This window comes from Heterodontus francisci, chromosome 23 (assembly GCF_036365525.1).
Source record: "Heterodontus francisci isolate sHetFra1 chromosome 23, sHetFra1.hap1, whole genome shotgun sequence".
Taxonomy (NCBI): Eukaryota; Metazoa; Chordata; class Chondrichthyes; order Heterodontiformes; family Heterodontidae; genus Heterodontus; species Heterodontus francisci.
In genome coordinates, this window is record NC_090393.1 from 21,890,145 (window position 1) to 21,962,233 (window position 72,089).

The following is a 72,089-nucleotide window of genomic DNA, read 5'->3' on the forward strand; positions in this document are numbered from 1 at the left end:
GTATTGTATTAATTAAATGTATGTAAAGACTGGCTCGAACCAGTTTGATCTGGAGACCAGCAAAGCGTGCTCACTGAAGGAAGGATCTATCTTTCTTAGCAGAAAAATCTACATTGATCTGTAGGCTGTATATTGCCTAAGGAGGGAAAAAACTCAGAAAAGAACATTGGTATTGTTGGAGGTAACAAATCCCTTTTTACTTCCAATCTCCAAGAAGTCTTTGCCTGAGGAGTGACTTTCCGTTGCCTTTTTGTGTTTCTGGGAGTTCTGGAATTCTCAGTAAAGTTTCTACTGATAGACTGCCAATTTAAAAATCCAAATAGACTTGTTGCTATACTTCTTGTTGAAAGTACTGTGTGACGCCTGTTGCAGCCGAAGTGCTTTGAACGCCTATCCATTTAAAGACTGTTTGTCGAATTCGCCTGGAGACTTCAAGTGGCATCTGACTGTTCGGCTCTGGTACAACTCACCCAACCGGGAACATAACCCACAATGACTTACAACCCAGTAGTTTATTAATTTATTCCTAAGAAACAGCTCTAATTTTATTGAAAATGGTTAACCGTTGGTTTTTGAATGTATGTGTGTGTGCATGAAGGTTAGGAAATAAGAAGTTAAAAGGTCTTCAGACATAGGTTTATCTCAATAGTGTTTAAGATTTAATTTATTAATAAATAGTTTGTTGTTGTTTGAAGATACTTGGTTTGGTCTGTTTTATTCTGAGGGGCGTTAATAAAGTGTTGAATTTGGCTAATTTTCCGGTAGGTGGGAAAACTTTAATATGCTATGACCTGTGGAGGAATGTGACTGAATTGACAATGCATTACTCTCACCTCGGTTGTAACGCTTGTGCCTTGTAAATAGTGGACAGGCTTTGGGGAGTCAGGAGCTAAGTTACTCACTGCAGAATTCCCAGCCTCTGACCTGCTCTTGTAGCCGCAGCATTCATGTGGCTGGTCCAGTTCAGATTCTGGTCAATGGTAACCCCCACCCAGGTAGTTGATAGTGGTGAATTCAGCGATGGTAATGCCATTGAATGCCAAGGGAAGATGGTTAGATTCTCTCTTGTTTGAAATAGCCATTGCCTGGCACTTGTGTGGCACGAATGTTACTTGCCACTTATCAGCCCAAGCCTGTAGGTTGACTGGCTCTGAGTTCCACAAAGGAACCCCTTGTAATTTGGGTGGCTCAGAACGTACATATGTGTTAAACTTGGAGGCCCCATATTTTGGATGCTCTACCCACATCCACACTGCCTTCTCCCTCTCCATGTCCCCACAAAGTGAAGATAACTTGCGCACAAATGGTGAGATCCAAGGAGCTCCAGATATTGAGCCTCGAATCTCATTGTAATAAAGACGGTGCTGCCAGAGCATTATATGCCAAGGAAGCAAGATCGTGGACTACCAGAGGGCCTTAAAGGGGACTGGCAAAATCTTGGGGAAGAAATTGTCATGCAATGTTAGACCTGTAATTTTGAGGTAGTAGGCTTTAATTTGTGGCCCTGTTTTACTTGTGGTGCCTTTATTTTTTAGATGAACAACCTCACATGGAAGATGATGATGTGCCATCTAGTACAGAAACACAAAGAGATAGATTAAACTCTCATCCCAGTGATGCAGGTAAAAGTTTATTATTTTTCGTTAAAGATGTGCCCATACGGCTTATTTCACAATCGCACAGTCTAAATGAGAAGTGCTGTATGCAGGGAGCAATGGGGTGGAAATCATGGACTTGAAATGCCTGATTTTCCACTCATTTAAATGGATATTGAGGTATTAATTTGTTACTATATTTCACTATAGTACTTTCAAAATAGAGTAAGCATCTTTAATTGAAGTTAGTCTGTTGACTGGCTCTGAGTTCCACAAAGGAACCTCCTACAATTTGGGTGGCTCGCAGCACCATAGGGGTTAAAATTTCAGGAGCCCCTATTTTTGGGCTCTGTGATACCATACCCCCATCCCCTGCCCCCACCCCAGCCTGCACTGTGAAGTTGATGTGTTCACAAATGGGGTGGGCCGAGGAGCCCTGGATATTGAGCTTTGTCATAACAAGAATGGCACTGCCAGAGCATTATATATCAAGGAAGAGCGATCAGGAACAGGGACTTTTTAGTTGGGACCTTGGAAGAGGAATCAAGGTTGGGACCTGGAGACTTTGTAGCTCAGGCCTTGGACAAAGAACAATACAACTCAAAATTGGCACTCTTGCAGCATCGTGACACGAGTGGCATGCTGTGGATAATAGTTGCGTCCCAATTAACAGTGTGTCAGTTGCGAAGAAGCCAACAGTCAACCGCCGGCACCGGGCCTCCAGTAAATCCATGGCGGGGTGGAGCATGATTGGTGGGTGTGTGGAGGGAGCTCATGAGGGTGGACCCAAGCGGTGGCTGGGTGTGTGGCCCGCACTTTCAATGTAGAGCTCAAAGAAGCACTTTAGCTCACCTGGCTCCACTACTACATAATGTTTTTTTTTGTTGGCAATCTCTGGTGGTCCCTTTAAAGACCTTTAGTTTAGCTGCTTTAAGCCTGAAAAAAATGACCACAGTTTGTCAGTCATGATCCAGTTTTCCAAAGAGAACTGAAATGGGCATTAGGACCTCCATTTGCCCTAGACAATTCCGAAGTGTCCAAACAAATTTAGCATGTGGCATCAGCCTGGTACAAACTTACGTGGACCCATCTGTGCCCATTTTCTATCCAAAAAATAGGTGTTGCAATATCCAATTTCTAGGTCGGAGGCTCCACTTACCTTAACAATGTGCTGGTCTGCTGTAGTTGACTGTCTCTAAAGGGCTAAGTTTGCAAGGGATCACTGGCAGCATAGCCTCATAGGCCCGATTTAGTATGTGTCATTTTTTGGCACAACCAATTTTGGGGGCACAATTTGACTCTGCTGCAAACATACAGAAGTTTTGCTTCAATAATATGTCCATTAAAATTAGATTTTAATCTAATCTTAATCACTTGGAGCTTTTTTGGGTAGGTTTCAGTGCTGATTGGGTGAATAAAAGGTCAGGGATCCACTGTAATGGATTTCCAACACATTTCATGCCTCAGTTGCTGGATTTCATTAGGCAATCTTGGTAGAAGAGTACTGTGTTGTAAGAGTTCTTCAGCTGCAGCCAAAGTCTTCATTGCTGCTTTTTTCTCTTTTGAATGAATATCATATAGCATTTTAAGCATACTGATTTATTTCTCCTAGTGCTGTATGTGGGAATCAAGACTAAGCGCAATCTCCAGGTCAAGCAGTGTTAAAGGATAAATATACCAAGGCTTAACTTAGACTGCAATAATGGGGATGAGATTAGGCCAGAGAGGGAACGTAGAGCAGCATGGGGAAGGAAAGGAAGTAGAGCAGGGTTGGAGGAGAAAAGGGTTGTCTGATGGGCAAGGAGATGGAAAAGCAAGAAGGGTTAGAAGGTGGGAAGGGAAGGGTGAGGGAGAGCAGTGTGGCACAAGAGGAGAAAGCAAGTAGAGCAGTGTTAAAGGATGGATGGGAGGGGAGGGACTGGGGGAAATAGAGTAAAGTAGGATGCCAGAGGAGCGTTAAAGGTTTAAGTAAAAACTGTGGCCTGCTTTGGAAAAATTAATTAAATAAAATGTGGGGCTTCTATTGGGAAAATTGAAGAAAGAAGAAGCTGGCCTCAGAAGCACCCAGAGGAGGACCACAGGCAGTAGGGTGGGGGTGTGTGGGCGGACCCAAAGCAGAATGGTTGATTGGCAGATAGTGCAGAACAGAATTGGGAGCACTGCTGGCCCAGAACACATCAGCCAATCAAATGTGACAGTACCTGAGGAATCTACGGGGGTGGAGTGAGTGCAATGGAACCAGATGCACTGGGGCAGCATAAGGGTTACAAATAAAATGCAGCATGCATTTGCAGGCAGCAGGTCAAAGGGTGACAAGATTGTAGCTCACAGTGCGTTTAAGAAGGGAGGGAAAATGCTAATAATGCTGCATCCAGAGTTTGCAGCAGACTGTACAAACAGCAAGTGGTGCTGAAGCATAACCTGGGTCCTGACCAAGAGCCCCAAGCCCAACTATTAGGATATCTGATCCTCCCGGATTGTCTGGCTGCTTTCCAGAATGGGACATGAATGTCCCAGGCACTGCTACTAGTAGATAAAAGCAAAATTCTGCGGATGCTGGAAATCTGAAATAAAAACAAGAAATGCTGGAATCACTCAGCAGGTCTGGCAGCATCTGTGGAAAGAGAAGCAGAGTTAACGTTTCGGGTCAGTGACCCTTCTTCGGAACTGACAAATATTAGAAAAGTCACAGATTATAAGCAAGTGAGGTGGGGGTGGGGCAAGAGATAACAAAGGAGAAGATGTAGATTGGACCAGGCCACATAGCTGACCAAAAGGTCTAGTCGGACTGGAGAACGACACCTCTAAACTTTCTCACTGCAGCAGTGTCACAGATTGCCATTTGGGGAATCCTATTAAAAATGTGGCTATTGTTAGCAGAAAATTTTGAGTCTGGATATTATTTAAAATGTGAAATCTCATAGAGCTGTTTACATAGAACTTTTTAAATGGAATGTGGCATTTAGGAGTACATAACCTATATTCCCTCATTACTTATTGATTACCTCTTCAAATCATGTGCTTCTGGTGATAAGGTGATAAGAATCAGAGAGAAAAAGCAAATTGTCATAAAGTTACATAGACACTTTGCTCACCCTACTTGTCAAAGCTTAAAAATGCTGCTAAAATATGAAGAGCTCATGAAGAGTATTTGAGTCAAATAAAAGAGATTAGTGAGAAATGTGAAATTTTTAAAAAGCATCAGAGGGCACAGCCACATTCTATTGAACGACTTCCATTGGCATGTGACTTTGACAAGGTAGTTGCCATGCATCTAAAGGTATGGGACAAAGACAGAAACATTTTCATTGTATATTTTGTAGACCGAGCGACCAGAGTTAGTCTTTCGAACAGTAATACTTAGTAAGGACAAAATCATGGAGAAATAGATAGGGAGCAGACTTGAGACACCACAGAAATTTCTGACAAATAATGGAGGAGAATTTGCTAATGACGAGTTTAGAGACATGTGCAAACATGAACATCATGGTCATGAATACTGTAGCTGAAAGACCTTTCAGCAATGGACTCTGAAAGGAATCATGTGATGATCAATGAAATGCTACATAAAAGTTTAGGTGATCAACCAGACTGCAACTTGACAACCGCCCAGATGGTTGGAGGATGCAGTCCCCATCAGTTAGTCTATGGGCGACATTCCAAATTGCCGCCTTTTCTGTGTGATAGTCCTTCTGCTCTAGAAGGTACTACAATTAGTTCAATTTTTTCTCCACATTTCAATGCTTTACATGCAGGGAGGCAGGCTTTCATCAAGGCTGAGATCTCAGAGAAATTTCGGAGAGCTCTGAGGTATCGTATAACACCATCCGAGAAAGAATTTAATTCAGGCCATTTGGTGTATTATAAAAAAGAGTGTCGTAGGGAATGGAAAGCCCCTTGTAAGGTCATGATGGTAAAAAAGTACTTCTCAAACATGGCAATCAAACTGTTAATGTTCATTCCTCATAAGTAATCAAATTAATTACAAAATCGCAGACTCTGAGCAACAGATAGAAGTAAATGAGGCACCTCATGTGTTTTGTGATGAAGGCCCTGAGGAACGAATACAGTAGATCAAGGGCTGGATAGTAGTATTGCGAGTGATCGTGACACACAGGACAGAGTTATCACATCCAAAGGCCAATTGCCCAGAGTGGGTACTCAGGTGGCATATATTCCCGAGGGGTCTAATGAATGGAGGGATGCTACAATTGTGCGACGTGCAGGAAAAGCTACTGACAAGTTTAAATATTGGTTAAATCTTCAGGATGATGGCCAAGGTCCATGGACTGGCAGAATGAGTTGAAAGAGTGGAAAGTAAGAAAGTGCAGTGCAAGTACTGATAGTGGATCCAGAAATGTTCATGTTCTGGAGATAGAACCTCCAGTAGTGCAAGAGGATGATCTTGCAGTAGTAGGCCCAACAGGTGTAAAAATGAAAGTAGAGCCCATAGATTGAGTAGGTTACACAATGAAATAAAGGCCACAGAACAGTCTTGAAACAGAACGAGAAGCAGAAATCCTCATGACAGTTGAGTTTTGGTGGCTGCCGATAAACTTGAGGATAAACTAATAAGACAGGCAAAACAAAGGCAATTAGATAGTTGGAGAGAGTTTGGAGTTTATTCTGAGCTACTAGATATTGGGCAAGCAACTTTGTCACATAGATTGATTTGTACAGAAGAAGTCTTTGCAGATGCGACTTTACAAAGCAAGGCTCATTGATAGGGGTTTTGAAGAGTGACTGCGTGATACAGATGTTAGAGTGGACACTCACAGCTAGAAAAGTAATCTTGAAAACCTTTTTAGCTTATTTGGCCACATATTCATGGGAGTGTAGATCAATTGACAAAAAAGCCATGCTTCTGCAGGGTGATGCTTTTCAGAGCGAAGTGTTTCTGAAATCACCCAAAGAGGCAGCATATATAGAAGGAAAACTATGGAAACTAAACAAATGCACCGATGATCTGAATGATGATTCCAGGGTTTTTTTGGTTGAGATTTGTTTTGCTGAAAATAGGTTGTGTTCAACTAAAAACAGATCCCGCAATGTGTTATTGATATAAAAGAAAAATTTCAGGCATCTTCATGATACATGTTGATGATCTCTTGTGAGGTAGTACTGCAGAATTTGAGAAATGTTTTAAGATTAGGTATAGAATTTAAGATTGAGAGTGAGTCTTCTGGGGCTTTCAAATATATTGATTTAGATGTTAAGCAGAGTAGATCTGGAATAACTTGAAATCAACAATCCTGTTTAGAGAGTGTTATTCCCATCCTGATTAATCATGCTAGGTCATCACAGAAAGATGATGTTATATCTAAAGAGACAGAGCAATTGTGAAGCTTGAATGGTCAATTGAACTGGTTGGGCACTCAGACTAGACCAGATGCTAGTTTTTATGTATTGGAGTTAAGTACTATGATAAAACACCCTAAAGTAGAGAATGTTTTAAGAGCAAATAAAACATAAAATCTGGAGAAATGTGTACTCAAGTTCCCATCCTCAAGTAATCCAAAGAACATGAAATTAGTCATTGTTAGCAATGCTTCACATGCTGGCCTTCCTGATGGGTATTCTATTTATTTTATTTAGAGATACAGCACTGAAACAGGCCCTTCGGCCCACCGAGTCTGTGCCGACCATCAACCACACATTTATACTAATCCTACACTAATCCCATATTCCTACCACATCCCCACATTCCCCTACCACCTACCTACACTAGGGGCAATTTATAATGGTCAAATTACCTATCAACCTGCAAGTCTTTGGCTGTGGGAGGAAACCGGAGCACCCTGGGGAAACCCACGCGGTCACAGGGAGAACTTGCAAATTCCACACAGGCAGTACCCTGAATTGAACCCGGGTCGCTGGAGCTGTGAGGCTGCGGTGCTAACCACTGCGCCACTGTGCCGCCCTTGCACCGCCTCTGGTGCAACTGGATTCAATATATTTCTTATGGCTGAAAATGGGAAATGTTGTCCTTTAGCTTGGGAAGCTAAGAAAGTGAAAGGGTTGTTCAAAGTACTTTAGCTGCTGAAACACTAGCTCTTGCGGAGTCAGTGGATATGGGATTCTATTTGTCAAATATTTTAAGTAAGATTCTGTACGCAGGGGCATACTGAAGATCGTATACCCATTGAATGTTATGCAGAGAATTGTTCATCATACATAATGTGCACTCTACAAAATGTGTGGGTGAGAAAAGGTTATGGATTGACCTTGCTGGCTTAAAGCAAATGCTGTAGAGAAAGGACATCTCTAAAATTAAATGGGGGGATGCAATTCATTAATTGTCAGGTTGTTTTACAAAAAGAAATACATTGCTATAGCGTACAATTCCACACCTTTAACATTAATACTAATGGATCCTTACTAGCCATCACCAATGATGTTTGCCATGTTAATCACTCATCAATACAACACAGCATCAAGCAGGTCTCAGAAACCTAGTTTGTCATTGGAACACTTACCTTTTTTTTCATCACAAGGAGTCAATAGCACTGGAAGGCAACAACAGATCTCTTCAAAAATGCCATTTCATTGTATTCTTATCTCATCTGTTGTTGCAAATGAGTACACTTTGAGATGTCTTAAATAACAACTGATCTCTTTATATTTCAGGTTTATCACTTCTTTGGATAGATAAAAACCTATTGATTGAAAGCGATATACAAACAGAGGAAATACAATTTCACACTGATTCAGGTCAAAGTTTACAATTTTTATTTGAGATATGTCATGCTTTAAGCTGTAAGTCATTGAATACTACTTATGCTCCATTCAAGTATTCAACATATGACTGGATAGTTAACTTTCATTCATATACCACCTTGCAACCTTGCACACTCTTAAGGATATACCAAAGCATGTCATAGCCAATGAATGCTTTTGCAGTGTAGTCATATGCAGCCAAACATGGCAGCCAATTTGCACAGAGCAAGGACCCACAAAAAGCAATGAGATAGATAACCAGTTAATCTGTTTTAATGGTATTGGTTAAGAAATAAATGTTGGCCAGGTCAATAGGAGAACTCCCTGCTCTTTTTCAAATGATGCCATGGAACCTTCTACGTCCACCTGAGCAGGCAGAAGGTTTAACATCATATTTGAAAGACAACACTTCTGAGATTACAGTACTGAAATGTTAGCCTAAGTTAGGTGATCTGGAATGAAGCTCAAACCTTTGACTTTCTGACTCAAAGGTAAGAGTGTGATCACTGAATTAAGATTGACTAATGATCTAATATTACAGAACCATAGAATTATACAACAGAGAAGGAGGCCATTTGGCCCAGTATGCCAGTGACATGTCTTTGCAGAGCTATCCAATTAGTCACACTCATCTGCTGTTTCCCCATAGCCTTGCATTTTTTTCCTTTTTCAAGTAAATATCCAATTACCTTTTTGAAAGATATATTAAAGGTGAAAACATTGCATGAATCATCTTACAGCATTTTTAGGCTTTTGCTGTGAAATTATTATCCTTCGGGCGAGCACTTAGTTTTCACCTTTATGCTTCACGCAGTGATATGATTGTGCTCGTGAGTTCAGCAGTGGTTAGGAGCCATCATGAATGTGAATCAACATTCCCTATTCTGTGGTTTCACATGTTGGTGCTCTAATGTATATTTCTTGATACATATCCCTTATTTGAATGCAGTAGCTGTAAATATATGTGTTCTACATTATATTTATGCATTTTCAGCATGTAAGAAGAGATTTTCCGTTCTAATGCATTGGTGGCTCAAGAACTCAAGAGGTGAGGTGAGAGTGACTGTCCTTGACATCAAGGCAGCATTTGAACGAGTGTGGCATCAAGGAGCCCGAGCAAAACTGAAGTCAATGGGAATCGGGGGAAAACTCTCCGCTGGTTGGAGTCATACCTAATACAAAGGAAGATGGTTGTGGTTGTTGGAGGTCAATCATCTCAGCTCCAGGACACCATTGCACGAGTTCCTCAGGGTAGTGTCCTAGGCCCAACCATCTTCAGCTGCTTCATCAATGACCTTCCTTCAATCATAAGGTCAGAAGTGGGAATGTTCGCTGATGATTACACAATGTTAAGCACCATTCGCGACTCCTCAGATACTGAAGCAGTCCGTGTAGAAATGCAGCAAGACCTGGACAATATCCTGGCTTGGGCTGAGAAGTGGCAAGTAACATTCGTGCCACACAAGTGCCAGGCAATGACTATCTCCAACAAGAGAGAATCTAACCATCTCCCTTTGACATTCAATGGCATTACCATCGCTGAATTCCCCACTATCAACATCCTAGGGGCTACCATTGACCAGAAACTGAACTGGAGTAGCCATATAAATACCGTGGCTAGAAGAGCAGGTCAGAGGCTAGGAATCCTGCGGCGGGTAACTCACCTCCTGACTCCCCAAAGCCTTTCCACCATCTACAAGGCACAAGTCAGGAGTGTGATGGAATACTCTCCACTTGCCTTGATAGGTACAGCTCCAGCAACACTCAAGAAGCTCGACATCATCCAGGACAAAGCAGCCCACTTGATTGGCACCCCATCAACAAACATTCACTCCCTCCACCACCGACGCACAGTGGCAGCAGTGTGTACCATCTACAAGATGCACTGCAGCAACACACCAAGACTCCTTAGACAGCACCTTCCAAACCCACAACCTCTACCAATTAGAAGGACAAGGGCAGCAAATGCATGGGAACACCACCACCTGCAAGTTCCCCTCCGAGTCACACACCATCCTGACTTGGAACTATATTGTCGTTCCTTCACTGTCGCTGGGTCAAAATCCTGGAACTCCCTTCCTAACAGCACTGTGGGTGTACCAACCTCACATGAACTGCAACGGTTCAAGAAGGCAGCTCATCACCACCTTCTCAAAGGCAATTAGGGATGGGCAATAAATGTTGGCCTAGCCAGCGATGCCCACATCCATATGCCAGACACAGGGTCAGAAAATATATGGCTGAGGCAGAGCAATGATAATATGCTGGGAGTATGCTGTCTCTGTTTTTTGATCAGGCAAAGCTGGTGCCCTAGGATTCTCTCATTGCTGGATTGTGCAAGCCTCATTCAAGGTTACAAAAGGATGTTGATTAATGCAAAGGTACCCTCACCATACCTTTTGGTAGGTTGCCCTTGAAACACTACATCATTGCTGTGCAACTTTTATAAAATAGACACTTCCACACAGGCTTGTTGGTCTTCGGAACTTAGATGCCTATAGATGTGCAACCACTAATTTTTCAAATGCCAGTGAAGATTTTTTTTCACTTTTTTATTTGGTTTTACTGCCTATTTTAGATATATTTGTGGGATAAATTGGGTGTGGGACTGCAGTGAGGACTAATTTCAGGTTGGGGTATAAACTAAATGGCTGGAATTTTCCCAGCCCTTTGGAGGTGGGTTAACCTGGAAATTCAGACAGAGATGCATCTGGTTTGCATACCCCACTGCTCTCCCCCACCCGCCCCCGACATCTTCCTGCATCCAGGAGATTTTCCAAGAAATGGTCTCCCAGTGGCAATGACTACCTGCAGTAGGTACCTAATTGAGGTTGTTAAGGCCACAATTACCGGAGATTTTCTGATAGGAAAGCAAGTTTTCTAGCATCGCATGCCCCTCCCACGCCCGCTCTGTCAGGAGCCCAGCCATGCATCGTAGACAACTTCACAGCAGGAGGTCAGAGCGCCATCATATGATCTTACACATTTTTTTTCTCAATGGAACGGTAACTGGCCAGATTGGATTTGTCCTGCTTTTTGTGTACAGGATGAGATGAGCTTCCGATCCCATATCAGCTCCAGTGTCATGGAATACACTCCACTTGCCTGGTTGGATGCAGCTCCAACAACACTCAAGAAGCTCGACACCATCCAGGACAAAGCAGCCCACTTGATTGGCACCCCATCCAGAACTTTCAACATTCACTCCCTCCACCACCAACGTACAGTGGCAGCAGAGTGTACCAACTACAAGATGCACTGCAGCAACTCACCAAGGCTCCTTCGACAGCACCTTCCAAACCCACGACTTCTAATACCTAGAAGGACATGGGCAGCAGATGCATGGGAGCACCACACCTGCAAGTTCCCCTCCAAGCCACACATAATCCTGATGTAGAACTATATTGCCGTCCCTTCGCTGTCGCGGGGTCAAAATCCTGGAACTCCATTCCTAACAGCACTGTTAATGTCCTGTTATTTCAGAGGTAGGAGCAATGCATTGTCAATTCAAACCTATCACTCCACAGGTCGCAGCACATTATTAAAGTTTTCCCACCCATCCAGAAAACAGCCAAATTAAAAACTCTAGTAACCCCAAAAATAAAACAGACCAAACCAAGTATCTTTGGACAACAACAAATTAACTATTTATTAAAATTCCTAAAATAGTGACATTTACATATATTAATAAACAGGGCCCTGTTCTTTGCAGACAGAAAGAACATGTACACACATTGTGCCTCTTTCAGCTGAACAAGGTAAGTGACAGTCATTCGCTGGTTCATTCCTCAGGGCAATGCCTTGACCAATCAGAGTCAAGTTGCCTGTTTTAAATTTCAAACAAAGCTTGGCAGTTAACTGTCAGTCACCGTAAACTGATGCATTCTCCATGGCAACGCATCTCCCAATCAGAGTTCACTTGCCAACCAATCAGCACTCTCTTCTCATGCAGTAGAAGTTGTTGTTTTCCCTTGCATTGGTTATTCTTGCGTATTGTCCTGATGACTGCAAGATGAAAAACTTCGACAGCATGTCTCTATTTTCAGCAATTCTCAAGTTCTATACTACCAAATGACTATTTAATAAAAAATAAGTCTTAAGCACTATTAGGATAAACCTATGTCTAAAGACCTTATAACTTCTTATTTTAACCTAACCCCCCATTCACACACACGTTGATTCAAAAATCAACGGTTAATTTTTTAAAAATTATGTTTTAAAAATTAGCTGTTTCTTAAGAATAAATAAATAACTGGGTTATAAGTCTTTGTGGGTTATGTTCCTGATGGGTGATTTGATGAAACAGTCCTTCAATAGATAGGCATTCAAAGCACTTTGGCTGCAGCAGGAGTCAGACAGTTCTTTAAACAAGGAGTATAGCAACGGGTCCACTCGGAATTTAAAACCGACAGTCTCTCAGTCGAAACTTTACTGCGAATTCCAGAAAACACAATCAGTCAAGAGAGAGTCAATTTTGAAGCAAAGACTTCTTGGATTGGAAGTAAAGAAAAAGGATTTTGCTACCTCATACAATACAAATGGTCTCTTCAAAGGGTTTTTTCCTTCTTAGGCAATTAACATGGCCTGTAGCTCATTGTAGAATTTCTGCTGAGAGAAATAGACAGCTCCTTGCTCCAGTAAGCACGTTTTGCTGGTGTCTCTCAAAAACTGGTTTTAGCTGTTTTTTACACAGTCAAACTGAAACATTATACCATGTGCCTGTCTAACTTGCTGTTGCCTCGGTAATGGGTGCAGCTGGCACACTGTGCCTCTTAGTTTTTTTTTAAAGGCACACTGTTTTTAAACAGAGTCTTAAAGGCACAGTGTTTTAATTTGAGGAGAAAATAAGTACCTACACCCCAAGGACTGCAGCGGTTCAAGAAGACAGGTCACCACCACCTTCTCAAGGGCAGTTAGGGCTGGGCAATAAATACTGGCCTAGCCAGTGATACCCGCATCCCATGAACTAATAAGAAAAACCAAGACCATCTACTTCCACCTTCTTTACATTGCCCTGTACACCACCCCTGCCTTAGCTCATCTGCGGCTGAAACCTTCATCTATGTTTTTATTACCTCTAGACTCAAATATACCAGTGTTCACCTGGCTGGCTTCCCACCTTGCGTCCTCCATAAATTATGCCTTCAGTTGCCGAGGCCCTAAGCTCTGAAATTATCCCCCTAAAGTTCTCTACCCCTCTCTCCTCCTTTAAAACACTTCTTAAAACCTTTCTCCTTATGTGACGCAGTGTCAAAATTTTGTTTGATAACATTCCTTTGCAGTGCCTGGGACATATCACTACATAAAATGTGCTGTATAAAAGCAAGTTGTTGTTGTTGATCTCTTCGCTTCTTCTAATGTTATGTCCATCTTATTAGTCTCCCTGGTTAAACTCGAGGCTAAGTAACTATTTGCTATTTCTGTCATTTCACTGTCATTACCTGCGAGCTTATCTTGTCCGTCCTTTATCCGTATCTAATTTTCCTTTTCTTATTTTTGTGTCTATGGAACATGTCACTATTTATTTTATATTCTTTGATAATTACACTTCATAATTCTTCTTTGCCTTCCTTTTTTAATCTTCTTTCCTAAGTTCTTCATATTTCCTTCTGTCATCCTTTCTTTTATTGTCGCTGTACATGGTGTGTATCTTTTTCTTTAGATTCGGTTTTATCCTGATCTCTTTACTTATTCGTGGTATCTCATTATTGTCTAATTTGATCTTTTTTAGTGGACTATATTTCTCATGAACTCTATTGGTCACTTTTTATAATATTTTTCACTACTATTCTATCTCTTTGTCAAGATTTTTCCAGTTTACCTTCACTTATTCCACCTCATCCCCTCATAATTGGCTTTTTCCAATCTATTTATTGGTCTTACTTTTGTCACTGTCAATTATAATCTTAAAACTTAATCTGTTGTGATCGCTGTTATCTAGATGCACCCCTAAGCTTACTTCCCTTATCTGTTCTGGTTCATTTTCCATTGCTAGATCCAGATTCCTCACTTGTTGGGCTTCTTGTGTACTGAGTAACAAAGGAGTCTTGTACACAAAGAGAAATCTCTATCCCCATTTCCTCTTTCACTACCACTCCTTGCCAGTTTATTTGAGGGTAGTTGACATCTTGTATGATTATTATTTTATGTCTTCTACTCACTTCATAAATGTTTCTACCTATTTCTCCCTCAACATCCCTTCTACTATTAAGTCTGTAGTATCCCCTATTAGCATGATTGATCCTTTCTTAGCCTTTATATAAAATCCACATGGATTCTGTCTCTATCTTCATGCTAGTTATGTGCTTTTTATTCTACTGTCATTGTTAACTCCACTATGACAGCTACCTCACTATTCATTCTTCCTTCCATATCCTTTCTAAGTACGTTGTATCCTTCAATATTCAATCACCAATCCTGTTCTTTATGCAGCCATGATTCAGTTATTCCCTGCCATAACTAGTTCCTCTCTACGAATTATTGCCACCAGTTTCACCATGTTGTCCCAGATGCTGTACAGGCAACTTAATTTGTTTTCATTAATCACTTTTAAATGTTATTTTACGCTTATGTTCTATACTTTTCCTGATTCCTGTCCATTTATGTTACCCTTAATCCTTATCTTGGTCTGACCTTTGCTCTCATCTTTTATCTTCAGGTTACTTTTAATTCTACCAGATTTCTCCTTCCATCCTACTAATTTAAAGTTTTATCTACTGCTCTACTTATCCTTTTCGTTAGGACCTTGGTCCCATTCCAGTTGAGATGCAGCTTGTCCCAGTGGTATAGGTCATTCCTGTCCCAGTATTGATGCTAATGTCCCATGAAATGGAAACCCTCCTTACCACACCACTCTTTCAGCTATGCATTCACCTTCCTAAGGAACATAGGAACAGGAGTAAGCCATTAAGCTCCTCAAGCCAGTTCCGCCATTCAATTTGATCATGGCGGATTTGTATCTTAACTCTATCTACCCACCTTGGTTCCATAACCCTTAATACCCTTGCCTAACAAAAATCTATCAATCTTAGTTTTGAAGTTTTTAATTGAGCTCACCTTCACATTCTTTTAGGAGGAAGAGAGTTCCAGATTTCCAGTACTCTTTGTGCGAAGAAATGCTTTCTGATATCACTGAAAACAACCTCGCTTTAGTTTAAAAGTTACACCTATTTGTTTGGACTCCCCCACCAGAAGAAATAATTTCTTCCTTCTGTCCTATTAAATGCTTTAATCATCTTAATCACATCAGTTAGATCACCCCATAATCTTCTATAACTCTCCTCCTGACTCCCCAAAGTCTGTCAAAGAATCATAGAATTGTTACAGTGCAGAAGGAGGCCATTTGGCCCATCATGTCCACACTGGCTCTTTGAAAGAGCAATTCCCTCAGTTCCATTCACCTGCCTTCTCCCCATAACTCAGCGCACTCTTCCTTTTCATATAACTGTCTAAATCCCTTTTGAATGCTTCAATTGAACCTGCCTCCACCACATTCTCAGGCAGCGCATTCCAGACCTTAACCATTCACTGTGTGAAAAAGTTTTTCCTCGTGTCACTTTTGCTTCTCTTACCAAATACTTCCAATCTGTGCCCTCTCGTTCTCGATCCTTTCATGAGTGGGAACAGTTTCTCTCTATCTCTTCTGTCCAGACCCCTCATGATTTTAAATACCTCTATCAAATCACCTCCCGGCCTTCTCTTCTCCAAGGAAAACAGTCCTAACTTCTCCAATCTATCTTCATAACTGAAATTCCTCATCCCGGGAACCATTCTCGTGAATCTTTTGTGTACTCTCTCCAATGCCCTCACGTCTTTCCTAAAGTGCGGCGTGCAGAACTGGACGCAATACTCCAGCTGAGGCTGAACTAGTGTCTTTTACGAGTTCAACATAACTTCCTTGCTCTTGTACTCTATGCCTCTATTACTAAAGCCCAGAAAACTGTATGCTTTATTAACTGTGCTCTGAACCTGTTCTGCCACCTTCAATGACTTTTATATACATATACACCCAGGTGCCTCTGCTTCTGCACTCCTTTAGAATTGTATCCTTTATTCTATATTGTCTCCCCATGTTATTCCTACCAGAATGAATCACTTCGCAGTTCTCTACACTGAACTTCATCTGCCACTTGTCTGCCCATTCCACCAACTTGTCTATGTCCTTTTGAAGTTCTACACTATCCTCCTCACAGTTCACAATGCTTCCAAGTTTTGTATCATCTGCAAACGTTGAAATTGTACCCTGTATACCGAGGTCTAGGTCATTAACATATATCAGGAAAAGCAAGGGTCCCAACTCTGATCCCTGGGGAACTCCACTACCTTCCTCCAGCCCGAAAAAATCCATTAACCACTACTCTTTGTTTCCTGTCACTCAGCCAATTTCACATCCATGTTGCTGCCATCCCTTTTATTCTATGTGCTACAAGTTTTCTCACAAGTCTGTTGTGTGGCACTGTATCAAATGCCTTTTGAAAGTCTATGTACATCACATTAACAGCATTGATCTCATCAACCCTCTCTGTTATCTCCTCAAAAAATTCCAGCAAGTTAGTTAATCATGATTTTCCCTTTCGAAATCCATGCTAACTTTCCTTAATTAACCCGCATTTGTCCATGTGACTATTGATTTCATCCCGAAATATTTTTTCTAGAAATTTTCCCACCACTGAAGTTAAACTGACTGACCTGTAGTTGCTGGGCTTATCGTTACACCCTTTTTTGAACAAGGGTGTAACGTTTGCAGTTTTCCAGTCTTCTGGCACCACCCGAGTCTAAGGAAGACTGAAAAATTATGGCCAGTGCCTCTACAAATTCCACCCTCACTTCCCTCAGTAGCCTTGGATGCATCTCATCTGATCCTGGTGCTTTATCCACGTTAAGTACAGACAGCCTATTTAATACTTCCTCTTTATCAATTTTAAACCCATCTAGTCTCTGACTTACCTCCTCTTTCAACATTGCCTGGGTTGCATCTTCTTCCTTGGTAAAGGCAGATGCAAAGTATTCATTTAATACCTCAGCTATGCCCTCTGCCTCCATGTGTAAATCCCCTTTCTGTTCACTAATCGGCCCCGCTCCTCCTTTTACCACCCTTTTACTATTTATATGCCTATAGAAAACTTTGGGATTTCCTTTAATGTTAGCTGCCAGTCTCTTTTCATGCTCTCTCTTTGCTTTTCTTATTTGCTTTTTCACTTCCCCTCTGGACCTTCTATATTCAGCCTGGTTCTCAATAGTATTTTCTAGCTGGCATCTGTCACACTTTTTCTTCTTTATCTTAATCTCTACCTCTTTTGTCATCCAATAAACTCTGGATTTGTTTGCCTTACTTTTCCCTTTGAGGGAACATACCTTGACTGTGCCTGAACTATCTCTTCTTTGAAGGTAGCCCATTGTTCATCTAACAGTTTTCCTGCCAACTTTTGACTCCAATTTATTCGCCCCAGCTCCATTCTTACCCCATTTAAGTTGGCCTTCCCCCAGTTAATTATTCTTACCCTGGATTGCTCTTTGTCCTTTTCCATAGTCAGCCTAAACCTTATGATACAATGATCACGATCCCCTAAATGCTCTCCTACTGATACTTGATCCACTTGGCCCACCTCATTCCCAAGAACCAGGTCTAGCAGTGCCTCCTTTCTTGTTGGACAAGCAAAATACTGTTGAAGAAAATTTTCCTGAACACTCTAGGAACTCTTGCCCCTCACTGTCCTTTACACTACTATTATCACAGTCTATGTTTGGGTAATTCAAATCTCCCATTTTAACTACTCAATAATTTTTGCACCTCTCTGTAATTTTCTCGCAAATTTGTTCCTCCACATCCTTCCCACTAGCTGGTGGCCTATAGACAACACCGAGCAATGTAACTGCACATTTTTTGATCCTTGGCTCAAGACAAGTTGATTCTGTCCTCGACCCCCCTGGGACATCCTTTTTCTCCAGCACTGCAATGCTCTCCTTAATCAATACCGCCACCCCTCCACCTTTTTTTCCCTTTCCTTTCTTTCCTGAACACCTTGTATCCAGGAATGTTTAACACCGGGTCCTGCCCTTCTCTGAGCAGGTCTCTGTTATAGCCACAACATCATATTTCCACATGACAATCTGCACTTGTACCTCACCAGTTTTATTAACCACACTCTGTGCATTCACACACATTCACATTAACCCTGATTCAGACTTTATTACTTTCTCCCTTACTCGGACCCCACCTAATAACTTACTATTCCCTACTCTTGTGCTATCTATTTCCCCTAGTATTCTGTGCTCCTTGATATTGCTCTCTGGTTGCTCCTGGTTCCAACACCCCTGACAAGTTACCAGTTTTGCTTCCCTCCTATCTGAACTCCCTCTCCGGTTCCCATCCCCCTGACAATTTAGTTTAAACCATTCCCAACAGCACTAGCAAATCTCCCTGTGAGAATATTCATCCTAGTTCTGCTCAGATACAACCCGTCGACAGGGGCGGCACAGTGGCGCAGTGGTTAGCACTGCAGCCTCACAGCTCCAGGGACCCGGGTTCGATTCTGGGTACTGCCTGTGCGGAGTTTGCAAGTTCTCCCTGTGTCTGCGTGGGTTTCCTCCGGGTGCTCCGGTTTCCTCCCACATGCCAAAGACTTGCAGGTTGATAGGTTAATTGGCCATTATAAATTGCCCCTAGTATAGGTAGGTGGTAGGGAAATATGGGGGACAGGTAGGGATGTGGTAGGAATATGGAATTAGTGTAGGATTAGTATGGATGGGTGGTTGATGGTCGGCACAGACTCGGTGGGCCGAAGGGCCTGTTTCAGTGCTGTATCTCTAAACAGATCCACCTGCCCCAGAACCGGTCCCAATGTCTCAGAAATCTGATGCCCTCCCTTCTCCAGTTCTCCAGCCACGTGTTCAATCGCTCATTTTCCTATTCCTATGCTCACTTGCACGTGGGACTGAGAGTAGTTCTGAGATTACTGCTTTTGAGGTCCTGCTTTTTAATCTCATTCCTAGCTCCCTAAAATCTGCTTTCAGGACCTCATCCCCCTTCTTACTTATGTCATTGGTACCAATGTGGACCACGACCTCTGGCTGTTCACCCTCCCCCAGAAGAATGTCCTGCAGCTGCTCCGTGACGTCCTTGACCCTGGCACCAGGGAGGCAACACACTATCCTGGAGTCGCGTTTACTGCCAGAGAAATGCCTGTCTGTTCCCCTTACTAATGAAACCCCTATCGCTACTGCTCTTCCACTCTTCCTGCTCTCCCATGCAGCTGAACCACCTGTGGTGCCACAAACTTGGCTCTGACTGCACTCCTCTGAGGAACCATCACCCTCACCAGTATCCAAAATGGAAAACCGATTAGCGAGTGAGATCATATCAGAGGACTCCTACATTACCTGCCTGGTTCTCTTAGACTGTCTGATGGTCACCCATTCCCTATTTGCCTGCATGCTCCTCCCTAAACGTGCTATCCACGTAGTCCTCCACCTCACGGATGTACAACAGTAACTCTAGCCGCCGTTCGAGTTCAGAAACCCAGAGCTCAAGCTTCTGCAGCTAGTGACACTTCCGACAGATGTGTTTGTCTCAGACACATGGTGCGTCCATGACTTCCCACATGTCACAGGCTGTACATTCCACTCGGCAAAGTTGCCCTGCCATACCTTAACTTTACAGACTATTTATTATAAGTAGAACAGCTTACCAGGTAGTCACCAACCAGTTCCTTCCAAAGCAAGAACCAAATACTGGAGGGTTAAAAATGTAGAAAAAAAAGTAGAAAAATGGAGCACCTCCTCTCTCCTTCACCGAACTCACCATTCACCAAACTCGAATCTCTACACTCAGCTTGCAATCTGCATACCATTTTCAACCATCTCCAAGGCATGTCAGAAGTGTGATGGAATTCTCTCCACTTACCTAGATGAGTGCAACACCAACAGCACTCAAGAAGAACAAAACCATCCTGGACAAAACAGTCCACTTGATTGGCAGCCCATCCACCACCTTCAACATTCACTCCCTGCACCACTAGCGCACAGTGGCAGCAGTGTATACTATCTGCAAGATGTACTGCAGCAACTCATCAAGTCTCATTCAACAGCACCAACCGAACCCACGAGCTGTACCACCTAGAAAGACAAGGACAGCAGGCACATGGGAACACCACTATCTACAAGTTCCCCTCCAAACCACACACCATCCTGACTTGAAACTCTATCACCGTTCCTTCACTGTTGTTAGGTCAAATACCTGGAACTCCCTCCCTAACAGCAGTGTGGGTGTACCTATACCACATAGACTGCAGTGGTTCAAGGAAGCAGCTCACCACCACCTTCTCAAGGGCAATTACAGATGGGCAATCAGTGACCCACATCCCATGTAAGAATTTCAAAAAAAGAATACAAGCCTGTAACCTGTCCTCATAATTTAACTTTCTTTTAGCTCTGGTATCATTCTGATGAATCTCTGTACCCCCTTCAATGTCAGTATATACTGCCTGAGGTGTGCTGCCCAGAGTTGAATACAGTACTCTAGATGGGGTCTAACCAGAGCTACAGCTGTAACGTCATTTCCACCCTTTTGTATTTCCGCCCTCTTGAGACTGTCATTGGCCCTTCCTATCTATCCCTTTGTCAATTAGCACGCGGCTTGGGTTATAATCCTGAGATTACTACCCGTGAGGTCATGCTTTTCAATTTAGCACCTAGCTCCCGATAGTCTCTTAGCGGGACCCCTTCCCTACCCTATCATTAGTTTACATTCCAATGAAACGCTGGCTGACCGAAATAAACGGAGTCCTAAACACACGAACTGGCAACTTTGAAATTGATGCTAATACAAACAGTAAATGATTTTGTCTTTTGGCCAATATTTGGATATTTTAAGTGTTGGGGACTGCTGTTATTTTTATGGAACTCCTAACACACATTGCACAGGGAAATGGGAGAGCACTGAGATCATAGCAGAGGCGTTTCTGGTACCATCAGATCAAAGAATTGCTGGCACTTTGAAAGGGCAATTGCTTTTCAAGATAGAGAGGGGATGATGTCATGGAGGACAGCATCTCCCAAACCTGCAACCTCTACCACCTAGCTTTGGACTTACTCATTGCACAGGCTTCCTGTGTCAGGTACTTAGTGTGCATTTTGAAGCGGTGAGAGCATGTGAAACTGAGTAGTTCCCAAAGCAGTCTGCACCTCAAAATGCTATGCCTTCAATTCTAAGAATCACATGAATTGTCACTGTAATTTCACAATTTTGATAACTTTCTGTTTCGGATCACCTAGATGTCGAGCAAGATGACATTGTGCCAGATGATGCTGATCTAAAAGCAAGAAAATCTTCTGCTGCAGGTCAAAATTTTATTTTCTAATGCCATTATGCAATGCTTTAGCCAGTAAGTAGTCACTATTCTCACATTATTTTAACAGCCCAAAAATGTAGTGGATGTTTCTTAGTTCCCTGCTTTGCACTGACTATTTCATGTAAAATCTTCAAAGATGGGCTCCATGTAATGCATCATGAAACACTCAGTCAAAAGCTACTGAAAAGAGCCACTAGGTTTCAGACTGTTAAATTTTTGGAAAAGTTTGGGGAATAAATTGGAGACGCCGGCAGGTTTAAGAAGGAAGTCTGAGAGAGAGCAAGGCGAGACAGCAGCAGGATAAAGTAACGGGTCTGAGAGAGAGCAAGGCGAGACAGCGGCAGGATAAAGGAGCGGGCCTAGGGGGAAGTGCATGGCTTCAGAGCTGACTGACTGCATTCTAAAGTAGATCGAAGTGTGACATCACAGGGAAGAAGGTAAGTTATTGGTTGGTGAGTATTTTCTCGTTTTTCTCTAAGCTAGGGTATTGGTTCAAATTAGGAGCTGGAAAATTGAAAACATTCTGTTGGGGTTACTATAACAGTAAGTGATTTAATAAGAGTATAAGCAGAGAACAGGTCTGGAGGTATTAATTAAAATTGATAGTTTCAACAAGATACTAAGTAGATTGTTAAAGAGGGAACAGAGGGATTTTGTTTACATCATGGATGGGCAGCTTACAACTCCTGTGCCGTGTGGGAACCTCCGGACAATTCACGTATCTTGGGGGACCACCTGCTTCAGCTCAAGCTCAGGATTTCCAAGCTTGAGGGGCAGCTGGCATCACTGTGGAGCATCGGGGAGCAGCAGAGTTCCCAGAGGTGGTCACCCCACAGGCAGTAAGAGTTCAAGATCGTAGATGGGTGACCATCCAGAAGAGTAGGAAGAGGCAGGAGGTCCAGGAGTCTTCGAGGTGTGTGCCACTCTCAAACAGGTACTCATCAGCGGACACTGCTGGGAGTGACAATACCCTGAAGGAGTGCAGTCCTGACCACGACACCAATGGGCAAGGGACTGTACAGGAGGGAACAGCAAAGTGTAGAAATGCAGTTTTATAGGAGATTCCATATTCAGAGGACAGACATTTCTGTAACCTCCATTGAGTCCCACATGGTGTGTTGGCCTCCCTGCTGCCAGGGTAAAGGACATCACGGAGAGGGTGCAGAATATTCTGCAGCGGGAAGGGAGTGAGCTGTGGTCTGTGTTGGTACCAACTACATTGCAAATGCAGGTATTAAGGTCCTCCGGTCAGGTTTTCAAGAGCTAGGGAGGATGTTGAAGAGTAGGACCTCGAAGGTAATAATCTCTGGGTTAGTCCCAGTGCCAGCGAGAATAGAAATAGGAAGATAAGGAGAAATAATGTATGGCTTGAAACATAGTGCAGGAGGGAGGGCTTCAGTTTCCTGGGGCAGAAGGCACCAATTCAAAAGGGACGAGTTGCACCTCAACAGGATTAGGACCAATGTCCTCACGGGGAGGTTCACTAGTGTGGCTGGGGAGAGTTTAAACTAAATTGGCAAGGGGGTGGAACCCAGCATATAGAAGTAGAAAAGAGGAATAAGGTGCATAATATGAACATGTTGAACAGTACTAGAAAAGGGAGTAATTCCATATTAGATAGGAGTGGACTGAGAAGGACTATGAGGAATACAAATACAGGATTACAATGCATGTGTGTAAATGCGTAAAGTGTGGTGAATAAGGTTGGTGAGCTGCAAGTCACATAGCAGAACGGGAATATGATGTAGTGGCAATAACAAACGTGGCTTAAAAATGGTGCTTAATGTACAAGGCTATAAAGTGTTAAGAAAAGATAGAGAAGGAAATAAGGGAGATGGGCTGGCAGTTACTGATTAGAAAAGACATTGTAGTGTTGGACAGGGAGGATGTGCTTGACAGGGCAAGGCATTTGGTTGGAGTTGAAAGGCAAAAGGGTATAATCCCGCTACTAGAGGTATTTAATAGGATTCCAAATAGAGAGAAACAGAGGAGCAAACCTGCAGGGAAATGAGATGCGCAAGAACTATAGAGTGGTGATATTGGGGTCTTTAATTACCAAATATTGATTGGGATAATTTCTCGAGTGAAAGGAGGGGGAGGAATTTCTGGATTGTGTCAAGGAGAACCTCCTTGATCAGTATGTTCTCAGCCCAACTAGAAAGGAGGCATTGCTGCATCTGGTGCTGGGAAAGGAGGTGGGCCAAATGGACCAACTGTTTGGGGAGCACTTGGGTAAGAGTGATCATTGTATCATAAGATTTAGATTAGTAATGCAGAAAAGCAAGGAAGAAAATGAGGTAGAACATCTGGAGTGGAAGAGGGCTGATTTCTCTGCGATGAGAGGGGATCTAGCCAGGATAAAATGGAACCAAAGACTGGCAAGGAAAGCTGTAATGGAACAATGGGTTATCTTTAAGGAAGATATATTTCAGGTACAGGCTAGGTATGTTCCAACAAGAGTGAAAGGTAGGGGAACCAAGAACAGGGCTCCTTGCATGACAAGGGAGGTAGAGATTATGATGAAACAAAAAAGAGCATGTATGGCGCATGTCAGGTGAATTCTCCAAGTGAGAACGAGACCATATACAATAAGTTGAGAGGGGAGGTGAAGAGGAAAATAAGACTGGCAAAGGGAGAATATGAGAATAGAATAGCAGTCAACATAAAAGGAAACCCAAAAATCATCATCTGGCATGTAAATAGTAAGCAGATAGTAAGAGCTGGAGTGGGTTCGAATAGGGACAAAGAAGTTAATATATGCTTAGAGGCACAGGCAAGGCTAGAATTCTTAATGAGTACTTTGTATCGGTGTTGACTAAAAAAGAGAAATCTGACAAAATCGTTAGAAGCAGAGACAGTAGAAGCAATGGATAGAGTAATAATTGAGAGGGATGAAATACTGGGGCCTTGACAGAAATCTTTGCATCCTCATTGGTTACAGGTGAGGTCCCAAAGGACTGGAGAATAGCCAATGTTGTTCCTTTGTTTAAGAAGGGTAGCAAGGATAATCCAGGAAATTATAAGCCGGTGAGCCTTACGTCAGTGGTAGGGAAATTATTAGAGAGGATTCTTTGGGACAGGATTTACTCCCATTTGGAAACAAACGAACTTATTAGCGAGAGGCAGCATGGTTTTGTGAAGGGGAGGTCGTGTCTCACTAACTTGATTGAGTTTTTTGAGGAAGTGACGAAGATGATTGATGAAGGAAGGGCAGTGGATATTGTCTATATGGACTTCAGTAAAGCCTTTGACAAGGTCCCGCATGGCAGACTGGTACAAAAGGTGAAGTCACACAGGATCAGAGGTGAGCTGGCAAGATGGATACAGAACTGGCTCGGTCCTAGAAGACAGAGGGTAGCAGTGGAAGGGTGCTTTTCTGAATGGAGGGCTGTGACTAGTGGTGTTCCGCAGGGATCAGTGCTGGGACCTTTGCTATTTGTAGTATATATAAATGATTTGGAGGAAAATATAGCTGGTCTGATTCATAAGTTTGCAGACGACACAAAGGTTGGTGGAGTTGTGGATAGTGATGAGGATTGTCAGAGGATACAGCAGGATATACATCGGTTGGAGACTTGGGCGGAGAAATGGCAGATGGAGTTTAATCCAGACAAATGTGAGGTAATGCATTTTGGAAGGTCTAATGCAGGTGGGAAGTATACAGTAAATGGCAGAACCTTTAGGAGTATTGACAGGCAGAGAGATCTGGGCGTACAGGTCCACAGGTCACTGAAAGTGGCAACGCAGGTGGATAAGGTAGTCAAGAAGGCAAACAGAATGCTTGCCTTAATCGGTCGGGGCATAGAGTATAAAAATTGGCAAGCCATGCTGCAGCTGTACAGAACTTTAGTTAGGCCACACTTAGAATATTGCGTGCAATTCTGGTGGCCACACTACCAGAAGGACGTGGAGGCTTTGGAGAGGGTACAGAAGAGGTTTACCAGGATGTTGCCTGGTCTGTAGGGCATTAGCTATGAGGAGAGATTGGATAAACTCGGATTATTTTCACTGGAACGACGGAGGTGGAGGGGCAACATGATAGAGGTTTACAAAGTTATGAGAGGCATGGACAGAGTGGATAGTCAGAAGCTTTATCACAGGGTGGAAGAGTCAGTTACTAGGGGACATAGGTTTAAGGTGCAAGGGGGAAAGTTTAGAGGGGATGTGCGAGGCAAGTTCTTTACACAGAGGGTGGTGAGTGGCTGAAACTTGCTGCCGAGGGAGGTGGTGGAAGCAGGTACGATAGCGATGTTTAAGAGGCATCTTGACAAATACATGAATAGGATGGGAATAGAGGGATACGGTCCCCGGAAGTGCAGACGGTTTTAGTTTAGGCAGGCATCAAGATCGGTGCAGGTTTGGAGGGCTGAATGACCTGATCCTGTGCTGTACTGTTATTTGTTCTTTGTACTGAAAAGACTGGCTATGCTTAGGTTAGATAAGTCACCTGGTCCGGATGGCTTGCATCCCAGGTTGCTAAAGAAAGTGGAGGTGGAGATAGCGATAGGGCTTGTCGTATCTTCCAATCTTCCCTAGATACGACAGAGGTGCCAGGGCATAGGAGAGTGGCAAATCTGACACCCTTATTCAAGAAAGGGTATAAGGACAGTCCTAGCAACTACAGGCCAGTTAGTGGGGCCTGGGGCAGCAACTACACAAGTGGCAGAGGTGGGATTAGGAATGCTGTCATTCTGGGAGAGGACAGCACTATTCCATGGAGCTACTGCCACTCTTCAGGGTGGAGCCTCAACAATCCCGGTGATCTGTTTGAGAACAGATTGATGGACTGTTGTGATGCCCTGAAAAACCCTTTCACAACAGTGGTACAAAAAGCATGATAGCAGCAGTCTGGGCTCCCAAGCCAGCAGTCAGATTCCAAGGCAGCAGTTGGAGCTTTAATTGAAGCTGGCTGTGCCACAAAGGAAGCTGTGTGTAACCCAGAGTGTTGAAAGAGGTAGCTATGGAGATAGTGGATGCATTGGTGATCATCTTCTAAAATTCTATAGATTCTGGGACGGTTCCTGTAGATTGGAAGGTAGCAAATGTCACTCGACCATTTAAGAAGGGAGGGAGAGAGAAAACAGAAATCGGGAATAGTCAGCATGGTTTTGTGAAAGAAAAATCATGTTTAACCAATTTATTGGAGTTCTTTGAAGGAGTGACATGTGCTGTGGATAAAGGGGAGCCCATTGATGTACTGTCCTTGGATTTCCAGAAGGCATTTGACAGGGTCCCAGATAAAAGGTTATTGCACAAAGTAGGAGCTCGTGGTGTAGGGGGTAACATATGAGCATGGATAGAAGATTGGCTGGCTGGCTGGCAGAAAACAGAGAGTATGCATAAATGCGTCCTTTTCTGATTGGCAGGATGTGACGAGTGGAGTCCTGCAGGGGTCAGTGCTGGGGCCTCAACATTTAACAATTTATATCAATGATTTAGATGAGGGGAGCAATGGCATGGTAGCAAAATTTGCAGATGACAAAAAGATAGGTAGGAAAGTATGTTGTGAAGAGGACATTAGGAGGTTGCAGATTGATATAGATAGGTTGAGTGAGTGGGCAAAAATCTGGCAGATTGAATATAATGTGGGAAACTATGAAGTTGTTCACTTTGCCAGGAAGAATAAAAAAGCAGAGTATTATTTAAACGGAGAGCGACTGCAGAATTCTGAGGTGCAGAGAGATCTAGGTGTTCTAGTGCATGAGTCACAAAAAGTTAGTGTGCAGGTGCAGCAAGTAATAAAGAAGGCTAATGGAATACTATCCTCTATTAAGAGAGGAATTGAAAATAAAAGTAAGGATGTTATGCTTGAGTTATACAGTGCATGGGTGAGACCACATCTTGAATACTGTGTGCAGTTTAGGTCTCCTTATTTAAGGAAGGATGCGTTGGCGGCGATTCAGAGGAGGTTTATTAGATTGATACCTAGATTGAGCAGTTGTTTTATGAGGAAAGGTTGGACAGACTGGGTTTGATTTCGCTGGAGTTTAGAAGAGTGAGGGGAGATTTGATTGAAGTTTATAAGATCCTGAATGGTCTTAACAAGGTGGATGTGGAGAGAATGTTTCCTCTTGTGGGTGAGTCCAGAACTAGGGGACACTGTTTTAAAATTAGAGGTCGCCCTTTTAGGACAGAGATAAGGAGACATTTTTTCTCTCAGAGGATTGTGTGACTTTGTAACTCTCTACCTCAGAAGGTGGTGGAGGCGGGGTCATTGCATATTTTTAAGGCGAAGGTAGATAGGTTCTTGTTAGGCAAGGGAATCAAGGGTTATCAGGGGTAGATGGGAGTGTGGAGTTCGAAACACAAACAGATCAGCCATGATCTTATTGAATGGCGGAGCAGGATCGAGGGGCCAAATGGCCTCCTTCTGCTCCTAATTCATATGTTCGTATGTAAGCATAATTAGCCTTTCCTGTCTATCAATTTTCACCATCCATTACCTCTACAATCTCTGCTTCTACTGCTATTTTGCCAGCATCCTCGTCCCTAGTAAACATTGTTTCAAAGTACTCATTAAGTATTCGAGACTTGCCCTATACCTCTAAATATATTTCACCCTCTTTGTCCCTAATAGGCCACACCCCATCTCTTACTACCTGCTTACTATTTAGATGCTGGTAGAAGATCTCTTGTTTCTGTTTTATGTTAACTGCCATTCCATTCTCATATTCTGTTTTTTCCAGTCTTATTTTCCTCTTCACTTCCCCTTTCAACTTATTGTATTTGCCTGGTTCTCACTTGAGGAACTCACCTGACATGCATCATACACCCTCTTTTTTTGTTTCATCATATTCTCTATCTCCCTCTTCATCCAAGGAACCTTAGCTTTGGTTTCCCTACCTTTTACCCTTGTTGAAATGCACCTAGCCAGTACCTGAAACAACTCTTCCTTAAAGATCACCCATTGTTCTGTTACAGTTTTTCCTGTCAGTTTTTGTTTCCATTTTGCCCTGGCTAGTTCCCCTTTCATCCCATTGAAGTTATCCCCCTTGCAATCTAGAAGTTCTGCTTTAGATTGTTTCTTGCTCTTTCCAGATACAAAATTGGCTGAGTGATAGGAAACAGAGTAGTTATGAACAGTTAGTTTTCAGACTAGTGGAAGATATATAGTAGGGTTCCCCAGGGAGCGGTGTTGTGGCGCCTCCTTTTCTTAATATAAATTAATGGCCTGCACTTGGCTGTACTGGTTACAGTTTCAAATTTTGCGGATGACACAAAACTTGGGAGTATTGTGAACTGTGAGGAGGATAGTGATAAACTTAAAAAGACATAGGCTGGTGGAATGGGCAGTTAAGTAGCAGATGAAAGTTAATGCAAAAAAGTGTGAAGTGATTCATTTTGGTAGGAACAATGAGGAAAGGCAATATAAATTAAAGGGCACAATTCTAAAAGGGATGCAGGAGCACAGGGACCTGGGGGTATGTGTACATAAATCATTGAAGGTTGCAGGGCAGGTTAAGAAAGCAGTTAATAAAGCATATGGCATATGAGATCCTGATTTTTATAAATCAGGGCATAGAGTACAAAAACAAGGAAGTTATGATAAATCTGTATAAAACACTGGTTCGGCCTCAACTGGACTGTTGTGTCCATTTCTGTGCACCACACTTTCAGAACAACATTAAGGCATTAGAGAGGGTGCAGAAAATATTTACGAGAATGATTCCAGGGATGAGGAACTTCAATTATGTGGATAGGTTGGAGAAGCTGGGACTCTGGTCCCAGAGATTAAGAGGAGATTTGATAGAGGTGTTCAAAATCATGAGGGGTCTGGACAGAATAGATGGGGAGAAACTGTTCCAATTGGCCAAAGGATCCAGAACCAGAGAGCACTGAATTAAGGTGATTGGTAAAAGAAGCAACAGTGATATGAGGAAACACATTTTACGCAGCAAGTGATTAAGATCTGGAATGCACTGCCTGAGAGTGTGGTGGGGACAGATTCAATTGAGGCTTTCAAGAGAGAACTGGATAATTATCTGAAAAGAAAAAAATTGCAGGACCACAGGGAAAAGGTGGGAGAGTGGGACTAGGTGAGTTGCTCTTGCAGAGAGCCGACAAGACATGATAGGCAGTTGTAATGCTGGTCTCTTGCTCTATTGTCCAGCAAGAGCAGGTAAATTGGTTGGGCAAACTGGAAGTTCACGTTTGGTCAGGAAAAAAAATAAACTTTATTGCACAGATCTTCCTTGCAGCATTTGTTTGCAATGGACAGTGGGTGGTGGAGCACTTCTAAAGACTCCAGCTGCATATTGGGTCACTGGCCTCATTGTCATTAGAAATGGGTCTTTATAATGATCTTTACATATTCTCATTGTGCCAGTTGCTTATGAGGCACTGAGAGCAAGTGAAGTTGAATCATGCCCAAAGCAGTCAGCACCTCAAAATGTTATGCCTTAGGTGGCAATATCACATTAATGATCATTCTACTTTCAAAATTTTGATGACTTTATATTTCAGATCACCAAGTTCCCAGGATGCACACCATTCTGTCATCTGATATTGGTGTACAAACAATAGGAGTAAAATCTTCTGTTTCAGGTAAAAAAATAATTTTCTAGAGGTTTTCAGTAAGAATGTGTCATTTATGTGTTTTTTTTAATCGTAAATGAATCACTTGATAATCCACTCCATCCTCTTCCAGCATTATTTTAACAACCGAAAAATATGGTGCATCTGATTGATATTAACCCCCTCCTCACCCACAATGGGAGGAAGAGGGTTGAGGAAAGGGTTTAAAAATCATGAAACACAACCCCAACGCACTGCTTATGGAAGCACGATGGGGGGGAATTTTATGCTGTCCCCCACGGCGACTTTGGAGGTGAGGAGAGCATATAATCGGGTGGGATGATGACGGGGGTGTGGGCCCCATCACCTTCCCACCTCCACCCAAATTATGTCCGAGGTGGGAAGACCCATGGTTGGTCTTCCTGCCCTGCTGCCAATTGAGGCGCAATTAAGGGCCTCATCCCACCATCGCCGGTATTAGTCCAGCTGCAGGGGGTTTGAGGTTGCTGGGGCCAGTCAGGCAGGCCCCAGCGACAGGGTGGGGTGATGTTAATGAGGGCGGGGGTGTTATTCCCAAGGAGATGGCCATTGCCACCAGGGGTACCTTCCAGGGGCCAAGGATTGCCCTACAGAAGGGCCCCCCCCACCCTGCTAGGAGCTCGCCAGGTCTCACCTGGTGGCATCTCCATGCAGCCACGGGCCCCTCCGTCCTCAACAAAATTGGGAGTGGAAGTGGGAAGAGCCCCTTAAGCGGCCATTAATTGGTCACATAAGGGCCTCAGTTGGCCCGGGGAAGAGAGGCCATCCACGGCCCTCCCCGCCCCGGGCAAAATGGCAGGGAACCTGGGCAATGCCAGGAATGGCATCCCTTGCCATTTTGTTTGCCCCCTCTCCTCCATGTCCATCTCTAAGGGCAGAATAAAATCCTGCCCATTGTGTTGATTTGACTGACGGTAGTCTACTCCAATTTGATGTTAATCGTGCCTTTGATAGAGGACACCACTTAATATTTCACCAACATTGTGAAACTTACCAGGTTTAATTATTCACAGTAACAGTAAATAGGATATAATAAGGGTGTAACAAAAAATGAAGCATTTTTGCCTAGAGGATTAGTTATTGAATTCTTTTTCATTGGTCACAATACAGTTAAAGTCAGATACTTTTGGCTTAATTTTCAAGCTGCAGAAAACATCGATTGCAGTCTGGGCTACAAAAGCTATTTCAAAGCTATTGATTGCTGCACTGTCTGATATGGTGTTGACCTTGGATGGGGTCTCATCTCAAACCTCATTCAAAGTGGTTGGGGAAGATCAATAGGTAAATCTATACAGTGACAGGGGAGGGGAGGGACAAGTCATTCAGTTGTAATGGACATGTGGAAAATAGCGTGGCTGGTTTCCACTGGTCACCTCTCAACTGATCACAGGGAGTGTTTTGTTTCGTTAGTGTTTCAGCCACTGTGTTTTGTTGGTCAAATAAACACACAGTGACAGGTTTTCTCATGAGGTTAAAACAGAAGATTAAATATTTATTAAACAATAATCACCCAAAATGTTCTCAACACCACCCACGCATGCATTCACTTTCTCATGCACACTCAAGAAAAGATAGAAGATAAAGGGTAAGAGGCGTTAAGAGTTCAAAGTGTAAAAGTCTGCTGTTTTCAGGAAAAACCTGTGGGATCCTCTTAGAAGGTTAGCTTCAGAGTTGCAGGCCTGTTTGCTGGTTGTCTTGCCCTTGCTGGGATACTGAAGTGTCCTAGCAGTCAACACTTCAGTTTGAAGACAGCGCTGGTATTTCATAGATCAATTTTCACAGGTGGAGGAGTTGCTCAAAAGGCACTCTCTTACTTCTCTGCTGCAGTCATTTGCCAACTCATCTCAGCAGGGTTCAAATGTCTTTCTTGAAATTGATCTCTCTCTCAGCCTTGTACTTTCAATGATGGCTTTCAATGGTCCCTCTGTGGCTGGAGGCCCTAGACTGATGTTCTTGCTGTTCTGATGATTTAATGACTAATGACTGCCTTTGTTCTCCAAAAAGGTTACCTTTTAAGATAAATTCATAAAGTGTTGGTTTCACCCATCTGACTTTAGGCTTTTGGCTCCTAAGGGGCTATACAATGACTTCTGATCTCAGCCCATTTTGATAAGATGAGGAATGTTCACACCTTACTGTAGCGGTTATAGCTGGAGAAGGTGACACAGTGGTAATGTCACTTAACTAGTAATCCAGAGGTTGAGGCTAATGCCCTGAGAACACAGGTACAAATCCCACCATGGCAACTGATGAAATTTAAATTTAATTGAAAGCTAGTCTCTTTAATGGTGCCATGAAAATATTGTCGATTGTCATTAAAAACCCATCTGGTTCGCCTTACCTGGTCTGGCCTAAATGTGACTCCAGACCAGGGTTGTCCAACATATGGCCCACAGGCCAAGAACTGGCCCGCCAAAGGTTTCCACCCAGATGTAAACTGTACCCGGAGCCATTCCTCATCCTCACCAGGACTCCAGACTGGAGATGTGAAATTTCCCATTGTCTTCTTGCAGACCTGCCTTTAAAAACATCGCAAGTCAGTCTCACAACTGACAATTGCTGACAGAGGATACAGCCTTTCCTCAACTTTGGAAAGATTCGGGGATTTTTAACAGCTCACCGGAAAACCCTGAATCTGTCCGATGTTGGGGAACGGCTGTACCCGCTGTCAGCAACTATCAACTATGAAACTGACAGTAAAGCCTGGCTCGGGTATAAAATTAAACCCGACCCAGGCCCGACCCGACCCAAAAATATCAAACATATTATTGAAACATAAAAAAAAAACTACAAAACAAAGCAGTACAGTCCAGCCCAACCCAACCCGAGCCCGAATGCTGGTTAGAGAATATAGACCCGACCCAACCCGAACCCAACACACACAGTTGGGTTTGGTCGGGTAGCCAGGCTTTAACTGACAGTGCCATGTTTTTTTTAAAAACTGATCAACCATCTTCTGAGCATCCCCGCTCTCTGCAACTGTCAGAGAGAGAGAGAAAGGGGGAGAGAGAGAGGGACAAACAGAGAAAGGGGACAGAGAGAGGGACAAAGAGAGAGAAAGGGGGACAGAGAGAGAGAGCGGGACAAAGCGAGGGAGACACAGAGAGAGCGCGAGGGAGACAGAGAGAGAGAGAGAGAGAGTGAGGGAGACAGAGAGGGAGGGGGACAGAGAGAGAGAGGGGACAGAGAGGTGGGGGAGACAGGGAGGAAGGGGGAGACAGGGACAGAGAGAGGGAGAGGGAGGTGGCAGAGAGAGAGGGAGGATATAGAGAGAGAGTGATCAAGAAAGTAAGTCAATAAATTAGTCTTCTCATTTAAAGCTTCTTCACAAAAATGTACATTTGTTGCTGTTTTGATTAATAGTAAGATAAATTTTAATGCCTTTATTTTTCCAAAATTATCTCACCGGCCTCCCATGTAAGACAAAAATTGTAATATGCCCCCCCACGCAAAAAGGTTGGACAACCCTGCTCCAGACCCAATGTGATTGACTGTTAACTGTCCTCTGAAATGGTCCAGCAAGATATTCAGTTGTGAAGGGTAATTAGGGATGGGCAACAAATGGTGTGACGCCCATGTCCCATGAAAGAATAAAAAAAGACGGAGCATCTGCTAATGCCTTTGCTGTAGCTCACTTGTGGATAGCTCACATTCATGTGTGATGAGCTGTTTAATTTCAATGCAAATGAAATGACTTTCAGTTCATGGGTGTGTATATCAGTGCAGGATGAGGAATGTGTCATGTGACTTTGTCCTTCATCTTGTTGAAGGCAAGTGTACTAGTATTTTTGAAACCAGGTGATTACTGACAACGCAGCCGACAGCTTACGTGCACATGCACAGATTAGTTCCTACCCTCTGCTCATGTGCTGTGTTCCGCAGTGCCAGGACCGGTTGGCGCATGCGCAGATGACGTCATCTCGTAACGCGGGCAGATGGTGGGGGGATCCGGGCCGGAGAGAGCAGGGGTGGGGAGAGAGGGGCTCTGGGGTGGGGGGAGAGAGCAGGGGTGGGGAAAGAGGGGGGAGCGGGTAGAGAGCGGCTGCGGGGAGAGCACGGCTGAAGACCTTGCTGGTGGCGGGTGCGCTCTCCTCCTTCCCCCCGCCGCCCACCTGCTCACTCACCCCCCCCCCCCCCCCCCCACCTGCTCACTCACAGCTCCTGGCCCGCTCGCTCACAGCTGCCACCCCCCACACCCCGACTGCTCGCTCACCGCCCGCTTGCCACACCCCGACTGCTGGCTCGCCCGCTCGCTCCCTCCCCTCCCCGGCCTGCTTGCTCCCTCCCTCCCCTCCCCGCTCGCTCCCTCCCTCCCCTCCCCAGCCGCTCACTCCCTCCCCTCCGGCCGTTGTGTGCTGCCATGTGTTTAGGTTGCCATTGTGTGATTATTTGAGCAGTGCCATCTTTAATCCTAGCAGCTGCTTGATGTCGCAGACTGTGATGTTTTAGTGGCACAGGCTGCATTTGTGCATGTGCCATTGCAGCACCACCTAGTGGTGGTGTTGTCAGCAAATGCAGCCTTTTTGAAATTGCTCTATTTTTTTATAATTCTTTGGTTTATTTTGTATTTCCATCGCTGCACTTCCTGTGAGTGAGACCTCCTCCAAAAAGGGAAAAAAATGAAATGCCTTGAATTTCATTTTTTTGTTTGTTTATTTCTTATGGTTTAGAAAGTAAGGAAGAAAGAAGATATTGGGTCACACAACTACACACATTCATTTCATACATTCCTCAGGCTTTCAGCACTGATTCTGGTACAAACTTTTGTTGATGATGTTTTTCACATTCTGGACAGTGCATCAGCTAGGACGTTGTTTCCTCCAGCTATGTGTATCATTTTCAGGTTAAAGGGTTGGAAAAGCCTGGTATTTTTAACTTTGAAATTTTCCAGGAATGTGAGTGGGTTGTGGTGTAAATTTGAATCTCTTTGTGTCCGTTATTCATGTAGATTTCTAAATGTTGAAGAGCTAGGAGAAGCCTTAATGCTTTTTTTTCGATGGTGGAATATTTCTTTTGATGTCTGTTTAGTTTTTATGAAAAATAGCCAGTTGGTTTTTCAAAGCCTGAATTATCATCTTGGAGTAAAAGCGCGCCTATTCCAACATCATTGGTGTCGAAAGCCGTCTTAAAAGGTTTGTTGAAATTTGGGCCTGCTCTGACCACACCCCTTTTGCACTTCTCTTTAGCAGGTCTGTTAAGGGAGCAGCTAAGGTGCTGAAGTTGGGAACAAATTTACAGTAGAACCCACACATTCCCAGGAAACGCATGATTTCCCTCTTGGTTTTTGGAATGGGGGAAATCTGCCAGGGCTTGCACTTTTTCTGCTATTGGTGACACTCGACGTTTGCCTACAATGTGGCCTAAATAGGTTATTTTGGCTTCGGTGAACTCGCCTTTTGCCAAGTTGGCCACTAGATGTACGTTCTGTAGACCCTTAAAGAGTTCCCTTAAATGATTTAAATGGTCTTCCCAGGTGTTACCGAAAACTAGCAAGTCATCAAGGTAAACAACACAGTTGTTTAAACCAGCTACCACCTGATTCGTTAATCTTTGGAATGTGGTTGAGGCATTTTTCAGACCGAATGGCATTACTTGATACTGAAATAGGCCATCGCAGGTGACAAAGGCTGAGATTTCCTTTGCTTTCTGTGTCATTGGAACTTACCAGTATCCTTTTAATAAATCTATTTTTCTGATGTAGGTGGAATTTCCTACTTGGTCTATGCAGTCTTCGATACTGGGGATTGGATATGAGTCGGTTCTTGTAACTGCATTGACCTTGCAGTAATCAATGCAGAGCCGAGCTGAACCATCAGGTTTGGGAATAAGTACTATAGGAGAGCTTCAGCTGCTTTGGCTGGTTTTAATTAAATCATTTTCCTGCATGTACTGGACTTCCTTGCAGACCTAAGCTAGCTAATTGGGGTTCGATCTAGAGGGTTTCTTTTTTGTTAGTGGGGTCTCTCCTACATCCACATCGTTTTACTGTTAAGGGTGTGCAACCTGGTTTGTCCTTACAGACTTCCTTGAACTCCTTTAGTAATGTGGTTATGTTCAGAGAGATAGTCAAGCATTGTGTCTAATCTCCTCAGAATTTCAGTATTTTCCAATTTGGCAGTAGGGGGGTTCAGTTTTAGAATTTTCAGGGTTCTCTTTGTTGTCCAGTTCATCCTCACTACTACTCTGCTCCTCAATTGCTTTTACTGCTTGGTACAAACTTACTGGTCTGTCCAGTTCCCAACAGTGGTATCTTTTTAACACGTTAACATGACACACTCTTTGTTTTTTCTTCCTATCTGTTCTCTTAGTTAATTGGTTTACATTGCTCACCTTTTTTCCGACACTAAATGGACCACTAAACCTGGCTTTTAGAGGTTCGCCCTGCAAGGGTAACAACACCAGAACTTGGTCTCCTGGTTTAAACTCAGGGACTACACCTTTCTTATCTGTCTGCCTTTTTGTTTTCTCCTGAGAGGTTTTGAGGTGTTCCTTTGCTACTGCACAGGCTCGGAAAAGTCTTTCCTGGAAGGTGGACAAATAATTCAGTAATGAGTTCTCCTCCCTTTGATCTCGGAACTTTTCTTTGATTAATTTTAGGGAGCCTCACCTCATGTCCAAAAGTCAATTTGAAGGGGCTAAAACCTGTGGATTCATGAGGGGAATCCCTGAATCCCTGGTGGCAAACAGCAAGAAAATTACTCCATTGTCCCAGTCATGGGGTACTCACAACAATATGCTCAGAGCATAGTTTTTAGGGTCTGATGGTACCGTTCCAGGGCCCTTTGTGATTGTGGGTGATATGCTGAAGATTTCAGCTGGTCAACACCAATGCTTTACATGATCTCCTGGAACATTCGGGACATGAAACTGGTTCTCTGATTGGACTGTATTTGTCTGGAGAGTCCGTATCTGGTGAAAAACTGGGTTAACTCCTCGAACACAGCTTTGGCAGTAATTTTCCTCAAGGGAATGGCTTCTGGGAATCATGTGGCCATATCCATGATGGTTAAAAGATATTGATAACCTGTCCTGGTTTTGGATAGGGGTCCCACACAATCAATTAAAACTCTACTGAAAGGTTCCTCGAAAGCAGGAATGGGGATCAGTGGAGCAGGTTTGATTATGGTTATGGTTTCCCAACAACTTAACAGGTGTGACAGATCTGACAAAATTTAACCACATCTTTGTGGATTTGTGGCCAGTAAAAATGTCAGCTAATCTGGGCCTGAGTCTTTCTGATACCCACGTGCCCAGCCATAGGGATTTCATGGGCAATTTACAGAATCTGCTTGAGCTATTTTGGAGAAACTACAATTTGATGAATCACTGTCCACTCCTCTTCAACGGGTCACTGTGGGGGTCTCCACTTCCTCATAAGGATTTGATTTTTAAGATAGTAACGCTCAGGCATTTTCTCTGCCTCTGCCTCAGAATAGGCTGTCTGTGCTATCCTTTTTAAGTCAGGGTCTGCCTTCTGAGCTTCAGTTAGGAAGGGTTTACTTAATACCTCTCCTAAATCACCAAAAACGTTTCAGCCAGCCAAACCCATGAGTTTTCTGACTGAATTACTGACTCAGTTCTCTCTGAGGAAGCTTGCTTGGCCATTGACCTGGTTATGACACAGGTAGGAAAGATTTCAGGGACTTCCTCCTGAATTTGTTCTGTCTCCCTGGCCTCGTTTGACTGGCCTAAGACCACTGAGGCTACTACAACCTTACTCCCAGCCAACTCATTCTGATCTCAGCCCATTTTGATAAGTTGAGGGATGTTCACACCCTTTTGTAGTAATTGTAACTGGAGAAAGAGCATCTGCTAATGCCTTTGTTTTAGCTTACTTGTGGATAGCTCACATTCATGTGTGATGAGCACAGCTGGGGTTTGTCCTCCATCTTGTTGAAGGCAAGTGTACCAGTATTTTTAAATTGTTTTTTTTATAACTCTTTGTTTTATTTTGTATTTCCATTGCTGTACTTCCCGTGCTTGTGATTCAATCGAAATACAAACATGCTATGTAATTATCATCCGGTGACTCTTTTTAAAATAGATTTTATGGACTTCTCTAACTGATTTGGAGAAACTCAGATTTTAATTCTTTTTGCTCTGGGATATCTATAAAGAATTTGGATGATATCTTAACTGAATTGGAGCCAGAGAGCCTCGGTTTGAGGCTATCACGGGTATTAAACTAATCAGAGGGCTACATGGTAGCATGTTGCATACAAGAAGCAGTCACCATTTTTCAATTTTATGTTGAGGGTTCAGCCAGAAGAATCTTCTTCATTGTTTTAAATTCGTTAAGAATGGTAACATTTGTAATTACTGGAAATATACAGTTTGAACTTAATTTACCAGTTTAACGTTCAGTAAATTTATCCATTACTTTTTTGCCCGATCTGTCATCTGATAAAGTGCATATACTTTCACATTCTAAAGTCAAGATCACATAGCAGCACATAATGGCCTAGAAATCCAACTGCACCTGGAATTGAGCATGCGATAGGTAGTGGCACAGATTTGTTGCAATTGGGCATGGATGTTGAGAATCTTGTCATTAGTGAGACTGCAAGTGTTCAAGGTACACGAAGACAGTAAGGAAGTAGTTTGCTTATCTTAACAAGTCATGTGAGATCATTGAACATCCCCCAGCATTGCAGCCATGTCCTGAGTTTTAGGCATTCATGTACACTGCAATCTCTTCCCACTGTGGCAGAGTTGATGGCTAGCAGGTTTCCTACCTTCTTGGGGGAAGAGAATGGTGCTTCTCCTGTCCATTGCCTGCACAAGAGCCTCCAAGAATAAAGAAACATGATGCTCTCTCAGCACTTGATTCTGCCGCATGGCTCCTATGTCTGCAGCCAGAATGCACCTCCACTTTAAGAGATACTGATTGCCTTTAAGTGACTTCATAGACACCCAATATTCAGCACCCCATACAAGTATTCATCCAGTGGATTACACTGGTGACATACCTGCATGAATATGATGTGTTGCCGAAGTCAATGGCAACAGGTGCTTGTAGTACATGTCCCACCCCCCGGTGCAACCAGTTGCAGCACCATCTGATTTCCAGGCCTTAGTGTCCAAGTAGCATCTCATTTCGAAGGGTTTAGGCTTTGCTTCTCCATGAAATTGTCACAGACTACCCACTGTGGTGCAGATTTTCTCTTCACCCAGTGGACATAAACCAAACCAAATATTCGATTTTACTTGCATACCTCTGATTTATTGCAACTGTGATTTCCACCAATTTTAGCCATAGCTGAACTTCACTTCAAAACTCGATACATCTCAGAAGAATCTTCACAAATGCTGCGGAAAGAAAACCTACATGTTGGAAATTGCTGGGCGAAGACACTTTTGGTCACTGCTTTTTACCATTGGGTACAAATCTGAAAAAGAAAGTGAAGGGAGTAAAAATTTCTTTGCTTCCTGCTCGTCTTCAGAGTGCAAATTTCAGAGTTGGGTTTACAAATTTTACAATCTCACACCAGAATTTGCAAAAAAAGTGGCCACCTCCATATTCCTAAAGCTACCTTTAGGAATATCTGATATCTGAAATGAACTTTGGCTTCATTAAAATATGTTAATAGGTGTCCTATATGTGAATTAGGACCCTTTTATGAAATTGGTGTATGTTGGTGTATATTCACACTTTATTATGCCCATCATGGCATAATCAAGAAGGTGGCTGAAGCAACACTATTTAAAGAGGTCAGCACCTCTATTCACGTAAGTCACTGGAAAGTTGCTTTTCACTTCTAGGGATTTTTGACAGCACTATCTGGAGTTCCACTAGGGACTGTTGAATACGTTCATGAGCGTACAAGAAAGACACCAAGGGTTTAAAGAAGGATTATTCTAAGTTCCTTAATGTTTAATATTCTCAAATCTCAAATGAGTAACTGTGAACAGCTCTGGCTCTTGAGCCCTATTGAACACACTGCAGCACCTCAGCTTTAGTCAAGACAGTGTGGCCCAGGGGCACAATCAAAGAGAGTGGTAGGGGACCAGGCATGACGTCATCTTGAGAGAGGGCAGCATGTGACTCTCTCGAAGAGCCAATGGCACTTAGAGCAGTGCCACAGCAGAACCACTGGTCTACGTGAGAACAAAATGCTTGAGTCTATTATCAAGGAAGAAATAGCAGGGAATCTCGATAGAAATTGTCCCGTTGAGCGGACGCAGCATGGGTTCATGAAGGGCAGGTCATGCTTGACAAATCTTTTGGAATTCTATGATGACATTACGAGCAAGGTGGACAATGGGGACCCAGTGGATGTGGTGTACCTAGATTTCCAAAAGGCCTTCGACAAGGTGCCGCACAAGAGGCTGCTGCATAAGATAAGGATGCATGGCGTTAGGGGTAAAGTATTAGCATGGATAGAGGATTGGTTGACTAACAGGAAGCAGAGAGTGGGGATAAATGAGTGCTATTCTGGGTGGCAATCAGTAACTAGTGGTGTGCCTCAGGGATCGGTGTTGGGACCGCAATTATTTACAATTTATATAGATGATTTGGAGTTGGGGACCACGTGTAGGGTGTCAAAGTTTGCAGATGACACTAAGATGAGTGGCAGAGCAAAATGTGCAGATGACTGTGAAACTTTGCCGAGGAACATAGATACATTGAGTGAGTGGGCAAAGGTCTGGCAGATGGAATACAATGTTAATAAATGTGAAGTCATTAATTTCGGTCGGAGTAACAGTAAAAAGGATTATTACTTGAATGGTAAAAAGTTGCAGCATGCTGCTATGCAGAGGGACCTAGGTGTCCTTGTGCATGAATCGCAGAAGGTTGGTCTGCTGGTACAGCAAGTAATTAGGAAGGCAAATGGAATTTTGTCCTTCATTGCTAAAGGGATTGAGTTTAAAAGCAGAGAGGTTATGTTGCAGCTGTATAAGGTACTGGTGAGGCCGCACCTGGAGTACTGTGTGCAGTTTTGGTCTCCTTACTTGAGAAAGGATATACTGGCACTGGAGAGGGTGCAGAGGAGGTTCACTAGGTTGATTCCAGAGTTGAGGGGGTTGGCTTATGAGGAGAGACTGAGTAGATTGGGATTATATTCATTGGAGTTCAGAAGAATGAGGGGGGATCTTATAGAAACATATAAAATCATGAAGGGAATAGATAAGATACAAGTAGAGAGGATGTTTCCACTGGCAGGTGAAGCTAGGACAAGAGCGCATAGCCTCAAGATTAGAGGGAGCATATTTAGGACTGAATTAAGAAGGAACTTCTTCACCCAGAGGGTTGTTAATCTATGGAATTCCTTGCCTAGCGAAGTAGTTGACGCTTCTTCAGTAAACGTCTTTAAAGCTGAGGTAGATATCTTTTTGAACAATAAAGGAATTAAGGGATACGGTGGGAGCGCGGGTAAGTGGATCTGAGTCCACGAAAAGATCAGCCATGATCTTATTGAATGCGGAGCAGGCTCGAGGGGCCGGACGGCCTACTCCTGTTCCTAGTTCTTATGATCTTATGATCTTATGAAAATGCAGCAGTGATTTAATGCTAGGGAGGCCCTTATCAAAGCTGGACCCCAGGCCAAAATGGCAGTAGCATAAACTGGCCCAGAGAGGTATTGACCCAGCAACATACGAACTTAAGAAATTGGCAGGCAGGAAAGAAACAGCTGTCCCTCACCATCAAAGCATCATGACTAAACACATCTACTCTTAAAATCAACTGCAAGATCAGGAATTCCTGGATACAGCAAGTCCATTCCAGAGTGAAGCCACAGCACCATGTAGGAAATTAAGGGTTTGTTAACAGCTCCTAATGCTGATTTGATTCTTCTTTCCATTGGATGCAACAAGATTTTCCAATGTGCTTGATACTCCCAACATGAGATATTGGGCTGAATTTTCAAATGCGGATGGGGTTGAGAGCGGGTGCAGGAGTGATTAAAAACTGCATTCCCAGAGGACAGCAGTAGGTCACACCGCCTCCGAAATGTGAAGAGTTTTGCAAAAGGACACCAAGAGGAGGGGAGTGGGAAACTTGCACACCTCCAATTAATTGGCTGTTGAGCTCGTTGAGAAGCTCACTGAAAAGTTTGTCAGAAGCAGTTTGCGATATTCAGTGGAAAGGCACGGGGAAAACACGATGTCTGGAACACAGCAAGGTGGATCTGACGAGTGTTCTTTTGTTTCCAAGCTAGGAGACTGTAACTTGTGATTACTTTAGCACATTAAATTAGTAATTAATTGATGAATCAAATAAATAAATAAGGTTAAACAGAGATGGCAAGGCTGGTGGGCGTGCCATGACTGCAACATGTGGGAATCTGTGGAATGCATTGCCATTCCAGACAACTATATCTACGGTAAGTGTCTGCAACTTGAGCAACTTCTGCTCAGAGTTGCTGAGCTGGAGTCTGAGTTGCAGACATTGCAGGGCATCAGGGTGGAGGAGAGTTACCTGTGCACTTTGGACTGGATTTCGTAGCACTGACACCAGTCCTGCTGTTGGAACCAAAAGCTGGTGTGCAGCACGTTGGGGGCAGATGCAGCCGGCTGCACGCGATCCAGTGTCAGCTGGCCAGTTAAGGACCTTGAGGCACAGGACCCAACCAATTGCGTGTCGGAGGCGGAGAAGCTGGTGTCAGGTGACACCATGGCATGTGCTTGCACCATTTTTAAAGGGCTATCAGCCCTACTGTTTGCAGGCATAGGAGAGGAGGGGGTCATAGAAGCTGCAGAGTGATGGCAGAGGATAGACCCAGGGTGGCCCCCAAGCTTCACTGATGCCTCCCTCCAGGTGTTCCTACCGGCTGACAGGTAAAGGAGACATGTACTATTCCTGAGGGATGGGAGGAGAAGACATGGGAGCCTCACCAAACAGGCCTGGCTGTAGATAGCGGAGGAGGTCAGCAGCTGTGGGGTCACCCTAGCACATGGATACAGTGCTGCAAGCGGCTCAAGGACCTTTTCTAGAAAGTGACTACCTCTCAATGCCTTCAATTCTTGGGCCTTGCATCTGGCAAAGCAGGAGATTGTGTTAGGTGGAGAGGCAGTACTCACCCAGATGTGAGCAAAGGGTCAGGTGATGAATATAAACGAAATGGCCCTGAAAGGAGGCCAATTGTCAGTACATACCTGTGCGAGGACCCTGGAAAAGGGTCGGATGCAGGAGGCATCTGTATGCTCCATTAGTGGCAGCTGGACTACCACCAGCCTAAGTCTTGGGATTGTTCTCGCAGAACTAAAGCTTCCATCCCTCTGTCTGCAGGAGAAGATTGTTTGCAATCACAGACAGCAGGCCAAGCCTGGCAGTAAGCCGCCATTCCTCCATATCCAGACCCCAGTGGAGGAGGATGCCACGGAGCTGGCTGGACCACAGGATGGATGGAGCATGCCGACGTAGTTACAGGGGCACCTTCCCAAGACAGAGTAAGGTTGTCATGCGGCACAAGGCTGCAACAGCAGCTATAGAGCCATGCTGCTCATCAGGCATCTGTTGCCTACAGGGATCTTCAACGTAGGCTATGACAGAAGAGGAGGCCCTTGACCCTTACATGTCTCTGTTCTCTCATGCAGGTCACACGGTGCCTACTCAAACAGCCTCTGAGACTGTGGGAGAGCCTGTCACCTCGGAGGGAGGATGGTGCCTCAGAGATTCCAACTTCACCTCATGCCCTGCACCTTCCACCAGTGCAGATACTGGCATAATGGTGGGTCTGTGCATGCGGTTAGATTTGGGCACACAAGCTGGTGATCACTCACTGACGTGCCCGAGCAGCTGACACAGTCTGTGACAGCCCAGGCCTCTGACTGTGGGAGGCCAGGCCCTCTGGTGTTGGCAGCATCATGGGGAATACTGCAGCTACAGCAAGAGGTCAGGCAACATCGGGCAGAGATGCCAGAGGCTATGCATGCCCAAGCGTTGACGATGAAGGAATCCATCAAGGCCTTGAGTACGGCACTGTCTCTGAGTGGTGCACAAGTGGCGTCCTCCATTGAGAGGTCAGCGGTTCTGATGGAGAGCCACATCCAGCAGAGCATTCAGTGTCTGCAAGACATTTATGCAGACCTGTATACCTTCATCTTGACCATGGGCACAAGGCACCAGTGACAAGGCGAGAGGGGGACAGAGGACTTGGAGTCACCACCAGGTCCTCTGCATTCACAGGTCAGCAGGGAGGCAAACATTTGCTCTGTTAAGGAGGAGGAGCAGCTGCCTCCAACAGGCTCCTCTCAGGGTGCTCTTCGGCCCCTCTGCCAGTGATGCCAGATTTTCCTTTATCCCTGCCAACAGAGGTCAGTATTGCTTATGTGCAGGAGGCCTTCAGCATGCCAAGGCCCTCCAGGCCTAAAGCAAGGTTATCCCACCCAAAGGGCAGCAAGGTCGGTAGCCTGTCTCCACCTCAGCTGACAGCGCAGGGGGAGCACCTCATAGAAGTTCATACAAAAGCATGAGGAAGAGCACCATGGGCTTATCATGGGTGATTGTGTACTGTAGAGGCAAAGGGTAGCATCTACTGTAAAGTTGGTTAATTTTTTTTCTGAAGCATACACGATCTCCCTCCGTTTCTGGTTAGGCCTTTGACCCTTTGTTTCAACCCAGCCTCTGTGATGCTGCCATGGGTCAGCTTTGGATCCTGGCCAGCTCAGCACTTTGCAACTGATCAATGAGTGAATGCTTCCTAAAGTAAGGAAGGTGACAACAGGGCTGCATAAAGGTCAGTCTTTATTAGTCAAGCTACAACTGGCAGTAACGATCAAAGGAAAGTCGAATGTATAACGGCATCACTGGCCTCTCTTGCATTATCTCTTGGCGTCTCTCCTGTTGTCCCTGGGTTCTTTCATCTGGCGTTGTTTGCCTATCTTCCCCCTCCGCATCCTCATCGTCCAAGGAGGCAGTCTGCTCCTTGCCATCCTTGTTGCTCATTGGCACCCCCTCTGTAGCAGCAGGTTGTGCAGTGCACTGCAGACCACCATGATATATGAGACCCTCGCTGGGACATACTGAAGGGCTCCACCAGCATGATTTAGACACCTGAATTTCATCTTCAGTAGATCAAAGGCCTGCTGTATGGTTGTTTGTGTTGTGCCTTGGTAAGCATTGTATCTCTCCTCTGCATCCATGCATGGGTTCCTCACAGGTATCAGTAGCCTTGTCCTCAGTGGGTAGCCCTTAGATCCAAGGATCCATGCCTAAAGGCACGCAGGAGACCAGAACATTTCTGACACCTGGGACTGCCTCAAAATGCAGGCATCATGGCAACTTCCTGGGAATTGTGCACAGACCTGCGGGATCCATTCACAGTGATCGCCGACCAGTTGTACTTTGAGGGAATGGAAGCCATTCGTGTTGATGAAGGCCGCTGGCTGGTGTTCAGGAGCCTTGATGGCCACATGCATATAGTCGATGACCCCCTGCACCTAGGAGAGTTCAGCGATGGCCCAGAATGGCAATTACCGTCACTGAATCCCCCACTATCAACATCCCTGGGGGTTTCCATTGACCAGAAATTGAAGTGGAGCAGCCACATAAATACTATGGCTACAAGAGCAAGTCAGAAGCTGGATTTCTGTGGTGAGTAACGCACCTCCTGACTCCCCAAAGCCTGTCTGTCATCTACTAGGAATAAGTCAGGAATGTAATGGAATTCTCTCCACTTGCCTGGATGACTGCAGCTCCAACAACACTCAGGAAGCTCGACATCATCCATGACAAAGCAGCCGCTTGATCAGCACCCCATCCATCACTTTAAATGTTCACTCCCTCCATCACCAATGCACAGTGGCAACTGTGTGTACCTCTATACAAGATGCACTGCAGCAACTCACCACGCCTCCTTCAACAGCACCTTCCAAACCCCGACCTCTTCCATCTAGGACAAGGGCAGCAGACATGTGGGAACAACACCATCGGCAAGTTCCCCTCCAATTCACACACCATCCTGACTTGGAAATATATCATCATTCTTTGCTATCGCTGGGTCAAAATCCTGGAACTCCCTCCCTAACAACACAGTTAGTGTACCCGCACCAGATGGACTGCAGTGGTTCAAGAAGGCAGCTCACCACCACCTTCTCCAGGGATATTAGGGATGAGCAACAAATGCTGGCCTTGCTGGCAATGCCCACATCCCATGAAATGTATATATAAAAAAAAACGATGGCCTCTCAGCCTGAGGGTTGGGATTGGGCTGGAAACACACTGGGCTGGATTTAGTTGTCACGCAGCCAGGAGTGGCGTTAGGTTAGCAAAATGGTGGCCGTCCCACACGTGATCCACATGGCCATGCCGCTGCAATTACGTGGTGGGCGGCCACTTAACCTAATGACCACGGCCATCCCCCCCCCCCCCCCCATCACATGGTGGGGGCGGCATTGGAAACTCTGAACAGCGTCACCTGATGTCAGATCAGGTGTTGCCGCGTCTTTAAAAGGTTGCCAACACTGCATTCACTCTGTCCTTGAATTGTACAGCAGCTTAGTCATCGAAAAAGTTTGTACATTAGCATCAATTGCAACCCCAGCAAGCCAAATCCCTGGGCATTGTACTGAGAATGTCAGAGGTCAGAGCAAGGGTGGCCGTATGCTTCAGTTGTGCCTCCCTCCTGATCCTCCTCCAAACTGCAAGAGAAAGGCAGCAAGTCCTCTTCCCCAGCGATTGGAAGAAGAGGTCCTCCCACCTGATCAAGTGAGCTTGGATGGAGATCGCAGAGGAGGTCAGCAACTGGGGGACAGGGTCACCTGTTGTAACTGGGTCCAGTCCAGGAAGCGGGTCAGTGACCTCCTATGCTCAGCCAAGGTAAGTTGGACAGTTCCACGTAGCTTGCTGCGATCTGCTTGCCCACAAGTGTAAAGGTGCACAGTTGAGACAGCCATGATAGGAAGGTCATAGCGTAATGAGAGCAGAATACTGACTACATAAGTGAGACCAGTTCCCCTCATTTCTATCATAGCCCACTTTAGATCCAAAGACAGTTAGAGTCATTATGAGAGCAGCACAACCCCAGGTGCAGAAGAGGGGCCCATGTTAGCAATGACATGCTGTACAGATGTTTGGAACATAACAGTGACTGCATCTTTGCTCTTTCAGGAGAAGAGGGCCCACAACAGTAGGGAGGTATTCAGGACCGGAGTCAGGGTGCCTGACCTGAGACCTCTGTCACAAGCCGAAGAAGCTGGAATTAACTGGGAACCAAGGAGCACATGCTATTTCAGACATGGAGCTCGGGGTCCCAGTTGAAGAGACTGATTATTGCCAAACACAGAAGAATTCTAAATTACATCTCATATGCAGACACTATGCTGTCGTCATAGCAACAAGAGTACCATAACACCAAAATGTCTGTTCTTCATATTGTATCTTGCAGGGCGACTCGCAAATGCTGGCAGAGACCTAGGGAACAACGACAACCTCTGAGGAAGAGCTACACTTAAAGGATGCACCATCCAATGACACTCCTGCACCTTCCACCAGCACAAATACTCTCATCTCGGTGGGTATCCGATCAGCATTAGATTCGGGTCACAAACTGGTGAGAGCACCACACACACGCTGTGGCCTTTGACACAGTCAGAGGACTGTGGGTGAGGCCCATGCTGAGCCCTAGGCTGATGATGAGCCTCTGATGTTGACAGCACAGGGCATGCTGGAGCTGCAGGGAGAGGTAAGATAATATCTGGCAGAGGTGCCAGAGGCCATGCTTGAGCGGACGATGGAGGAGTCCATTCATGCCATGACTGGTGCCATGTCCGAGGCATGCGAGTGCATGGCTTCATCCATGGAGAGGTTAGCAACCCTCATGGTGAGCCACATTCCACAGATGAGCCATGACCTGCAAAGCCTTGCCTTGGCCATGACTTCAGTTCAGCAGTGGCAGGGCAAGAGAAGGACTGGGAGCATGGAGAGTGTTTCACTCCTGGTCGTTCTCCGGAGAGCAAGTGAAGTTCCTACAAGCCTTCAGAGGGAGGAGGAGAGGCTGTGCTGCACATCTCCCCTCAGGGTGATTCGAGTGTGGACACTGGTTCCTCAGCCCCTCCACCAGCAAGCCCAGCTCCAGCAGCCATGGTGACTGAGGACAGTCCTGCACTGGTACAGGAGGCCTTCGGGCAGCTGGGGCCCTCCAGGCCTCAGGCACCCAGAGGACAACCGCCAAAGTCATCCCATGCCAACGGGCATCTGTTTGCAGTCCAGCTTCCAGCGCAGATATAACACCACGAAGGAGCACCCGCAAATGTATTAAAAAGAGACCTTGACACATATGGGTATTCACAGGTGAGACAGATACGTCATGTGTACTTTAATTAAATGTGTTGACCTGCCAATCATCAGCCTTTATTGGCTGAAAAATTCATTCCACCAAGGAGTGATTATATGTCTTTCAATTACATCATAAGCCTTACAATACTGCCAATGTGACCACTGACATTGTCATGCCAATATGCATGAGGTGTCACTGCTTGAATGAAGTCACATGGGTAACGGTTCAGTTTGTTGCTGCCAGTCATGCTGAAGAGACAGATGTTACAGCGACAGAGGACTGCTGACAATTTGCATGATGGTGAGTTGTGTTTTGAAAAATATTTTTGTAAGTTCAGGGATTCTGGAAATGCCCAATTATCAATCTTTGCCTTGCCTTCCTTGCTCACTGCTTGCCATGTAGGGCCTCCATCTCTGCTCTTTGATTTCCCATGCGTGCTTGTTCTTGAGTGCCTTCTGTGTCCTCATTGTTGGAGGATATTTCCTACTCTCGGACTTCTTCATCTTGCAAGGCCTCCCGCTCTGTTGTGGAGTTCCAACCTCCCCTCACTTCTGTGGAAAGGATAGCAAGGCCAAACTTACCTTTGCAGGCACCTAGGACTCTCCCTTTGGTGGTGCCAGCTTTTCAAGGACGGGAAAGTGAAGGCACGTGAATCACAGAATCACAGAATAATACAGTGCAGAAGAGGCCCTTCTGCCCACCGAGTCTGCACCGATGCATTAAAGACACCTGACCTGTCTACTTAATCCCATTTGCCAGCACTTGGCCCATAGCCTTGAATGTTATGACGTGCCAAGTGCTCATCCAGGTACTTTTTAAAGGATGTGAGGCAACCCGCTTCTAACACCCTCCCAGGCAGTGCATTCCAGACCGTCACCACCCTCTGGGTGAAAAAGTTCTTCCTCAAATCCCCCTTAAACCTCCTGCCCCTCACCTTAAACTTGTGTCCCCTCGTAACTGACCCTTCAACTAAGGGGAACAGCTGCTTCCTATCCACCCTGTCCATGCGCCTCATAATCATGTACACCTCGATCAGGTCACCCCTCAGTCTTCTCTGCTCCAGAAAAAACAACCCAAGCCTATCCAACCTCTCTTCATAACTTAAATATTCCATCCCAGGCAACATCCTGGTGAATCGCCTCTGCACCCCCTCCAGTGCAATCACATCCTTCCGATAACGTGGCGACCAGAATTGCACACAGTACTCCAACTGTGGCCTTACCAAAGTTCTATACAACTCCAACATGACCTCCCTGCTTTTGTAATCTATGCCTCAATTGATAAAGGCAAGTGTCCCATATGCCTTTTTCACCACTCTGTGAACCTGCCCTTCTGCATTCAGAGATCTATGGACAAACATGCCAAGGTCCCTTTGTTCCTCGGACCTTCCCAGTGTCAGGCCATTCATTGAATACTTCCGTGTCGCATTACTCCTTCCAAAGTGTATCACCTCACACTTTTCAGGGTTAAATTCCATCTGTCACTCTTCTGCCCATTTGACCATCCCATCTATATTTTCCTGCAACCCAAGACACTCAACCTCACTGTTAACCACTCGGCCAATCTTTGTGTCATCCGCTAACTTACTGATCCTACCCCCCACATAGTTATCTATGTCGTTTATATAAATGACAAACAATAGGGGACCCAGCACAGATCCCTGTGGTACGCCACTGGACACTGGCTTCCAGTCACTAAAACAGCCGTCTGTCATCACTTTGTCTCCTACAGCTAAGCCAATTTTGAATCCACCTTATCAAGTTACCTTGTATCCTATGTGCATTTGCTTTCTTGATAAGTCTCCCATGTGGGACCTTGTCAAAGGCTTTGCTGAAATCCACGTAAACTACATCAACTGCACTACCCTCATCTACACACCTGGTCACATGCTCAAAAATTCAATCAAATTTGTTAGGCATGACGTCCCTCTGACAAATCCATGCTGACTATTCCTAATCAAATTTTGTCTCTCCAAGTGGAGATAGATTCTCTCCTTCAGAATTTTCTCCAATAGTTTCCCTACCACTGACGTGAGACTCACTGGTCTATAGTTCCCTGGCTTATCTCTACAACCTTTCTTAAATAGTGGGACCACATTAGCTGTTCTCCAGTCCTCTGGCACCACCCCCGTAGCCAGAGAGGAATAAAAAATTAGGGTCAAAGCCCCTGCAATCTCCACCCTCACCTCCCACAGCATCCTGCGACACAAATTGTCCAGACCTGGAGATTTGTCCACTTTTAAGCCTGCCAAAACCTCCAATACCTTGTGACTCCCTATGACAATTTGCTCAAGAACCTCACAGTCTCTCTGAGTTCCATATCTACATCCTCATTCTCTTGGGTGAAGACAGATGTGAAGTATTCGTTCAACACCCTACCAATGTCCTCTGGCTCCACCCACAGATTTCCCCCTTGGTTCCTAATGGGTCCTACTCTTTCCCTGGTTATCCTCTTCCCATTGATATACTTATTGAATATCTTGGGATTTTCCCTACTTTTACCAGCCAGAGCTTTCTCATATCCCCTCTTTGCTCTCCTAATTGCTTACTTAAGCTCCATCCTACACTTTCTGTACTCCACTAATGCTGCCATTGATTTGCTCTCCTTGTATTTGCGAAAAGCCTCACTTTTCCTTCTCATCGTACTCTGAATGTTTCTGGTCATTCATGGTTCTCTGGGCTTGTTGCTCCTACCTATTATCTGAGAGGGAACATGTTGGGCCTGTACCCTCCCCATTTCCTTTTTGAATGCCCCCCACTGCTCTTCTGTAGATTTCCCGACAAGTAACTCTTTCCCGTCTACCTTGGCCAGATCCTGCCTTATTTTACTAAAATTCGTTCTGCCACAATCCAAAACTTTTTTTGCAACTTGTCTATTTCTTTTTCCATAACAATGGGCAGGTGCCACCTCATCAGAGGCGACAATTGGGAAGAAGGAGGGGTACCACTGGCAGGAAAGGACTTCTATTTAGGGAGATGCCACCTTACATGGGCTTCATTCATCCAGGCTTTGGGGACCCGATTGAAGAGGAGGTGCAGCAGAGCAGAAGGGAGGTCCAGACACGTTAAGCTGAATGGCGCACCTTAAGCTGAAGATTGCGAATGGCTGGTAGGATCACGGCAAATTGCATTCTAATCAATGCAAAAAGGTATTTTACATATTTAAATTACTGTCCTGTCACAGAGCGGCAGAGGTGCCACCACAGAACTTAGCTGCCTCTGTGAAAATCGCAACCCAGCATTGCGGCATCAGTTTCCATGGCAGATGATTCTGCTCTGATTCTCCGTCCCCCCACCCCACCCCACCCCGCCATGAAAACTGCCTTCCAGCTGAGCACAAGATCCAGCCCACATAGTTTCTGGTCCCCCTGAAAACAGCATTGGTCACGTCCTTGATGCACTGATGGACCGCTGACTGTGAGATGCCACACATGCCCCAGGTGGATCCCTTGAATGATCCAGAGGCATAGAAGTTCAGTGACACTGGCATTGGATTTCCACTGAGTCCCCTGGGGCACAGTTCATCCTGCATCATAGTGCATAGGTCCATGAAGGCCCCCCTGGAAAGGCGGAGTCTTTATTGGCTGTACCTCTTGGACAGCTGCAGGTAGTTGAGCTCAACCTAGAGACCCTCTCTGGAGGTTACCTTCTTCTGCGTGGAGGAGCCACCTGTCTTTCTCCTCTGTGCCCTTCTCCACCGTCTGGAGTTCACTGCTGACCCTCCTGTGCCTCACAGGCTGTTGTGGTGCCGCTGCTGATGTCTGGACCTCCCTTCTGCTCTGCTGTACCTCCTCTTCAATGGGGTCCCCAAAGCCTGGATGAATAAGGCCCATGTAAGGTGGCATCCCCCTAAATAGAAGTCCTTTCCTGCCAGTGGTACCCCTCCTTTTTCCCACTTGTCGCCTCTGATGAGGTGGTACTTGCCCATTGCCTCCATTGCAATGGCATCCTGACAGTTCTGAGACTTTTGCCCTCCTCGGATGATGCCGGATGCCCTCCCTTCTCCACACAGCCTAGTAGTCGATGGCCTCCCCTTGCAGCCAGCAATGATCTTCCGCCTCCTTGAAGGAGGCAAGTCTCTGAAACCCCATGCAATGTGTTATAAAATCCAAAATCATTAGTACAATCTCTGTCAATAGTCTTCTTAATGATCTCAATTAACTGTCGCCTTCTCCCTCCTCCCCCCATGTAGCCTTCCGAACTCTGCCCTCCATCTTTGCTGCTGAATTTGCTGATGACACAAAGATAGATAGGAAAGTAAGTTGTGAAGAGGACATAAGGAGGCTGCAAAGGGATATAGATAGGTTAAGTGAGTGGGCAAAGATCTGGCAAATGGAGTGGAATGTGGGAAAATGCAAAATTGTCCATTTTGGCAGGAAGAATAAAAAAGAAACATATTATCTAAATGGTGAGAGATTGCAGATCTCTGAGATGCAGAGGGATCTGGGTGTCCTAGTGTATGAATTGCAAAAGATTAGTATGCAGGTTCAGCAGATAATTAGGAAAGTTAATCGAATGTTATCATTTATTGCAAGGGGAAGTGAATACAAAAGTGGGGAGCTTATGCTTCAGTTATACAGGACATTCATGATACCACTGAAGTACTGAGTGCAGTATTGGGTTCCTTATTTTAGGAAGGATGTAAATGCATAAGAAGCAGTTCAGAGAAGATTTACTAAACTAATACCTGGAATGGGTGGGTTGTCTTATGAGGAAAGGCTGGACAGGCTAGGCTTGTATCCGCTGGAGTTTAGTGGAAGAAGAGGCAACTTGATTGAAACATATAAGATTCTGAAGGGTCTTGATAGGGTGGATGTGGAAAGGATGTTTCCCCTTGTGGGAGAATCTAGAACTGGGGTCACTATTTAAAAATAAGGGGTTGCCCATTTAAGAGAGAGATGAGGGGATTTTTTTTTCTCTCAGAGGGCCATGAGTCTTTGGAACTTTTCCTGAAAAGGCAGTGGAAGCAGAGTCTTTAAATTTTTTTAAGGCAGAGGTAGATAGATTCTTGATAAGCAAGGGGGTGAAAGGTTATTGGGGGTAGGCAGGAATGTGGAGTCGAGGTTACAATCAGATCAGTCATGATCTTATTGAATGGCGGAGCAGGCTCAAGGGGCCTATTGGCCTATTCCTGCTCCTAATTTGTATGTTCGTATGCCATCGGAAAAATTGACGTTGGACTTCCTGTCCCAATTTTATGACCCCCCCCATCAACACCGCCTCCATTCCCGTCCCAAGGTCCACATAAAATTCTGCCCTTTGTTCCGGGAGGCAGTATCACCCTTTAGGTTAAGTAGAACTTTAGAGTTGGTCAATGGTCAGGGAAAGAATGATGTGACTGAGAGCCAGACAAATATGGGGATCCAGCATGTTGTGCTGGAGGAGCCTCAGCCCTTGACTTTAACTAACAGGTATGAGGTGCTTACTACCTGTGTCGATGTAAACAAGGAATGCAGGGTGGATGAGCGAACTGATTATGGCACTTTGGTGTAAGATGCCATTCAAGTGGGGGAGTGAAAAGGAATGCGGTAGTGATAGGGGACATTATAGTCAGGGGTTTAGATACTGTTCTCTGCAGCTGCGAACAGGAACTCCAAAGATTGTGTTGCCTGCCCAGTGCCGGGATAAGGAGGTCTCCTCGCGGTTGGAGATGAATTTGGACTGGGGGGGATGATCCAGTTGTCGTGGTCTTCGTAGGAACCAATGACATAGGTAGAACTAGGAATAATTTTCTACCGCATGGTTTTGAGGAGTTCGGGTTCAAATTAAAATGCAGAACCTGAAAGGTAAACATCTCTGGATTCTTATCTGAGTCACGCTCCAATTGATATAGGGTCAAGCAGATTTGAGAATTAAATGCGTGGCTCAAAGTGTGATGTGGGAAGAAGGGGTTTTGATTATGGAGCACTGACACCAGTACTTAGGAAAGAGGGGGCTGTTCTGTTAGAATGGGCTCCACTTGGATCAGTGTTCTGGCAAATTGTGTAACTAAGGCTGTGATAGGGCTTTAAAGTAACGGGGGTGGGGGGGGGGGGGGGGTGGGAGCGTGGTTTCAGGTGAAGGTAGATTTAGAAATCTAAAAAGAAAATTCAGGACAATAGAACAATGTAGCAATGTGGGTAAAGACATGCAGAGTGGGACAGGAAGGGGCAAAGAGCATCAACAAATAAGGTCCATGCAAAGAACAGTAAAAAAAAAGGCTCTTTATCTGAAGCATCCACAATAAGATAGATGAACTAGGGGGAAAAATGGAGATAAATGGTTTATATCTAATTGCCATTACAGAAACATGGTTGCAACGTTACCAAGGTTGGGAAATAAATATTCCAGGGTATACAACATTTTGAAAAGACAGGCAGGAGGAGGAGTAGCCCTGATAGTAAAGGATGACAGCAACAGTCGTGAGAAAGGATCTTGGCTGAAGTTCAGGGAGTATAATCAGTATAGGTGGAAATTAGGAATAGCAAGGGTCAGAAAACATGGGTTGGGGTAGTTTATAGGCCTTCTAACAGTAGTTATACCGTTGGACAGAGCATTAAGCAAGAAATTATTGGAGCGTGTAACAAGGGCAATGTAATAATTGTGGGAGGATTTTAATCTTCGCATAGTCTAGACCAATCAAATTGGCAAGGTGATCTGGAGGATGAGTTTGTCAAATGCTTTTGTGACAGATTTCTGGAATACATTGTGGAACCAACTAGGGATAAAGCTGTTTTAGATCTAGTATTGTACAATGAGGCAGGGTTAATTAGTAATCTCATAGTAAAAGGGAAAACGTGATCATAATACAGTTGAATTCCATGTTAAGTTTGAAAGCAACATACTCCAGTCCCAAACACGAATCTTAAACAAAGCCAATTACTTAGATATGAGGGGAGAGCTCACTAAGGTTGATAGGGTAAATAGACGAAAGGATATAGCAATAAATAAATAGTTGGAAATATTTAAAGAAACAATTCAAAACGTTCAACAAAAGTACATTCCATTAAAAAACAATAACTCATCAAGAAAGATCCATCTGGGGCTTGCTAAGAAAGTTAAGGATAGTATTAGATTAAAAGAAGAGGCCTGAGGACTGGGAGTGTAAAAGGAAAAAATAGAATATGAGAGTAAACTAGCCAGGAGTATAATAACAGATTATAAGAGCCTTTGCAAGTATATAAATGCAGGAGAGTAGCTAAAACAAATATTGGCCCCTTAGAAGCAGAGACAGAAGAAATTATCATAGAAAATGACAGAGATTAGTTTAGTTTAGTTTAGAGATACAGCACTGAAACAAGCCCTTCGGCCCACCAAGTCTGTGCCGACCATCAACCACCCATCCATACTAATCCTACACTAATTCCATATTCCTACCACATCCCCACCTGTCCCTATATTTCCCTACCACCTACCTATACTAGGGGCAATTGCTAATAGCCAATTTACCTATCAACCTGCAAGTCTTTGGCATGTGGGAGGAAACCCACGCAGACACAGGGAAACTTGCAAACTCCACACAGGCAGTACCCAGAATTGAACCCGGGTCGCTGGAGCTGTGAGGCTGCAGTGCTAACCACTGCGCCACTGTGCCGCCCTAGATATTGAAAAAATATTTTGTGTCTGTCTTCACAGTAGAAGACAAAAGTTATAAAGGATAACCCAGGGGCTAATAAGAGTGAGGAAATTGGTTGGCATCCTTCCATCTACGAAAGATGATGGACAAGCAGAAAAACAATCCATTTAAGTGGGGTGGCTTCTCTTGGTGCACCTTTGTTGATGGCTGTGAAGGTCAATCCTTGAGAAGCAGGTTCTGCAACAAGTGCTGCACGTGAAGCTGCCAAGTGAAGCTGTGAGTTGTTTTTGATGTTGGCGCCTGTTGCCAAGCTGTTGTAGCAACTGGTCATCATGGTAGTGCACACCAGTCCGCAGGATAAGATACCATTTCCCTCTTTCACCAGCTAGTGACTCCCAAGTGCGATAGTTGACATTTAGGGCCTTTATGTCACGCTTGCAAGCATCCTTGAAGTGGAGATTTGGGTGCCCCACTGTTCATCTGGCTCCGGCTACCTCACCATACAGAAGGTCCTTGGTTATGCGACCATCTTCCCTCCTGTGGACGTGTCCAATCCACCGAAGCTGCCTCTGTTTCATTAGGGCCAACACATTTGGGAGCTCTGCATTTGAGAGGACTACCACATTTGTGATTTTGTCCTGCCAGGAAATATCCATAATGCGCCGCAGACAGCGAAGATGAAAGTTATTGAGCTTCTTTTCCTGGTAGCTGTAAGTTGCCCATGTTTCACAGCCATACAGCAAGATGCTGAGAACACAGTCCTGATAAACCGTAAACTTGGTCCGAAGGGTCAGCTTGGTGTTATTCCATGCGTGTTTCGCAAGTTGGCCAAAGGTGGTAGCTGCTTTCCCTCTGCGTGTATCGAGCTTTGCATTAAGGGACAGATTGCCTCTCATTGTGGACCCAAGGTAGCAGAATTTGCGAACCACTTCCAGTTGGGTTATTTAGTGTGATCATGGGCGGAGATTCAACACCTTGTCCCATGATCATGGTTTTCTTGACACTTATAGTCAAGGAGAACAAGTTACAGGCACGGGAGAGACAGTCCATAAGTTTTTGTAGTTGAGTTTTGCGTGAGCTACTAGCACAGCATCATCAGCATAGAAGCGTTCTCTGAACAGGACATGATGGCACTAAATGTCGACTGTCGCACTTGGGAGTCACTAGCTGGCGAAAGAGGCAAATGGTGACACGTCCTGTGGACTGATGTGAACTACCACAATAGGGTAGAAGGAATAAAAGCAAAATACTGCGGATGCTGGAAATCTGAAATAAAAACAGAAAGTGCTGGAAAAACTCAGCAGGTCTGGCAGCATCTCTGGGGAGAGAAGCAGAGTTAACGTTTGAGGTCAGTGACCCTTCTTCAGAACTGGCAGATATAAGAAATGTAAAAGATTTTAAGCAAGTAAAGCGGGGGTGGGGCAAGAGATAACAAAAGAGAAGGTGCAGATAGGACAAGGTCACAGAATAGCTGACCAGCAGGTCATGGAGCAAAGGCAAACAATATGTTAATGGTGTGCTGAAAGACAAAGCATTAGTACAGATAGGGTGTTTACTTTATTTTAGTTTCTCCTATGCCTACCCACTGTTTTTTTTCGTGTTTGTGCTTGTGTCTATTCAGTTTTCAGTCCATTAACACCTGCCAGACCTGCTGAGTTTTTCCAGCACTTTCTGTAGATAAAGGGGAACCAGTAGATGTAGTATACTTGGATTTCCAAAGGCATTCTATCAGGTGCCACACAAAAGGTTAATATGCAAGATAAGGGCTCATGGAGTTGGAAGTAATATGTTAACATAGATAAAGGATTGATTAACGTTCAGGAAACAAAGAGTAAGGATAAATGGGGCATTTTCAAGTTGGCACGCTGTAACTAGTGGAATACCACAAGGATCAGTGGTGGGGCCTCAGCTATTTAAAATCTATATGAATGACTTAGACACAGATACAGAGAGTAATGTATCTAAGTTTGCTGATGATCCAAAACTAGGTGGGAATGCAAGCTGTGAAGATGACACAATGAGGCTGCGAATAGATATTGACTGGTTAAATGAATGGGCAATAAATTGGCAGATGGTGTATGTATATGGGAAAGTGTGAGCTTATTCACTTTGTTAATAAGTATTGTTACGACCAGGTGAGAAAGAGGTCTAGGGTTCCCTTTCAGCCTTCACCTGGTTTTACTGTAACAGGGTTTAATTTTAAACACACTGTTTTTAGCTCCCCCATGGTGAATCCTTGTTCACCATTTTCCAATTATAAAGCAAAGAAACCAGCACAAACAGGCTTTCTTAGGTTTAAAGAAGAAATGTTGAAATTTATTCAAATTAAACTAAAAACTCTAATTCGGTTAACAACTACGGATACACGCCCCACCCCACGCTAGCATGCATATGCGAAACACACATGCAAATAGAGACAGAAAAGAGAAGAAAAATAAAGTGGAAAGATTTGAGACAATATCTGAAGAGTTGTTGTTATGGTTCGCTGAGCTCACTGTAGAGTCCTTAATTGTAGGTAGATCTTGCATTTCGTTGGGGCTTCTTAAGTATTCGTCTTAAACCTTGTTCGCTGCAGGAGACGTTTATCTCTTGGGGTTTCATGTCTCTTCAGTGGATTCAGAGGCTTGTGAGAAAGAGATGGGAGCAGACAGGAGAGAGATCTTCTGAGTCCAGGAGCAAACAGCTTTCTGCCCAAACTGTTTGTACAAATTCAAAAAACTCAGGTTGCCCAGCAGGTTAGTGATGTGGCTAGCTGGTTTGACCATGTCCGTTTGTGCATTCGGCCATCTTAGCAGTCAACCTGGAATGCGAGTTCCTCCACCTTCAACGTCTGGTGATCAAAAGTCCATTGTGGGTTGAATGTCAGGGAATGGCTGCTTTGTCCTTCCAAACACCATCTGTTAATATGCAAATATCTTTTCCAGCCATGGCTGATCTGTTCAACAAATCCTCCCATCACTCCAGTAACAGTTTAAAATCAAAGTTCATGACAAAATTAATGTGTCTCATTCTTGGCAGGTGAGGGCCTAGCATGACAGAATAGAAAAGCAGAATTCTTTTAAAAGGTGTGAAAGTTGTAAATGTTGTTTGCTCAGAGGGACTTGGGTATACTTGTACAAGGAGTACAAAAAGTTAGCATGCAGGTAAAGCAAGCAACTAGGAAGGCAAATGGCATGTTGGCCTTTATTGCAAGGGGATTGGAGTACAAGAATGAAGAGGTATTGCTATAATTGTACAGAGCTTTGATGAAACCACACCTGGAGTACTGTGTCCAGTTTTGGACTCCATATTTAAGGAAGGATGTACTTTCATTGGAAGCAGTAGAGCGAACGTTGACTAGATTTGTCCCTGGGATAAGAGGATTGTCCTGTGATGAGAGGCTGAGTAAATTGGGTCTATATTCTCTGGAATTTAGAAGAATGATAGCCCCTCCTACATCTTAGCATCCAGTTGATGCTTGCTAAGTGCCTTTAGAAAGTCTTGTCCTACAAGGCGGCACAGTGGCGCAGTGGTTAGCACCGCAGCCTCACAGCTCCAGTGACCCAGGTTCAATTCTGGGTACTGCCTGTGCGGACTTTGCAAGTTCTCCCTGTGACTGTGTGGGTTTTCACTGGGTGCTCTGGTTTCCTCCCACAGCCAAAGACTTGCAGGTTGATAGGTAAATTGGCCATTATAAATTGCCCCTAGTATAGGTAGGGGAATATAGAGATAGGTGGGGATGTGGTAGGAATATGGGATTAGTGTAGGAATAGTATAAATGGGTGGTTGATGGTCAGCACAGAACAGATCAGCCATGGCTGGAAAAGATATTTGCATATTAACAGATGGTGTTTGGAAGGACAAAGCAGCTATTCCCTGACATTCAACCCACAATGGACTTTCGATCACCAGACCTTGAAGGTGGAGGAACTCGCATTCCAGGTTGACTGCTAAGATGGCCTCCTTCACCTATTCCAGCATGACATTCACATGAACTTTCGCCTCCTCAGTGATGCCCCCTTCTGAATATCGTCCTGTTTGTGAGGTTGGCTGCTATCTCAGTGATAGAACTGGCCACTTGATCTGACAATGTTAGGGAGAGCTATGGATATTCTGTGAGTCCAGTCCGCCTGCATTCTGCTGTATACAAAGCTGGTAACCTGTCACCCTGGTGCCACCTGCCACTCACCTTTCCAGACCTTATAATGTAATTGAATCTCTTTTGGCATTGGATCCATGTCCTTGGGGACATTCCCCTACTCCTGATCTCACTCACCACTTCCATCCTTTTTTTAAATTTGTTCATTGGATGTGGAGATCGCTAGCTAGGCCAGCATTTTTTGCCTGTCTCTAATTGCCCTTGAGAAGGTGGTGGTGAACTGCCTTCTAGAAGCACTGTGCAATCAAGAGTTTGTGATGGTTTGAAACAGCTGAGTAGCTTGCTAGGTCATTTCAGAGCTGTGGGTCTGGAGTCACATGTAGACCAGACCAGGTAAGGACATTGGTGAACCAAATGGGTTTTTACAACAATCGGCAATGGTTTCATGGCCACTATTAGACTAGCATTTTAATTCCAGATTTATTAATTGACTTCAAATTTCACCATCTGTCTTGGTGGGATTCAAACCCATGTCCCCAGAGCATTAGCCTGCACCTCTGGATTACTAGTCCAATGATGTTACCACTACACCACCGCCTCCCTATGCCTTTATTGTCTCCTTCAGCGGGTTCCTTATCCCAGATGGTGGGAACAAGATGTCTTGCCTGTCGCTGACAGCCTCCATTAATGCCTTGAGGGAGGCATATGAGAATCGTGGAGCCACCCATGGACGTCTGCCCCATTCCATCTGTTTTCATGGAGGTCCCGTGCTGCTTCATTTCTTCAGCGTGCAGCAAGCCCAGCCTAGGCTGCTGCTGGACTTTTCAAAGGGCACTCCTTTACATAGTCCTGCCTCCATGCTGGTCCCACACCACCAATTGGGCACCACTCTCGCCCCCCTTGCATTTAAAATATTGTTGCATTAGCAATGCTTCTGCAAAGCGGATTTCAGACCCAAAAATGATCCAGGCATCAGGTTCCCAACCCCAGAATGAAAATTCAGGCTACTGTAACTCTGGGACTACTCGCTACTTACTACGGAGTTTTTCAGGTGTGGTATGTGTTGACCTGCATCACCACAGAGCATCAGCAGAAGCTGCATAGGTGATTCATGACCTGGTACCATCTGTGCAATCCAAGAAGAATTAAATTAAAGCTCTCTAGGAAGGTGGATAATGATCTATGACAGTTCCAGAATGAAGGTACAGTCTTCACTACACAATGTCCTTTTATATGGCAAACCAGGTAATGGCTGTACTGAATTTTTTATGCATCTGATAAAACACAAATGAAGATAGCCCAGGGGTGTGCCACTATACAATCTGCAAAGCTATACAATCAGTCATTAATGCATATTTCGATAATGCCCACCAGTACATTCATTTTGCAGAGTATTAATACAGCACATTAATAGAGTACTTGCATTTTCAAAGGCTGTAACTTGTACCAACTTGCATGGTTGACTAAGGTTCAGAGAGTAACCAGTAGTATCCTTGTGTTATTAAGGTACCATGTAGCAAAACCATTGAATTTATAAGCAAAGAGGGCTCTTACTCCTTTAATCCGCTCCTCATTACCCGAGGAGTAATGCTGGCAGCATGAGAAAAGCAGTAGCAACTGACTGATGGTTTCTTCCTCTGGATTGCTGCAGTGAGATATTTGCTTTTATTACACCCTTCAGTGCTATTCTAGGCTAAGTTTGTATTTGTGCCAGAACCAGAACAAGCGAAAAGTTGTTCCTTTGTATTAAAGAAAAAGACATTGATATAACTGTTCATCTGCAAAGGTGAATCAGTGAAAGCGCCATCAAATCTCAGAATAACATGTGCTATTCATGCTTTACTGCACCAAATTAAATATAACACATTCTAAATAATTGGCTCTATTTTAAACACAGTATCTGAATGTTGGTAGACATAACTTCCTTCATGGTGTCTCCCTCTGTATTTCCTGAGATTGACTTGCGCTTATTGGACAGTCCATGCTTTTCTTTCAAGTTTGCAATTGTAACAGGCAGGTTGAGTTTTCCTCATATGTAGGGTAGCCTCATATCATGTTGGTAACAGGACATTTACATTTCAAGCAGCTTGACAGATATGGTTTCATAGACCATACCTATCTTAAGTTTGCTTTTGGCTGTTGACTTATCTTTATACTTTTACGCAGATCACTAAATTTCTTCACAACCTCATCTGTAGTTTGGAGGCTGTGAAAACAACATTGAGTATGATGGGATTATCATCCAGGCATGATGGCTTCTGTCCTTGGAGCTGTTGTTTTTCAATACCCTTAAAAGAATCTTTTACCTTTCCAAGACTGTATGAATAGGTTTAAGCATAAACCTGACCATGAATCAAGTTTTCCTAATAAGATTGATACATATACAGATTAAGCGGTTGTTAAACCACCTGAGAAGTATGCAACCATGAATGTCACAGGTAAATCAAGATTATGCAGATTTTCATCTTTAACTTTAATGCCAAACTAATGGAAGATTGCTCCTAGGTAAACAAGTGATTTGATTTGGAAGTCTGGTAGTGATCAAAAACTCCAATATTAGGTTTATTGATGCTCTTAAGCCAACAGAAAACAGCTAATTTATTGCTAAATAAATATTTAAGCAGGAAAAGATTTTTTTACTGATTTTTTTCTTCCTGCAGAATTGGTTTGAGAGATTGAGAAACATTATCTTAAGCAAGAACTGATTTGTTCAGTGCACTGCCATTCTTACATGCTTCTAACTATATTATTTCAGATACTAAAACACTTAGGAAAGATAAAGTTGTATTGAGTGATGCCATTGTACAAACAGTGGAAACAAGATCTCCTAACATTGATTCAGGTAAAAGTTTTTTTTTTCTTTGGAGGCGTATCTGTGTTTTATCCTGTATGCCAGTCAATAATTGTTAAGTATTTACAAATGTAACTGAAGGGATTACTACTGGAATTAGATATCTATTGATGGTGAACACCTTGCGTGATCCAGCTCACCTTATTTGTATGCTTTTGCTTATCCATGAATAAGTTTACCTTTGTTTTTGCCTCTATTCATGCACCTCCAGGGATAACTATTCACTTCTGCTCTCAGTCTACAACCACCCTCTCTAACTTGGTTCCAGGGAGGGGGAGTAAAAGCAACCAAAAGTATTTTCCCTATTTATTTTGTTCACAATGTAGAAGCACGCTATGGGGTATACAGTGTACAGTAAACTGCTGTTGGTAGATGATCCAGTGGCATGAGACATAACATGGCAGGCACCCCAACAGAGGCATTGGTAAGTTAGTGGCTAACTGTGAGATGGAGTGCTCATGTAACTCTAAGAGGCTACATTTTGCTTGCAACACAGTCTTGCCCAATGTGTACAATCATGCAATGGAGCTGACATTCCAGTGAAATGTATCACTGTAACTTTCAGCATGGAACATTCAAGCTATTTCACTGTCCTCTGTCACAACCTTGTCCATTTATTAGATTGGGTGTTATCCTCTTGGGGGTGTTCAGTTCCAACTATTGGAATGTTTGCTATGAATCAACGTTCGTGGTCATTGTCTTCCTTATGCAGGTATTGTCTTCTCATCCTGACTTAGCTAACTTTGAATGTGCATTATCTCTTTGTTGTCAGAATCTTGAACTGTTAGATAAAATTATGCTTCTGTCAGATTAAAGAATTAATCTTAACCTTCCAACTTTCACCCAAAATCTTCCTGGTCTGGATGCAGTACAGCGTACATTTACCAAAATGATATCAGGAAGTAAAGGGTTAAAAGATATAGGTTGCATAAACTTGGTTTATATTCTCTTTCAGAAGGTTGAGGGGTGATCTAATTGATGACTTTAAAATTATAAATGCATGTGATAGGGTAGATACAAATAAACAATTTCCTTTGCTGGGCAATTCAAGAGCAAGATGGCATAATCGTAAAATAAGAGCTGGGTTATTTAGAAGCGAAATCAGGAAGTACTTTTTCACAAAAAGGGTAGTGGAAATCTGGAACACTCCCTCCAAAATGCTGGGGATGCTGGGTTAATTGAAATTTTCAGTAGTAAAATGGATAGATTTTTGTTTGGTAAGAATATCGAGCGATATGGAGTAAAGCTAGGTAAATAGAGTCAATGTACTGATCAGCCATGACCTAATTGAATTGCAGAACAGGCTCTAAATTATGTCACGCCTATTCCTAAATTCCCTATGTAACTCTGATTGCTCTAATGTGAAAATTGCCAATAGTTCCACATGGAAACTCTAAACCCATTATAATGCTCTTCTGGGATTCCAAGGCAAATTGCAAAAAACAAGATCAAGTAAGTCCTTTCTCATTAGACAGGTTATCAGAATGTCATTCAAGTAGATAACGTGTGAACAGTGTTCTTCTAAACATTTGGTGGGTCTTGTATATTTTTGATGCCTGCCTTGGATATAAAATAGCTCATCCGTGCGCTGCTATTCCTAAATGTTGGTAACTTTGTTATTTCAGATGCTGAAGTGCTTAGGATAGATAAGAAAGAAACCGATGTAGAAGCAGAAAAAACAGTATCTCCTAACACTGATTCAGGTAAAAGCTTCATTTTTTTTCTTTGAAACTGTATCTGTTTATCCTGTGAGTCAGCCAGTACTTGTCTACTAGATTGCCTACTTCCATCTCCAGAAAATTGCCCATTTCTATCCCTGCCTCAGCTCATCTGCTGCTGGAACTCTCATCCATGTCTTTCTTACCTCCAGACTTGACTATCCAATGCTGTCCTGGTTGGCCTCCCATCTTCCACTTTCCAAAACTCTGCTGCCCATATCCTAACTCACACCAAGTCCATTATCCAACTCACAACCATTACCCCTGTGCTTGCTGATCTACATGTGCTTCCGGTCCTCCAAGGTCTCCATTTTAAATTTCTCATCCATATTTTCAAGCCCTCAATCGCCTTGCCCCTCCCTCTTTCTGTAACCTCCTCCACCCCTCCAGGATTGCTGTGCTCCTCCAATTCTGGTGTCTTGCACATCCCCGACTTTAATAGTTGCAGCATTGACTGCCATGCCTTCAGCTGCCTGGGCCCTAGGTTCTGGAATTCCCTACCAAAGTCTTTTCTGTCTCTCTACCTCTCTCTCCTTCTTCTAGATGCTCTTTAAAACCTACCTCTTTCACCTGTCCTCGTAACTCCTTATGTGACTTGGTGTCAAATTTTGTTTGCAAACACTCCTGTGAAACACGTTCGGATGATTTACTTTGTTAACAGCACTATATAAACCTAAGTTGTTGTGGTTGCAAATGTTTCATGCATGTTCAAAAAGTAAGAGAGATTAACCAGGTAACTACAGGCCAGTCAGCCTTACGTTAGTGGTCGAAAACATTTAGCAACCATAGGTAGAACCTTAACGAAACATCCGCAAACACTGGGGAAGCCAGTAGCGGGTTGGACACCAGTTGGTAATTGGTAATTAGTTTACCAGCCAATCACTGAGCGTAAGCATGATGATAACCCACACGCTGACAATGAAAGCTCAATATTTAATGGGATCCCAACAGGGGTCAGAATAGCTGCAGGAAAGCTTACCGCTGAAGCAATATGAAGGCAAGAAGATGGGAGGAGGATGTGGGAAGGCTGCCCCCATTGCCCGCACCCCCCCCCCCCACCCCACCGTTCTCTGACTCTGGAGGCGGCGTGGGCCAGAAGGGATGTCCTCTTCCCCGTGGACAGGAGAATAAGGCCAGCCACCCAAATGAAGCAAGTGTGGCTGGAAGTAACAGAGACTGAGCAACAGAAGTGTGGTACTCAGGGCCTGGATTCAGTGCTGGAAAGGGTTTAATGACTCATTAAGTTTGGAAAAGTAAGTGTCATACCACTTTCAGGTGGCATCCATCAATCTCTGACCTCCCTAGCATTCTCCTGCACAGCACTCCTCTGACCAACACACATTCCTTTCTCTCCAGCCATCTCCTCAAATTTTCATCTGAACACTCAACACTCACAGTCACCCTCATCCTATCGCCCCCTTGCACCCATCCATCATAGTCACACTTCACAAATGTTCTCCTTCCATCTTCAACACACATTTCACTTCTCACACTCATAACTCTTTGCATTCTCTCATTGCAGAAGAGGGCACACAACTCCAAGAAGAAGCAGAGAACCAGGGTGGACCTGCAGCCATAGCCACCCTGACTGCATTGGAGGAGGACACCCTGGAGATTGGCAGGTGGCGCACACACTACGCATCGGCAATGGAAAGATGGGGGTGGCCCAGAGATCTGGTTACAGCATTAGATAACGCACTACCACTTGCCACTTAACAGTCACTCATATTGAATTAATGTTACCACTAATTGAAATGTCATGGTTTGTATTGTGCTGAGTTTGCACCCTTTCTCAATGTCAGCACTGGTCATGTCTTTGATCTTCCACAGGTCTTTCACAGTAACAGAGGAGCTGATGAGGGACCAGGTTGAGGAATTGTCAGAGGAGGGTGAGCATTCTGAGGATGTAGTTTCACGTGGCAGGTTCAAGTGTTGGAGACAAAGACAGCAGTGGAGAGTCCTTGTTGCAGGGTGCAGGACTGTCCAAGCTCTGCTTAGCTGGACCTAGATGCAGAGCCTCATGGATCATCCACCAAAAGGGATCTTGGTGGAGCAACGACAGGTTGTGTGTGTGTACTTATCAGCATTTCCAGAGGCAATGCATATCCTCGGGGAGTGCCATGATGTCTGTGGCATTTACATTGATGTCCATTGCCTTGGAAAGAGTGGTCACCTCCATGGAGAATCAGACGTGGCACTGAGTGCATGCTGGCCCAGATAAATGGCGTTCACACTCTGACTGTCACTTTACAAGGGTGGAGAAAAGCCTCACCTTAGTGGCTCAATGTCTCACAGACATACAGCCAAGTGCTAGCAGGGAAGTGCAGGTGGGCCATGAGAGGAAAGATAGACAAAGGGTGCATGATAGTGGGGACTCTTCTTATGGTGCTCCCACTTCTCATCCCTTGTCCCCCACCTCCAACGGACAAAGCCACACATGTTGTCTTCTGCCCCAAAGACCAAATCTGTCCTGCACTGAGGCTGTGGGGTGGAGTGAAAACCTGCAGGAGATATGACTGCTTCAGAATGAATGAATCATGGCAAGTCACTGGATAGCTAGCATAGACATGTATGATCACCTTCCGATGGTTACAAACTAACTGGACATTGAAGAAGTGGAATCCCTTGCGATTACTGAAGACCCATGGCTCATCTTGATTGCCTCATGCCAAGTCTCTTTCAACAGCACCTTTCAAACCCGTGATCTCTACCACCTAGAAGGACAAGAACAGCAAATGCATGGGAACACCACCATCTGCAAGTTTCCCTCCAAGCCACACACCATCCTAACTTGGAACTATATCGTCGTTCCTTCACTGTTGCTGGGTCAAAATCCTGGAGCTCCCTTCCTAACAGCACTGTGGGTGTACCTGCACCAGATGGATTGCAGTGGTTCAAGAAGGCTCACCACCACCTTCTCAAGGGCAATTAGGGATAGGAAATAAATGCTGGCCTTGCCAGCGATGCTCACATCCCATGAAAAAAAAATAATGACTTCCTGTACCTGAGGGAAGCCAGCCACTGCAACGAAACTGACAGGCCTCTGTGTTTGACCAACCTCATCCATGACAAAGTGCATATAAGTAGCTGCTTTGGGAAACAAGGAAACAGTGACCTGGGAGATGCACTTATGGGCAGCAAATTGAGAGATCCTTGAGATGTCACCGGAAGATCCCCGGAAGGGACCAGAATATGATAGAATTTTACTTTAAGTTTGAAAGTGATGTAGTTCAATCCAAAATTAGGGTCATAAATCTAAACAAAGGATACTATGAAGGTATGAGGGGCAAGTTGGCTGTGGTAGATTGGGAAACTACATTAAAAGGTATGATGGTAGACAGGCAATAGGCATTTAAAGAATTAATACATGATTTGCAACAAATTTACATTCCTTTGAGGCACAAAATCACGGCAGGAAAGGTGATCCAATCTTGGCTAACGAGGAAAGTTAAAGATTGTGTTTGATCAAAAGAAGAGGCTTATATAGTTGCCAAAAAAGTATTAAGCCTGAGGCTTGGGAGCATTTTAGAACTCAACAAAGGAGGACCAAGAAACTGATGAAGAGAAAATAGAATATGAAAGTTAATTAGCAAGAAACAGAAACGGATTGTAAAATCTTCTATAGGTATGTAAAAAGGAAAAGATTAGCAAAGACAAATGTGGGCCCATCACAGGCAGAGACAGGGGAATTTATAATGGGGGAATAAAGAAATGGCAGAGAAACTAAATAAATACTTCATGTCTGTCTTCAAGGAGGAAGATACAAAAAAACCTCCCAGAAATACTGAAGAACCAAGGGGCTAGCGAGAATGAGGAACTGGAAGAAATTAACATTAGTAATAAAGTAGCACTGGAGAAATTAATGGGACTGGAAGTTGGTAAATCCCCTGGATTTGATTATCTACATCCCAGAGTGTTGAAAGAGGTGGCTGTAGAGGTAGTGGATGGGTTGGTGATCATCTTCCAAAATTCTATAGATTCTGGAATGGTTCCTGAAGATTAGAAGCAATCTTGCAAATGTAACCCCACTATTTAAGAAAGGAGGGAGAGAGAAAATGGGGAACTACAGACCTGTTATCCTGATATCAGTAGTAGGGAAAATGCTAGAATCTATTATAAAGGATGTGATAACTGGACACAGTAGAAAATAATGATAGAATTGGCTGGAGGCAACGTGAATTTATGAAAGGGAAATCATTTTTGACAAACCTATTGGTTTTTTTGAGGATGTAACTAGCAGAATAGATAAGGGGAAACCAGTGGATGTGTGGTGTCTTTGGATTTTCAGAGGTTTTCGATAAGGTCCCACAAAGGAGGTCAGTGAGCAAAATTGGAGTGCATGGGATTGGGGTAATATACTGGCATGGATTGAGAATTGGTTAACAGACAGAAAGCAGAGAGTAGGAGTAAACAGGTAATTCTCAGGTTGGCAGGCTGTGACTAGTGGGATACCGCAAGGATCAGTGCATGGGCCCCAGCTAATCACTATCTATATCAGTGTTGATGTGGGGCCATGTGTAATATTTCCAAGTTTGCTGATGTCACAAAACTAGGTGGTAATGTGAGTTGTGAGGAGGATGCAAAGAGGCTTCAAGGGGATTTAGACAGACTAAGTGAGTGGGCAAGAACATGGCAGATGGAATATAATGTGGAAAAATGTGAAGTTATCCACTTTGGTAGGAAAAACAGAAATGCAGAGTATTTATTAACTGGTGAGAGAATGGGAAGTGTTGATGTCCAAAGGCATCTGGGTGTCCTTGTTCATAAGTCACTGAAAGCTAACATGCAGGTACAGCAAGCAATTAGGAAAGCAAATGGTATGCTGGCCTTTATTGCTAGCAGATTTGAGTACAGGAGTAAAGAAGTCTTGCTGCAATTGTATAGAGTCTTGGTGAGACCGTACCTGGAATATTGTGTACAGTTTTGATCTCCTTACCAAAGGGAGGATATACTTGTCATAGAGGGAATGCAACAAAGGTTCACCAGACTGATTCCTGGGATGGTGGGATTGTCCTATGAGGAGAGATTGAGGAGACTAGGCCGATACTCTCTAGAGTTCAGAAGAATGAGAGGTGATCTCATTGAAGCTTACAAAAGTCTTACAGGGATTGACAAGGTTGGTGCAGGAAGGATATTTCCCTGGCTGGGGGTGTCTAGAACCAGGGGACAGTCTCAAAATAAGAGGTAGACCATTTAGGACTGAGGTGAGGAGGAATTTCTTTACTCAGAAGTTGGTGAATTAGTGGTAATCGATAGATTTCTAGATATTAATCAAGGAATATAGGGATAGTGCGAGAAAATTGTGTTGAGGAAGAAGATCAGCCATTATCTAGTTGAATGGTGGAGCAGGCTTGAGGGGCTGAATGGCCTACTCCTGCTCCTATTTCCTATGTAAGGAGGCGGAGGAGAAGAAATTTAGGCAGTGGTGACCTGGATGGTAACTGGCAATGGGCCGAAGGGCCTGTTTCTGTGCTGTATAACTCTATGACTCTAATGCATACCCACCTGGTCCTCTTGAAAGGAGGTCTTCTTCCAGGAGGCAGCAGATGTCAGCAACAACCTGCCACAAAAGCCTGAGACTCCTGAGGCACTGCTGCTCTGACATGTTGAGGAAGCTCACCCTCTGTCTATAGACCCTGTGCTGGAGGTATTGCTCCTTCAAACTAGAGATTTCTTTTCATCCCCTCTGTCAAATGGAGCAACATGTGGCTGCGGCGAAAGCAACTGCTATTGGGATTGTTGCCGTTCCTGGTGCTTTTGAGCTGCAGATGTTTGTGTGGCTCCTGGTGCTGCTGCTGCTCGTGTGGCTACTCTTGCTGCTCCCCATCAGAGGTCCGGTCTACTGCTGTATAAGTGCTCCCATTGAAGGCTGACTGCAAAGAAGTTGAGATAAAGGTGACTATACTCCAAGCAATTAAAAGTACTTCCAAAAGCTGAAATCGACCCTCAAAGTAGTGAATTCAGGCTCTCAAAACTAATCCTGCAAGCACAAGCCTTTCACTGAGACTGGCCATAAGCTTTTTGATTTCACTTGAAGGCTTCCCATTACGTCAATTTCATTGAGCAATCACTGACAGTTATGATCTCTTGTGGACCCTGGTGAATTGCAGACAGCTTAGGAAACCCAGGCACTTGGCTGTTAAAGCCAGAATGCTGGGTTAAATTACCTGCTTGCATATTGTGATGACTTTCCCAACAGCTGCATGGGGATTCCCCGCTCGCATGCCAACCAACTCCGGTCAAACCCAGAAATGGGCAGGATCATGTTGGGTTCCTGACCCGATGCCACTTTCCCATGGATTAAGCCCTTGCCCACTCCCAAGGCACCTTCCCTTGGCAGTTAAAATTCTACCCCATAATCCAGGGCAAAATTAATTGTCACTTGGAAGAACATGGGTTTATAAATGACAGCCAACATCTGTTATAAGCAAATTGTATCTGACAAACTTGATCGAATTCTTCAATGAAATAATAGAATGGGTTGATGAAGGTAGTGCATTTGATGTTGTTTACATGGATTTTACAGAAGATGTTTGATAAAGTGCCACATAATAGACTTGTTAGCAAATTTAAAGGTCATGCAATTAGATGGTAAGTGGCAGTGTGGATATGGAATTGTCTAAGAAACAGAAAGCAGAGAGTAGTAGTGAATGGTTGTTTATCAGACTGGATTGGTGTCCTCCAGGAGTTGGTATTGGGACCACTGCTATTCCTGATATATATCAATAAACTGGACTTAGGTCTAGGGGCATAATTTCAAAGTTTGCAGATGACACAAAGCTTGGAATTCTAGGAGGAGGATAGTACCAATTTCAGGAGAACATAGACTGATGAAGTGGACAGACATAGGGCTGATGAAATTTAATGTGAGAAAGCATGAAGCATTTTGGAAGTAAACATGAGAAGCAATATGAATTAAAAGGTACAATTTAGGGGTGCAGTTTATGATCATATATAGAACCTGTCCTTCTATGAGATTGGCTGTTATCTTTCTAAGGGATGCTCAGTTCCATCTATTGGAATGTCTGCAGGGGATCACGTCTGTGGGACAGGATTTTCACCCCAATATGGGGGCTTAAACAGAGGCGGGCGGGTGTATAATTTTGTGATGCCAGCAGGCAGGCAAGTTTGGCGGCATTATCCCGCCCTCAAGCCATCTTGCTGGAGGCCACAGATATCTGCCCACAAGCGTCTGGTAGCTAGATAAGCTAATTAAAAGGTCAATTAAGACCATGAATCAGAAGTGGACTGGATTTTTCTAGTCAGACTGCAGACCCCCTATGACGTGGGCAGCATGGCAACTGCCGGGAGGCGGTCTCCCAGCAGCAGACAGGGGGGGCCAGCGCTCCAGACAAACTTTGAGGCACCACCCCCACCTACCTGGCCTCTGGCTGCAGCTGTGGCCACTTTTTATTTCAAATTTTTTAATGTTGAGAAGGCACCTTCCTTACCT